Source organism: Amblyomma maculatum, chromosome 11 (genome assembly GCF_055883805.1).
Source record: "Amblyomma maculatum isolate TAMU_Amacu chromosome 11, ASM5588380v1, whole genome shotgun sequence".
NCBI lineage: Eukaryota > Metazoa > Arthropoda > Arachnida > Ixodida > Ixodidae > Amblyomma > Amblyomma maculatum.
Window position 1 is genome coordinate 139744079 of NC_139354.1, and position 72089 is coordinate 139816167.

General features: G+C 50.2%; 1 protein-coding gene across 1 annotated transcript; it reads right to left on the minus strand.

Annotated features, from left to right (window-relative positions):
* Window positions 1-16719: 16719 nt before the first annotated feature.
* On the minus strand, window positions 16720-21839 carry LOC146175075 (uncharacterized). The gene is made up of 3 exons (XM_084585518.1): window positions 20754-21839; window positions 18969-19050; window positions 16720-18329 (listed from the first exon to the last, which is right to left on the minus strand). Exons 1-3 carry the CDS (start codon window positions 21837-21839, stop codon window positions 16720-16722), a joined length of 2778 nt encoding a protein of 925 aa, XP_084441644.1.
* Between the last annotated feature and the right edge of the window lie 50250 nt (window positions 21840-72089).

The window sequence follows — 72089 nt, forward strand, 5'->3', positions numbered from 1 at the left end:
TACTACCATAGTTCTTATACTTTACCGCACGTACAAACTTGTTCCCACAACAAACATGATGCTAAGCTACGGATTTCTTTATTTTTTCAATTTGAGTATATCATACAAACCCCAAAGCATCTGTGTCGTACGTTGTTTTGGCTGCAGCTTTGACAAATTTTAAAATGTTCTGTTTGCAGTAATGATGCAGTGTACACTAATTTTAGAAACCGCGGTCGGAGTGCGACTGCCATTTTTTGCGTCTCTTCTTTCTTTTGTAGTTCTTTTAGTTCTTGCGGAAATCTATCCCAATGAAAACTATTCAAAGGAAAGCTATTGATTTGAAGCTTCCAGTTATGACGACGTCTTTCTTCTACAGGTGCTCGACCACAAAGGCACTACAAGTAGAATGGGGCAAGCACTGACTACCGGTTAACGAATAGATAACGGCAAATATCATTTTATTTTATGTTTCAAGCGTCAACAACACATCCACATGGAAAACCGCGCACTGCCAGATGTCGCAACCAATGTAACCAAGTTAATATGGCCGGCCTCACCGAGTATGCAGCTTATTTCAACCTCAGTACACCAGAAAAGAAAGTCGTCTGAGGGCCAACAGGTGGTAGTTTATTTTGCATTTTTACTCCGCGGTCTAGCTGTACTTCTACTTTCCAAAAGTTTTCGCTCTTAATGGGATTATGAATGCTGCTTTTATTTCCAGGTGCCATCTGCGAAAGGAAATACATTGTTATGCACGCTGCTCAAGTCCATATCTTTAAATGCTGCTGGGAGCTGCTGCCCCTACAACCGACCACAAAAGCAGCTGCGATGAACTCAGCGCCTTCCTCCAACCTGGGACCTGAGAACACCTTGCCAAGGAACGCAAAAACAGGAGGAGCACTGATGTCTAAGAGTGCTGCCTAAATTTTTCCACGCTCTGTAACCCATCCACACCTAATAAATCACCATGCAATGTACCTTTCAGGTGTATTATTTTCTGTGCACGGATATTCTCAGCATGCTTTATTTAAATAAAAAGCTACATTAAAAATATCAGCACTGCATACGTATGGGATGTCTTTGTAGTTGCCTATTAGGTACAGCACGAAATACCAACTAGCCGTAGTGCTGATTATTGAGACATTCAGCACTATAATGTGCCGGATTGCCAATTGCTCTGGCTGGATGCCAATAACGCAAAACCACTGGGCAAGATTGGATTGGAAATATTAGGTAGTCGATAAATCTCGCTGGATGCCAGTTGTGAATATCCAGTGAATAAGCATGGATACAAGATATTGGATGGCCAGTGAGCTTGGCGGGATAGCCGTGATATAACAACCAGTGAGTGAGCTTGGGTGGAAGATATTGAGTAGTCATTGAGTGCCATTGAATGCCACTAAGCAAGGTAGTATACCAATACTGGTTTTGATAGGAGAGCCAATCAAATTGGTTGGCATATATCTTAGTTCTTTGTGCACCCCAATCAGAGCCACTATTGATCAATATTGGGACCAATATATCTCAATATTGGACCAGTGGCGGTCCACTGCCGGCGTGCTGCTTGGGGATGGGGATATCAGAATTATGTTTTTGTGGCTGTAGGAAGAAGGAAAAGAAAATGCACGGGCCTACACTGGCTCTGTAGCTGAGCCACCTCCGCTGCATAAAAAAGCTGATTGATTGATTTATAGGAAGAAAAAGGCGTGGTATCTGTCTCACTTGTTTACTCTAGACACCTCAAAACGCGCCATAAGGGAAGGGAGGAAGGTGGGAGAAAAGTGGAAAGAGAGAAAGAGGAGCCGTAGTGGAGGGCTACGGAGTAATTTCGATCACCTTGGTTGGTTGGTTGGTTGTACAACTTTTAATTCCATCGGAAACGGGGATTCGTGTGCCCGCGGATTAAAGGCTGGCTTCTCTACTTGTAATACTTTGCCCTACCCCTGGAGATTGTGGGCACTCCCAAATTATGTGGTCGAGGGTCCCTCTCGCCCCACAGTGTTTGCAGAGATCATTGTCCCTAAATTCTGGAAGCCCGTGAAACGCCCAGACAGGGTTCATGAACGTATTAGTTTGTAGCCGCCTCCACGCGACAGCTTCTCTATTATTTAGTCTAACATCTGGCGGGGGTACCAGTCTACGTCCCAATTTATAATGGTCGATGATTTCCCCGTAATTTTGCAGACTCTCGTCGTATGCCCAGTGTTCGGGGGGCTCGACGGCTACCCGGAAGTAGAGAGCTCGGGCTAGCTCGTGAGCCGCCTCGTTACCAGGAACGGCAGCGTGAGCGGGTGTCCAAAATAACTGAATTTTTCCTTCCCTTCCCAAAATTTTGAATGGCAGTTTTGCTGTCGCTAATTATGAACTTGGCTTCTGTTCCTACGCAAGCTAGCGCTATCGCAACTTCCTCCGCAGTCTCTATGTTGCGGCCTCTGATGGCTGCCGCGGATACCGGTGCCCCTCGGCCATCGACTACCGAAGCTACAGCCGCACCTGTTCTGCCACTTGCCGCATCAACATAGACTACCTCCTTTGCTCCCATGTTCTTGAACCTTCGCTCTAGAGCTTCAGCTCGTTTGGCCCTTCTTTCGACATTAAATTCTGGATGCATATTCCTAGGGAAGGGGGGGACTACCAAGGCATTCCTGATTTCACTATTAATTGTGTCTTTTTTTTAACTCCCCTGTCTGGGTTGAGGCCTACTTTTGCAAGGATTACCCTGCCCGTCTCAGTCGTGCTTAGTCTCTCTAATTGGGAGACTCGCACTGCCTCCGCCAATTCTGCCCACGTGTTATGCACCCCGAGTTCGAGCCGTCGTTCGCTCGAGGTACCCATGGGCAATCCTAGTCCTAGCGCCTTCTTAACGCATCCTCGAATCAGGCAATCTAACTTCTCTTTTTCGCCGGCCTTGATGTCCAGGTAGGGCGTGGCGTAACTGATTCCGCACCTGTTCTGCCACTTGCCGCATCAACATAGACTACCTCCTTTGCTCCCATGTTCTTGAACCTTCGCTCTAGAGCTTCAGCTCGTTTGGCCCTTCTTTCGACATTAAATTCTGGATGCATATTCCTAGGGAAGGGGGGGACTACCAAGGCATTCCTGATTTCACAATTAATTGTGACTTTTTCTTTTAACTCCCCTGTCTGGGTTGAGGCCTACTTTTGCAAGGATTACCCTGCCCGTCTCAGTCGTGCTTAGTCTCTCTAATTGGGAGACTCGCACTGCCTCCGCCAATTCTGCCCACGTGTTATGCACCCCGAGTTCGAGCCGTCGTTCGCTCGAGGTACCCATGGGCAGTCCTAGTCCTAGCGCCTTCTTAACGCATCTTCGAATCAGGCAATCTAACTTCTCTTTCTCGCCGGCCTTGATGTCCAGGTAGGGCGTGGCGTAACTGATTCTGCTTAATACGTATGCCTGGATTAGTTTTAGTAAATTTCTCTCCTTGAGGCCTCTTCCTTTAGTAGTTGTCCGTTCTCTCCCCTACTCCGAGAACTTCGAGCCCTTCGAGAATAGCCTCGTGCCTGACATTGTCGAAGGCCTTGGTGAGGTCTAGCCCCAGAATCACTTTGGCGTCTCTCGATCGCGAGTCTATGACGCTTTAGTCGGAGCATTACGTCCTGCGTGCACAAGTGTGGTCGGAAACCAACCCTTTCGTGCGGCCACAGGTTGTTTGGCTCCATGAAGCACGTTAATCTCGTCTGTATTACGTGCTCCAGCAACTTCCCTACGCATGAGGTTAGGAAAATCGGTCTCAAATTTTCCAATTGCGGGGGTTTTCCCGGTTTGGGTATCAGTATTATGTTTGCCATTTTCCACTGATCTGGCAACTGGCTCGTTTCCCAAACTTTTCCAATGAATTCCGTTAGTAGACTAATAGAGTCATCGTCCAGATTCCTTAGCATTTTATTGGTGATCCCATCGGGGCTCGGGGCTGATTTAGTTTTTAGTCTTACAATTTCCGCCCTTACCTCTGCTTCCGTGACGGGGGCGTCAAGCGCCTCATTGGGCGTGCCACCGTAGCTCGGGAGTTCCCAGCTCGGGAGTGGGGAACGCTAGTTGTCTGCAACATACGTTTTTACAAACTTATTCATAAACGCCGCATCGTCTCATTCAAAGGCGTGCCTGACTTTTGCCAATCTTATTCCCGATTGAGTTTTTGATATTGTTGGGTCCAGCAGATGCTGGAGCATGCCCCACGTTTTGGAGAGATTCATGCCTCCCTCCATTTAGTCACATCTGCTGAGCCAGTTTTGTTCGCTCAATTTGACCGCGTAGCTTTCAATTTCCTTGTTATGCCTCGCAATTCGTCTTCTAAGATTCTTGTTCCACTTTTGTTTCTTCAGCCTGCGTTCCATGCTTTGTTTAGCGTCCCACATGTGGAGCAGTCGGCTATCTGCCACACCAGCAGCCTCGTTGGTTGGTTGGTTGGTTCACAGGAAGGAAAAGGCGCAGTATCTGTCACACTTGCTCTGTGGACACCTGAACCGCGCCGTAAGAGAAGGGAGGAAGGTGGGAGTGAAAGTGTAAAGAGAGAAAGGGGAGCCGTAGTGGAGGGCTACGGAGTAATTTCGACCACCTGGGAATCTTTAACGTGCGCTGACATCGCACAGCACATGTACGCCACTTCGTTTCGCCTCCATCGAAACGCAGCCGCTGAGGTCGGGTTCGAACCCGGGAACTCCGGCACAGTAGTCGGGCGTCTTACCACTGCGCCACCCCTACCAACGTCTTTGTCGCCTCACCAACGTGGTGTTTGAGTGCCTCCGTCCATTCCTCAATGTTATCAATTCGTTCTAATTGCGCGGTTGCGCTGATTTCTCTAAATTGATCCCATTCTGTAACGGCCGGTTGGCACGCCCTGTGCGTCTTGACGCCCTCTTTGAGGACCGAAACGATAATGAAATGGTCACTGCCAAAATTTAGCTCAGAATTTTGTCAGTCTAAACCCTGCAAGTTTTTTGAAAATGTCAGGTCTGGGGATGTGTCCGCGCATACGCTGTTACCCGTCCTCGTTGGATGATCGGGATCCGTATGGAGGGTGAGACCTAGCTCGTGCGTGTCCTCCAATAGCTGCCTACCTTTGGTGTCCTGTAAAGCATTGCCCCATTCTTGATGTCTGGCGTTAAAGTCACCAACGATTAGCAAGGGATTAATCACGGCCGCCGTGATGGCTTTGCGCATAAGGGCCCTAAATCTAATTTTCTTTTGCTTGGGTGAGCTATAAATATTAAGAAGGAATAGACTGGGATCCTTCTTTCGTCCCGTTAATATCTCGAGGAATACGTTCTCGATATCTCGATTATTCAAATCGTGTTCTATCACCGCTACATTGCGCTTGACAAAGGTCGCCACCGTCGATTTCACGCCTCTATCGCTGTTGAACACCTGGTATCCCATTAGTTTGGCTCCCTTCCCCGTTTCCTGAAGGGCGATTGCGAGGGGGGTCTCAGTTAAGAGTGGAAGGTATTGCGGCAGTAGCGCTGTCTTGCGCTGGAAGCCGCGACATTTCCACTGCCAAATTTGGTTTTAATTTACGCGCCTGGCCATTTTGCAGCTGGGTTAGCGTTTGCTCGACATTCTGCTGCCACGTGTTGACGGCTACGAGTTCAGTTCGAACTCTTTGCATTTCCCCTGCAACTGCCTGTACATGGCTCTAAATTTGGTTCATGAATTGGGTCATTTGGCTCATGAATGAATTCAATTTTTCGTCAAGCCTATTTTCGAGTGCTTTGAACGGGTCGGTTTCATTAATTCTGCGCTTCACCAGGGCGGGCGAGACGCCTCAGTCGCCATTTGCTCATCCCCTTTCGCCGGTGGCGCCGCTTGTGGCGGGACGACTGGCTGAGCAGGTGGCAGCTGCTTCACGGGAGTGGGAGGCCCTTGCTTTTCCGTATGCTGTTTCGGATTTTTATTTTGCGTTAGCTTTTTATTCACCCCCTTAAGCTCCTCAATTTCTTTTTTAGGAATTTCGACTTCCTCGTCTTTCTTATCTTTCCTAGGTTTAGCCTGGGAGGCCCTGCTGTTGAAGCTTACATTTTTCCGGTCTCCGCTGGCGTTCCGCTTGGTCCATGAGTTGGCCGCATCCCTCGAACTCGAGCGTCTCCTGGACCCAGACATGGAGCGTCCCATGGAGCGAGAACTGGAACGCGTTCGCTGCTGCGGTCGCGTCTCGTTGGTGGTAGATTCCTAACTTGGGAAGGAGTCTTCTCTAACGCGGAAGTCTCCTTCTCCTTCTTGCTTGACTTTCGGTCGCCCTCTGTTGTCGTCGTGCGCTGGCTTATCCTTGACTTTTCGCTCCCATTGCTTCTTCTTCACCTCGTACGGAGTCCTGAATATTTCCTTACATTTTCGGTCACCAAGCAGGTGGCCCTTGCCGCATAGCTGGAATTTTGCCTCGCACTGGTGACCTTGCGGTGGCCTCTCCATTCCGCAGCTTCTGCACTTGAGGTTGCTCGGGTCCGGACAGACGTCCTTTCTGTGACCGAGCTTCCGCAGGCATTGCATACCTCATATTTTTTGCGGTAAATTTGACACCGCTGCGCCATCGGAGTCAGGCGAACCCATCGTGGTACTTCTCTCTCTTCAAAGAGAATTAGTACAGTTCTGTAATTTTTGCCGAGTCTCCGCACACCCAAAACTGGCGGGTTGCCGTGGATTCTCAGCCTCTCCATTATGATCTCGTCGGTATAAGTAAGTGGCACGTCATGTACCACGCCCTTGCCGCAATCTTCCGGCGTCGCCACGTAGGCAGTCAATTCGATCTTCTCCCCCTCGAACACGAGGTGGGTTAGGCTCGCGTAGCGTCTCTTCCTTTCGGCGCTTGTAGTTGCCACGAGGATCGAGTGCTGCTTAATATTTGTCGAGATGACGTCCTCCACGGCCTCGCCTGGGTGGATACCAGCTGCCACGATTATTGCGTCAGCCAAGATTCGTGTTGCCAAACTTGAGCAGACGCACGAGGCCGCCACGTGGCCTCAAAATGATTTTCTCGGCGCCATCGGGTAGGCGAGCATGCTGCTTTCCCACCGATTTCGCAGCCATTTTTCTTCCAGCATGCTTCTCAGCAGCTCGCTGCTTCTCAACTTGTTGCACGGTCTTCTCGAGCGGCACATATTTCTTCTTCTTGGTGGTATACCATTCGCCAGGCACTTGAAATTCCTCCGGATCTACCGGCGTTCCTTCGATAATTTCCATTTTGTTAAGCTTTAGTCAGCTTCACGAGGCTAGGTGTGGGTCCCCGACGGACGGGGCCGCCGCGATCTCAGGGCGCCGCGAGACGCAAGGCCAAGTTAGGCCTAGCTTCAGCACGTAGTCCACCGAACAAAGTCCGAAAAAATCGGAAACAAAGTCCCACCTCGGAAAAACTGGTATTCCTGTGGTCCTCTTGATGCGTTCCGTTGATTCGATACAAAATTAAAAAACGCCGAGCCGATGAATTGCCCAAAGTAACCGAAATTGGTGGAGCCCGTGAAAGGCACGTCCGCTCGATTCAGAGGATCAGGCTTCCTCTCGATCACCTGGGGATCTTTAACGTGCGCTGACGTCGCACAGCACGAGTAGTTTGAACAATAACAGGTGGGCAGCTGAAGTACCCGAAAAAGCGTGGACTCATAATGGGGTGAAATGACTCGGAAACTAACCAGTAAATATGAGGAGCTGAAGGACGCCAAATAAATAGCTTAAAACGGTTGATAAAGTATCCAGAAGGCAAGAACTGGATTAATTAAATGAATGAAGGGGATATCAGAATTATGTTTTTGTGGCAGTAGGAAGCAGGAAAAGAAAATGCACGGGCCTACTACTGGCTCTGTAGCTGAGCCACCTCCGCTGCCTAAAAAAAAGCTGATTGATTGATTTATAGGAAGAAAAAGGCGCGGTACCTGTCTCACTTGTTTTCTGTTGACACCTCAACCGCGCCGTAAGGGAAGGAAAGAAGGTGGGAGAAAAAGTGGAAAGAGAGAAAGAGGAGCCGTTGTGGAGGGCTACGGAGTAATTTCGACCACCTGGGGATCTTTAACGTGCGCTTTTTATTTTTGGCCGCAACAGCTGCAACAGCTAAGCCTATCAGCTGCCTCACGACATCGGCGCGTTTGCGCGCAGCGGCGGTGGCGACGTCGCGTCCCGCCAAGCCCAACACCGCCTTGACTATGCCTTACACTGTGGAAGGCACCGACATTACCGCCGCGGAGTTATCCGATGGCTCATGGACGGCGTTCGAGATGCAACGACGGTACCGAAGACCATCTCCGCCCAAGAAACAACCTGCCGAGGCCCAGACGCCAGCCACGACATCGACTCTACCGAATCCGCGGCCACGCAGACGCCCTCCACCTTTGACCAAAAAGCGTCCTCTGCCCCGCCTGCCCTCGGAACACCTCAAGATCATCCTCCGTCCACAGGGCACGCTGAACCTCCACACCGCAGGCCCCGCACGACTTGCACTTGCTATCTACGCAGCCGCCAACGTCGACCACCGCCTAGCGGTTACTGCCGACCAAGTCCGCATACACCCTACTAACAACATCATGGCAGTGAGCACGCCTGACAATGCCCGTGCAGTGTCTTACGCCAAGATCGGCAGCATCACCATCGAGAAGACAGTAGTCCCGGTTGCCGCCTACGCCCCAGCCCCGGACAATTCCGTACGGGGGATTTTGTACCGAGCCTACAGTTACGAAAACGATGCCGAGATCCTGGCTGAGCTCCGCGCTCGTAATCCCGATCTCCCCATCGTTGCTGCGCGTCGTATGGGCAAGACGCAGCACTTCGTCGTTCGTTCGCCAACACCGAGCTGCCCCGATACGTGCGGTACTTGGGGTTTACTTTCGAAGTCTTCCCTTTGAAGCCTCGCCCGGAGGCGTGCTTCAACTGTCGCAAGCTGGGTCACCGAGCGGACGTGTGCCCCCAACCACGAATACCTACTTGCCGCCGCTGCGGCGTCTCTCACGGCTCCGCACCAGCCGGCCAACCACCTACCTGTCAAGCCATGTGCATCGTATGCAAAGGCTCACATCCAACAGGCAGCATAAGCTGCAAATACAGCTTCGTGTCTAGCCACAGGCGCAAATCTTCACAATCCCCCACGGACACTGCCACTGACCCAGGCAGTTCGCCAAGCGGCCGCCAGTCCCGTCCCCGAGAACGCGGCCACCAACAACCACCCCCAAGGGATGAATCCTTCCCGCCACTGCAAAGCAGCAGTCCCCCAACTGACCTCGCCACAAGTCAACCACTTCAGCTGCAGGAACCAAGAGATGACTCTTTTCCCCCTCTACGTGGACGCAGTGGGAGCAGAGATAGGAGCAGGTCATCGTCCCAGAGACGCAGCTCGCGGATCAACTTCAACTCCGGAGAAGAAGGAAGACCTGCCAAACATTTGGCATGAAAGACGCCACTTACAGACGACAAGCAACGCCGAGCACCTGACCCACAGGTAAGGGAGCTGGCAGAGTTAGTCCGACAACTGCAACAACAGTTAGCTCAGTCTAACGCAAAAATCAAACAGCTAGAAACTGCAAATGCGCAATCAAAAAATCAACAGTCGTTTGTGGCTTGCGCTCGCGTTGAAGTCAGCCGCAATGAGGACATGGAAGTAGATCAAAACCGCCGTAACAAACGAAAGGCACCTTTGGTACCTCGGCCAGATACAGATGACTTAGAGAGTAATTATGAAGAGAGATTTGCAAAAATAGACCAAAGACTAGCCAAGGTGGAAGAAACTATCCAGAAATTAATACCACAGCTTAACAAAGTAACTGACACATAGGAAAAGTTTCCGACTACTTTCGAAACTGTCCTAGCTAAACTCGACACGCTTAAAACCAGGGTTAACGCACTAGCATCCCCTAGCAATCTGATATCTCCAACGCCAAATGCAGGCTATTTGCCTTCCGCCCACACAGCATTCTCAAGCCCAGCTGACGGTGCTTCGGCGCGTCCATCCCCCAGCAGCATTCTCCGACCCAGCGTATTGCAACCCGCGCGAGCGGAACCTTACCCGATACGCGATGGCTAGTGCACCTGTTATAGTGTGGCAATGGAACTGCATGGGATTCCGAGCCAAGCGCAAGGCTCTGGAATATGCAGTTTTGGCCCAAACAAACAGGCCGGTACTCATAGCACTTCAAGAGACGAATACAGAAGTAAAGCTTGCAGGGTATACAGCATGCAATGAGAAAGTGTCGGCTGAGTGCCGGCCGATCACAGCTACACTTGTACACCGTAATCTAACTGCAAACCAATTAGATTTGGAAACCAATCTCCCCTTTACATTCTAAACGTATATAGTCCACCTAAAGACAACAGCACTAAAATAGCCACACTCTTCCGTAAGGCGCATGTAGCCGCTCATAATGGAATGTTGCTGACTGCTGGAGACTTTAACGCACCCTATGCAGAATGGGGCTACTCAGTTAACAGTAGAAAGGGAACTAAATTATGGAAGACAGCCCAGGCGCTAGAGCATACCTTACTCGTCGACCCTGATAAACCTACGCGCATTGGTAACAGTGTAACCAGGGATACGTGCCCTGACCTTACCTTTGCCAGAAATATCCCCGATGCGAGATGGGAAAACCTAAATACAAACATAGGAAGCGACCACTATGTACTATGTACCACTTTCCAAGCCACGCATTGCAAAATGCGTCGCCAGGAAGTGAAGCACACGAACTGGGACGCCTCTAGATATGTCTGCTCGCAAAGGCCAGCGGAAAGTATAGTAGATTTAAGACAATGGAAGGAGCGTCTGTTGCAAGACGCCGCAAACACTTCAGAAACTGTTACCCTGGAGGACAGCAGTCTCAGCCCTGACGCTAAGCTAGTGAACATGATTGAAGCACAAGGAAGTATCCATGCTCGATGGCGTAAAAATAAGCACAACCGCCGCTTAAAAATTCGGCTAACCCGGCTTGAAAAGGAAATCGAGGCTTACTCGTGGGAACTTAGCCGAGAACAGTACGTGGCATCAGACTTGCGACCGCCTTAATGGGCAACTGGGCAACAAGAACACGTGGTTTTTACTTAGACATTTACTGGATCCTACGAGAACTAAGGCAGATTCCCACAAGAACCTACATAGGATCTCGCAATCTTTCCAAGGCACCGACGAAGAGCTCATGGCAACTTTAAAAGATAAATACATTAACACCTCCCAGGATATATACCCACGCCAGATGGTTACTCAGGATTGCATAATCCTCGCATGGATAGCGTCTTTACCGTAGCAGAGATTAAAGCTGCTCTTAACCAAATTAACACCACCACGGCACCGGGGGAAGATTGCATCACCAATAAGATGTTGCGCAATTTAGAATACCAGTCAGTAGAGGCTCTTACGGATCTCTTCAACAGGTACTGGACAGAGGGCAGCGTCCCTGAGGAATGGAAGCACGCTAAAATTATTTTCATACCTAAACCGGGCGAAAGACTCGAGATGGGGAACCTCCGCCCAATCTCGCTAACGTCATGTCTCGGGAAGGTAATGGAACACTTTGTCTTAAACAGGCTCCTTATGCACACCGATGCGGAAGGCACGTTTACCCCGTCCATGATTGGGTTTCGAGCAGGTCTTTCGACTCAGGACATTATGTGGCAAATTCAACAAGACATTCTAGATACAAATCGCATAAGAGCCACGCGAACCATCCTGGGACTCGATGAGAGTAAGGCCTTCGACAATGTGTCACACGCTTCCATCCTCAATCACCTCTCACAGTTAAACGTAGGCAAACGGACATGCGACTACATCGCTGCCTTTCTGAATGCGCGTACGGCTACGCTCCATTTCGTTGACAAAGTTAGCGACAAAATTACACTAGGGACGAGAGGAACACCGCAAGGCGCCGTACTTTCACCTTTTCTCTTCAACATCGTTATGAGCGGCCTCCTGCGTCTGTTAGATGATATCCCACACATACATCATTCCATATACGCCGACGACATCACCATATGGACCAATTCTTGCTCCGATGGAGATATTACAGAGTCATTACAACGAGCTATCGACACGGTACAGTCTTATGTGCAGGAAAACGGCCTTACCTGTTCACCGGCTAAATCAGAACTATTAGTTATAAGGAACAAACAAGCTTCACAGGTAAAACCAGATTCTCGAGAACCTATCCAGTTACACATTGACAACCATCCGATACCCCCGGTAGCCCCAATCAGAGTTCTCGGAATGGTGATTCAGAATAATACGCAGAACACAGAAGCTATACGCCGGCTACGCGTCACGGCGCACCAGATATGTGGGCTGGTGAGACGCATTGCCACACGTCGCAGGGGTACGAGAGAAGCCGACCTGTGGAAGGTTCATTCAAGCCTTTATGATAAGCAGAATCATGTACGCTTGCCCGTACTATCATCTGCGTCGTAGGTAAGAATATGCACTTAATAGCATAATTAGAACAGCATACAAAGCGGCCCTTAGCTTACCAGTATGCGCTAACTCAGATCGACTACTGCAGTTAGGAATTTTTAACACGCTATCTGAACTAATTGAAGCCCATTAGACAGCACAAGTGACCCGCTTGTCACTCAGTCTTGCGGGACGCATAATTCTCGACAAGCTCCACATACACCCCACTCAGGAGGTGTGCGCAACATCCGATTTATCGGCTGACATAACTAGTAGACTAGTTGTTAAACCAATAGCCAAAAACATGCTACCAGGTAGACATGATGCCCGCAGGAAGATAAGGGCACAGACCCTTGAGAAACAGTACGAGGACGATCCACAAGCAGTGTACGTGGATGCAGCTCAACACATCAAAAACGGAGCATACGTGGCATGTATGGCCACTCCAAAGTCAACCTTCATTAACGCCATAACATTTCATGCTAGCTCCATGTGCGAGGCAGAGGAAGTAGCTATCGCACTGGCCATCACGGATCCCCGCACCAAAACTATTCTAAGCGACTCAAAAAGCGCCGTTCAAAATTTCCCCAAAAATTCTGTAAGCGCACTCGCGGCGCGAATTCTGCGCAACCGATCTCTCAATCACAACATCAATCTCGTATGGGTTCCGGCTCACGCGGGTAACTCCGGAAACGAAGGGGTCGACCGTCTAGCCCGAGGCTTAACCAACCGGGAGACGGGAGATCAATCGGGAACTGACGCGCCTGTCGAGGCACCGCGCACATACGCGGAGGTAACAAACTTTTATCGCGAGCTAAGATGCACGTACCCCGCCCCTCACCCCGACCTCGACCGGGCGCAAGCCACGACACTCAGACGCCTACAGACAAAGGCCATTCTTAGCCTTTACCGACTATCGTTAATTACGAACGGAGAATTCAACCCTGCATGCCGGCACTGCGGTGACGGGACGCAGGCCACTCAAGACCATATACTGTGGGAATGCGCCAGCAATCCCCCTCCAAAGACACTCTTGCCAGCTCCCTCAGCGGAGGAATGGGACAAGCTGTTGGCCAGCCCAAGAAAAACTACGCAACTGGCCCTCGTCACGCGAGCTCAAGAGGTTGCTCCCGACTGCAGGCCACCCTAGACTCGCCCCAGCCCGAAATAGTTCCTTTCATTTCGTGGCAATAAAAGTTGTTACCACCACCCCTGACATCGCACAGCACGAGTAGTTTGAACAATAACAAGTGGGCAGCTAAAGTACCCGAAAAAGCGTGGACTCATAATGGGGTGAAATGACTCGGAAACTAACCAGTAAATATGAGGAGCTGAAGGACGCCAAATAAATAGCTTAAAACGTTTGATAAAGTATCCAGAAGGTAAGAACAGGATTAATTAAATGAATGAAGGGGATATCAGAATTATGTTTTTGTGGCAGTAGGAAGCAGGAAAAGAAAATGCACGGGCCTACTACTGGCTCTGTAGCTGAGCCACCACCGCTGCCTAAAAAAAGCTGATTGATTGATTTATAGGAAGAAAAAGGCGCGGTAACTGTCTCAATTGTTTTCTGTGGCCACCTCAACCGCGCCGTAAGGGAAGGGAAGAAGGTGGGAGAAAAAGTGGAAAGAAAGAAAGAGGAGCCGTAGTGGAGCGCTACGGAGTAATTTCGACCACCTGGGGATCTTTAACGTGCGCTGACATCGCACAGCACACGGACGCCTCTTCGTTTCGCCTCCATCGAAACGCAGCCGCCCTGGTCGGGTTCGAACCCGGGTACTCCGGCGCAGTAGTCGGGCGTCTTACCACTGCACCACCCCGGCGGGGCCACCTCCGCTGCCTCGTGCAGACAAAATTTCTCTTCTCACCTCCGCTGCCTCGTGCAGACAGAAGAGATAATAATTGGTTAACAGGAAGGGAAAGGCGCAGTGTCTGTCACACTTGTTTCTGTGGACACCTGAACCGCGCCATAAGGGAAGGGAGGAAGGTGGGAGTGAAAGTGGATAGCAAGACGGAAGAGAAAATAGAGAAGAAAAAGAAGAGAGAAAGAGAGGCACTCGCTGAAACAACAGCTGTCGTCCACCACCGAAATGGTGGCGGGTGCAATGACGGCCTACAATTGAGTGGCAGGCTAGCCGCCGCCGCAAGCGGCGGTGACCTACCTGCCCCAGCACCATCAAGGGAGTGCCTGCCCCCATCGTTCAGAATTATAGCGAAATTTAAAAAGGCAGACTGCAACAGAATCGCTCTATACGAACTCAAGACGCGGTGCCCTGTTCTTCGACGCTGAATCAGCTTGACGGAGAACAGCGCAGCAGGAAAATCATTACAAGAGTTCAACACTGCTGAACCAAATATTGAGCGAAAGCATCAGCTGCGGGGGACCGAACGTTCTTCTTCCTCAGCCCACATATAAAACCCCGCTTTAACCGAGCCCTATGAACGCACCTTGATGGCCTATAGGGGTAACGTGAATGCCAGTTTCCTAGCAGGTTGATTCTGACTCGTATGGCTGATGGCGTGAGCCAGGGCCCGATTTATCCAACTGTATGACGTCACTCCGCCTTTAGCGCTCCTCGCGGAAGGAGCGGAAGTTAGGCGGCCGTTGGTATGCACCGCTTCGCATGGTTGACGGCGCGAGTTGGGCCCCCGGTTTTTGCGGCAGATGGCATGACATCACTCCGTCTGTAGCGCTCCTCGCGGAAGGAGCGGGAGTTAGGCCGCGTTGGTGTGCACCGGCTCGCATGTCTGACGGTGCGCGTTGGGCCTCCAGTTTTTGCGGCAGATGGCATGACGTCACCCCAGGGGTAAAGATAAAGGTAAGTGGAATGCACCGCATCGCTACGCTGAAGGCTTGAAAGTGCAAGTAGTAATGCTTTCGCAATAAAAGAAAGATGGCTTTACTCTGCTGTGCCTTCTCACCCAAAAGGCGGCTGCGTATACTGCCCAGCTCACCGACTCTAACTGGGTGGATCGCTGTAACTCTGCTACTAAACAAATGTGTAGTCACAATACTTGGAGGCTATTCTATAGCCTCATAAATCCCACTCAGACCTGCACAGAAGCACCGAAACATCTGCAGCGGGCAATTCATAATTTCAACGTCAATACGGACCAACTTGCACAGAAACACAGAAACATCTGCAACGGGCAATTCATAATTTCAAGGTCAATACGGACCAACTTGCAACGGGATCAGTATCTATGTCAAGTTCAAGACACCCGTGGACAAGAATATCTCTATGCAGGCAGAGATAATACGGATATGAATCGTCCGTTCCAGCTCTATGACCTTCGGGTAGCTCCTGATAAAATGAAACGGGGTACCACTCCCGGCAGGAACAAGGTTATGGTCAAACTTTTGGCCAACCTTCCTGATCCGGCGTATGAGTCCGTGCTAAAATGTATTCTGGAACGCATTCTGGAAGGAAGAAACATCCCTCCCCCTAGAATGGAAACTAGCGCTCGTCACCTTCATCCCTAAGCCGGGTAAACCGATTAATACCGATCACCTCCGACCTATCTCCCTAACGTCTTGCGCAGCCAAGCTGATGGAGGCTATAGTTCGAGATCGCCTCTCGGAATATCTGGAGGCCCGTAAACTTTCGCAGACACGATATTCGGATTCCGACTTTAGAAGTCCTCATAGGACATTCTGCTTCAACTCAGCCACGAGGTACTCACGCCTGTCGAGCACCCTCACAATGACAAGGTGGTTCTCGGCTTGGATTTGAAGGGTGCTTTCGGCGTGAAACACAGTGTCATCCTCACTCACCTCAGCAAGACAAAATGCAGACACAACACGTTTAATTACCTAAAACAGTTCTTAACGGACCGTGCAGCCTTTATCCGCATTCAGGACAAGGAGCACGGTCCTTATACTATGGATACGCGGGGCACGCCACAAAGCGCAGTGCTGTCTCCACTACTCTTTAATTTGGCCATGCTTCATCTCTCTGCCCAACTAGGTGAGGTTCAAGGTATATAGCATGCGCTATATGCCAAAGACATCACCATTTGGGCTACAGAGGGCAACATTGGTTAACTGGAGGACTGCCTACAAACAGTGGCGGGCATAGTGGATCGCTATGCTACGTATTGTGGTCTCCTGTGCTCTCCTCAAAAATCAGAATTCGTGCATCTACGCCCCTTGCCGAGATGCAAGACACCAATTCTTACTCTCTGGCTAGTGGACCGACACGCGAAGCCACAGAGATTAGATTCCTCGGACTCTTTATCCACCAAATTCGTCACGCTGACACAACATTAGCCAAGGTAGGTAGGTAGCAACTTTAATGATTCAAAAAGGAACCAGGTGAGGGGGGGGGGGTAAAGGGAAGTGAGGGAGCAGGACGATGTCGGGCCCTCAGGCCGCTCTAGATGGCCGGGCACTTTTGAGCTTCGGCGACCCCTCTGGCCCAGCTCACTGTTAGAAGCTGTACCTCCGGCAGCGAGCTGCGCAGAGCAGCCTCCCATCGCTCCTGATGTCTTGGCCCTTGCCACGGGGGCTTGGGTTTGTTCGGGCAGTTCAGGAAGACGTGAGTAAAGTCGGCTCTGGTGCTAGGACACAAGTGGCAGCGAGGAGAGATTTCGCCACGGTTTATAATAGAGAGAAGGAAAGGGGTCATGACTGCGGCCTTCTGAAGTCTGCGCCAGAAAGCCTGGTCGCTTTTGGGAAGAGATTTATGCGGAGGAGGGTACAACAGGCGGGAATTTCTATAAAATACAGTGAGGTCGTGGTAGTTAAGAAGCCGATCTCTGGCACTGCGAGACGAAGGCACCAGGTCGCTCTCAGCCCGGTTGACGAGTGCTCGGGCTTGGGAGTGAGCGGCCGTGTTGCCTGGGTGTTCGCTGTGCGCAGGGACCCAGAGGAGGGTGATGAGGTGATTCGGTGGAGGGGATGATGCTAGAATCTTTGCAGCCGGGGAGTGGATTTTGCGATGGGCATAATTACTGATTGCTGTTTTGGAGTCTAACATAAACTCAGCAGAGGAGTGTGTGATTGCTAGGGCAATTGCTGCTTCTTCAGCTTGCAAGGAATCCTGCAAATTTGGAATGGACACACTGACTATCGTGTTGTGGAATCCATCCACGACGGCTAATGCGAAAGCTGGCCGGTTTGAATATTCGGCCGCGTCTACGTAAACTGCCGGAGCGCCAGGAGGGTAGTGCTTGTGCAAAGTCTTGGCTCTAGCTTTCCGTCTCTCACGATTATGCTCCGGGTGGGTATTTTTGGGAAGAGGCGGACTGTAAAGATTGTTGCAAACAGCGATGGGAGGATTGTGCGTGGCCGAGGTATGACCGGGTAGGTTTATCCCAATTCGGCGCAGAAGAATTTTGCCGGTTTCGGTATGTGAGAGTCTGTGGTACTGACTAATGAGGTGAGCTTCTACCAGCTCTCCCAAGGTGTTGAGAACCCCTAGTTGAAGTAGTTTTTCAGTAGGCGTTGATTTAGGGAGGAGGAGAGCGCTTTTGTAAGCTGTGCGGATAAGTCTGTTGAGTTGCTCGGTCTCCATGGGTGTGAGGTAGAGGTAAGGGATGGAGTAGGTGATCCTGCATAGGCAAAATGCTTGAATGAGGCGACGTGTGTCTGCTTTCCTCATGCCGCGATGGCGATTTTTGATACGCTTAATTAGTGAGGCTGTATTCAAAAAGGCAGCACGAATTAATTTTATGGTCTGGGCGTTGGAGCCGTTGTCAAAAATACTGAGACCTAAAATTTTGATTCTATTTACTCTGCGGATGGGGGTGTCGTTTAATGTGACTTGAATATTAGGGGGGTTCTGTTCTTTTAGGTCCATGACTATGAGCTCAGATTTAGCTACCGAGCAGCTTAGACCATTGCTGCTTGCATGTGTAGCAACAGTGTCAGCGGTCAGCTGAAGTTTGGATTCTATTTCGCCATGGTTGCCGGTATTGACCCAGATGGTGATGTCATCCGCATACAAGGAGTGGTAGATGGAAGGAATTTTGTTAAGATCCCTCGCTAACGGGATAAGAGTAATGTTAAATAGAAATAGGGACAAAACTGCTCCCTGGGGCGTTCCCTTACTGCCTAGCGTGAAAGGGCAAGTTTTTACTGTGCCTAATTGTAGGCAGACGGATCGGTTGCTGAGAAAGGCAGCAGTATAGTCATGCGTGCGAGAGCCCACGTTTAGGTCGCTCAGTGATTGTAAAATGGAGGAGTGGGCAACATTATCAAAGGCCTTCGTCAGGTCCAATGCAAGGATAGCTCTGGTTATGTGAGGGAAAACGGGATTGAGCACATCCTCAAGTTGTAACATGACGGCTTGAGTTGACAGGCCCGCGCGGAAGCCATGCATGGTGGTGGGGAAGAGCTGGTTTTGCTCCATGTATCGGTTAGGTCGATTTAGGATTACGTGCTCCATGACTTTACCAGTACAGGAGGTGAGAGAGATTGGTCTCAGATTCTTAAGGTCTAAAGGTTTGTTAGGTTTTGGTATGAAAGTTACCTTGGCTGATTTCCATTCCGGGGGCAGCGTGCCCTGGTCCCAGTGTTGATTCATGTACCTAGTGAGAGAGGCTAATGATTTGGCGTCTAAATTTCGGAGCGCTTTGTTAGTTACTCCATCAAGACCTCGTGCGGACGTGGTGCGGAGCCTACCCAGGGCAGCCCATACCTCCGCCTCTGTGATGGGAGCGTCCAAGTCTGAATTGGGGGTTGCTTTGTAGGCCGGTAATGGTTCCTGCTTTAGGTCGGGAAAGTATGTGACTTTAAGAGCTGCTTGAACGTCTTGCCCCTGTTTCTCCGCCTCGTGCAGTAGTTTGGTGATTTGTTTATTATCTTCTGACCGTGAGGAACATGGGTTTAGCATATGGCGGAGGAGAGACCACGAGTTCTTCGTGTGTAGAGTGCCGTCTAATCGGTTACATAACTGATTCCACTGCTGTGACGAGAGCTCGGCCGCGTGTTCTTTGATGAGCTGGAGCGTTTGCGCCATTTTCCGTTTTAATTTGCGATTATGTTTTTGCCTGAGCCATCGTTTCTCTAAATTCTGATAGGCCTCCCAGAGGTAGAGTAGTCTGCTGTCAACTGGATCGCCAATATGTTCTGCCGGGGCCAATTTTTCGCTAAGGGATACATCCCGTAGGAGCTTAGAAGCCCAGTCCATATAGTCATGAATTTCGTGTGCCGGGTTTCGGTCTCTAATTTTGCGGAACTTGTCCCAGTCTACAATAGGCTTAAGGTGAAATTGAGGCCGTAAACTAGCAGACGGCAGCATAACTGTTAGGATGTAATGATCGCTGCCGAGGTTGATTCCCGTGTGAGTCCAGTTAGCCTGACGGACGTTCTTAATAAAAGTAAGGTCTGGGCTGGTATTTCTGCTCACACTGTTGCCAATGCGTGTGGCTAGTGTACAGTCAGGGACTAGGGTGCAGCTATTTCGCTGAATGTACTGAGATAGGCTGGTGCCCTTGCGAGTGTTCCTATTATATCCCCAGTCTACATGCGGCGCATTAAAATCACCCGTTACCACTATAGGAGCGGAGCCTGCTATTTGGATGGCCCTGTCAACTGCTTTAAGTACAGCAGTAAGGTTATCTCTAGGATGAGAATAGATATTTAAAATGAAATATGAGAGTTGTCTTTTACGACGGGGGAGGAGTTCGAGAAGAGTGCAGTCGAAATAGAGGTCGGACAGATCGTGAGCTACATGCACGCTATTTCTCTGGATATATGTGGTATCCCACGGGGAAGTAGAATGGGAGTGTATAGCCTGATAGCGTAGAAGCTTGCATGCCTTTAAAGGCTCTTGTATACAGATGACATCTGGAGAAGGTGTAGAGTGCTGTATGTATAGCGAGAGATTGTCTCTCTTCTTTTGCAACCCGTGGCAGTTCCATTGCCATATGCAGAGCGAAGAGGGGGAGGAGGAGGCAAGGGCGCTAGGGGGGTTATTGCTGGGACGGCGCTTGAGGGGGAGGATTGTGGCAGGGCGTCCAAGGGGGAGAGCCGAGCAACTAGCATGTCGAGAATATTCTCTATCTGGGTAAAGCGTTCAGCGATTTGGGTAAAGCCTAAATCAACCTTTTGTCATAGCCCCCTGTGCTCTTTTCGGATTTGTTGAAATGCGCATTTGGGGTCCTCGTCACCTGAATCGGGCTGTTGTGTCTTCTTTTTCGCGGGCTGAGGGGAGGATTTTATGGGATCGTTCTCTGATTGGTCTGCTATATCTGACTCCGAGGTGGAGAGGGCGATAGTAAGGGACGGAGAAGGTTTAGGAGTAGGTGCTGTGAGTGCATTTAAGCGTTCCAGTACCAGGGCCAACTGTTGCTTTAATTCCTGATTTTCTCTAGTTAGACGTTCGATAGTTTCCTGCGTTTTCGAGTTTTCTTTTGATTCAGATCGGGTTCTAGTGGAGCGGGAGGCTTGCTCTGCCCAGCTCACCTTTTGGTAATGGGTCCCAGTGTCCCGGCTTTGGGATCCAGTTCGTCCAGGACTTTTGCTTCTGTTGCGATGGTGGCCGTCTTCGATTTTTGGGAAGGACTCCTTCTTGAGGTTGAACTCCTGCTGCGGCTGCGCCTGTCGTGGACGGGAGGGATGACTATAGCGGCGATGGTAGCGTTTCTTGCAGGCCCTGTCGCCCGTCATGTGGGCGCCCCCACAGACCACGCACGTCGGAATGCAGGGGAGTTCCGCTTGGTGCTTCTGTCCACAGCCTGGGCAGGTGAGGCGATTCGGCAAAGGGCACACAACGCGTCTGTGGCCGATTTGTCTGCAGTTCAGGCCGGCCTCCACTTTGGGGCGGAAGGCTAATACTGCGTAAAGGACGCCAAACATTTTCACCGATGGCGGAAGTTCTTCAGCCTTGAAGTGAAACAGCACGGAAAGCGAGGTTCGCCCCATGTCCCTGACCTGGACAATCGGTAAGAGATGATTCGCCTGGCGTAGCTCTCTGAGCAAGTCCTGCGGCGACTCACCGTTCCAGGCGCGGTAGATGATTCCTAGCCGTGCCCCGTCCGGAGGAGCTACGTATGCGTGGAACATAAGTTTGCTGCTACGAAGTGTGAGTTGTCTGATTTTGGCATAATTGGCAACTCGGTCTGCGCAAGAAGTTGACACTGTGAAAATATTATTGGCCAGGTTGGTACATATGAGGTCCTCCTTGGCAACAGTAGGCTGCAATCCGCTGCCGGTGACAACAGCCGCCCGTAGTTCTCCTTCGTTGTATTGGACTAGACTGACACCCGCATTAGGGCGGAAAACAATCTTGAAGTCGTCAACCGGCAGCCGCGGCAGCGGCCTTGTACGCAGGCGCGTCGCAGCTGTCTCGTGGACATTTGAGGGAACGCTTGTTTCGGACGCCGCTTTGCTTGCGTGCGTTCCATCAGCTGATGCAGCTTCGCTTGCCTGCTTCTCGTCGGGTTTCTCAGATAGCTGTCCAGGCAAGCATTTTCGAGCATTGAGGACTTCAGTCCATTCTGCTGTATTGAATTCTGCGGCGGGAAGATTCTGGCCGCTCATGTACTCCATCTGGGTGTTGAAGAGGCGCGTTCGTACGCGAGCCCTACGCCGGTGCAGATGGCGTTAGGGCTAGCGAGGCGACATGTAGCCACGCAGCCGGAGTAGAAGTTCTTAAAGTTCCGGAAAAAAGTAGAGGTCCAAGGCACTCACCAGCAGCTACGGCGAGGTGTCAGTGTTTCATGGAAACCACTTTCGCACTAGAAGAGCAGTTTTAGTTTTCGAAAAAACTGTGGAATGCGGAGCCCGTGCGAGGCACGTCTGCCTTGCTCGGCCCCCTAGCGGGAATCCTCAACATTAGCCAAGCTTCGCAAGGTTGGCGACCAAGTGGGCCGCATGGTCCGCCGCGTCTGCAACAAACGTGGGGGCCTCAGAAGCAGGGATGCGATGCTACTCGCCCATGCTTTTGTGACGAATCGAACTCTTTATTCAATTCCATACGTGCACTTGCGCAAGTATGATGAAGGCATCCTGGAGGTCACTCTCAGCAAGATGATCAAGAGGGCGCTCGATCTCCCGATCTCTACCTCTAATGCGAGGCTCCCTGCATTGGGGGTGGTCAACACCTATCGGGAGCTACGCGAGGCTCACGTCAATAACCAATACACGCGTCTTGCCCCGACCGTGTCCGGTGGTCGCCTTTTAGACCTGATACATATACAACACAACCATCACATTGAGGAAAGGGTACGAGTGCCAGAGCTATGGAGAGGAGCCCTCCGTGTTCGACTCCTTCCTACCAAAATGGACAGCGAAGGCCACAATGGACAGCGTCAGGCGCGGGCAAATGCCTTGCACCGCCATTATGGCTCTAAACACAATTTTTTATGTGAATGTTGCGGGCCCGCACCATTCAAGGGGAGGATGGTGCACAACTGCAGTCTTTCAAGAGGAAATACAAGCGGATGGCCTAACTTTAAGGCCCCTAGCACAACCCACGCGGAGGAGGTAGCAATCACCCTTGCTGCCTCCCACCCTTAATCTAAATTCATCCTATCCGACTCGCGAGGGGCCTGTCGGAAATATGAGCTGGGCTGTATAACGCCTATAGCACAAAGAATACTTCGGAGAGCAGCTTGGGATCAGGATCCCCAGACCCGATTTCTCATTTGGACTCCAGGCCACCAGGGCTTACCAGGGAATGAGGTCGCCAACTCGGCCGCCCGCGCACTCACTAACCGGGCCCACGGCGTAGACCCTACCGATCTGGACCAGGACACTTATCCTCTCTTAACTTTTCAAGACATCTGTGCCTATTACCGGGACTCGCACCGTCAATATCCGGCTCCTCTCAAGGGGCTAGGGGAACCGGGAGAAAGATACTTCTTAGACTTTTTACTAACACGCTACTGTGCCCGGCTGTACTCAACATTTCTACCTTTTCTGGCCTCTGCCTTTTCTGTGCAGAGGTGGCTGACACCTTTCACACGGTCTGGGCATGCCAGCTGAATCCTTTTTTACCCATAACCCCATCCCTTACCCAAGAGGACTGGGAGGCGGCCCTGCTCGGCTGCCTGGCTCTAGCGGCACAACAAGCGGTGGTCCAGCGAGCTCATGTGGCTGCCCAGACCAATGGAGTCCCGGAATAAGGGACTTCACCCAGTATTGTAAGGGAAGCGGCTCACTAGGGGTGACTCTCCAAGCAACCTCTCCTTTTGTAATAAATGCTTTCCACCACCACCACCTGGATATAAGTAGCAAAAAGCAGTGACAACCTCAGGATCAAGGAGCTGAGGTTGCACATTGAATGCGAACGACGCCAGCTCGGCAAGACAAAGTTGTATGAAGAATGGGGCCACCGGATGATAATTTTCAAAGGAGAAAATGGAAAAATAGAAGTCAGATATTAGATTTGCTCGCGTCAGGCTGTGACGCGCCGGGGTGGCGCGAGAATGGTGCACTGGAACTGCGACTCCTCCCCAGCGAGAATGCGCTCAGATTGCATGAGCCCTAGCTGAGAAAAGGCCGCTCCCATTAACATCTGCCCCCTCGCCCACTCCTGTTGTGCAGGAGGCCTTGCCTGGGGTTGCCGTAGGATCATGATAGTCGCTGGTTGAGGTCTGTACCCTCACAGGAGGACTGCACCTGGTGCATCCTAAGACAGCCCAAATTCATCGCCTCTCCACGACAAATCACGGCCGTCTCATCCTTGACCGGTTAAACGTCAACCCAATAGGCGATCCCATCCCTCAGCCCCCCTCCCGACATGTGTACACAGCCGCCTCGTTGTCAAACCATTACCACAAAACATGCTCCCTGGCCGACACGACGCGCGCCGTCAACACAAAGCCAGGGCACTCGATGAAACCTACCATACCTACGAAGACGCAACATACGTGGGCGCGGCAAGGCAAGATGCAGCAACATATGTCGCCTGTGCTACCACGCCGCAATCTACACTTACCTCCGCCGCCACTGTGCGTGCCTCCTCCCCCACCGCAGCGGAAGAAACAGATATAGCGCTGGCCATCGCTGACCCGCGTACGCGTGATATCCTTAGTGACTCAAAAAGAGCAATTCTAAATTTCTCGGCAGGCTACATCTGCCTTTCTGCTGCACACATCCTGCGCGGCTGCACTCCCGACCACAAAATTAACCTGGTCTGCGTACCCGCCCACGCGGGCAGCTCTGGAAACGATGGGGCCGACCAACTTGCCCTAGGATTAACAATCCGGGCAGTCGGTCTCATGCATCTCGACGCACTGGCTGAAGCCCCCCAGGCTTTCGCCGAAATTACCAATTTACACAAATAGACGCGACGCCTTTTCCCGCCTCCCCATTCCGACCTCGACCGAGCACAAGCCACCCTGCTGCGCAGATTACAGACACACTCATTTCTTAATCACTCCAGGCTATCACTAATTACTAACGGGGAATACGACCCCGCATGTCCAAATTGTAGCAATGGAGAACCCGCCACTCAGGCGCACATCCTCTGGAGATGCGTAAATAACCCGCCCCCAAGGGCCCTCCTTCCAGCTCCCTCTGCGGAAAGCTGGCATCAACACCTTACCAAGCCAGACAGGAACACACAACTTTCACTCATTTCGTGCGGCCAGGATGTCGCCCCCACCTGGGGGCCCCACAGGACCCATCTGCACTAATTCACGACATCTGGGGCAAATAAAGTTGTTTCTCTCTCTCTCCCTTCCATCTGACGAAGACAAGAAATTTCTCCGGACTTCTGCGCCGTTCGCCAGCAGCTAAACTCTCCTTATTTCCATGTCGAGCGCAACTAGGTTCAAAGCGTTCCGTAATTTGTTTAACAATATAATTCGTTTGCAGGAAAGGAAAGGCGCAGCATGTGTAACTCGCGGTAGATAAGCGCCGTCCGGCGTTCGTTGTCCCGGCTACGGAGCCAGAGGATGCGCCTTTCGTTTCCTCTAAACGAATTATAGAACGTCGGTGAACCTAGTCGCGTTCGGCATGGAAGCCAAGGTGAGTTTTACCGCTGGCGAACGGCCCAAAAGACAGGAGAGGAGGAGGAAGAACATTTATTTCCGCCGAATATGGCGCGGCAGCCACCTACGGGTCCGCACGCACGCGTCCGGGGAGCGTATTTGGGTTTGCTCGGTACGGTGGCTCCGCAAGGGACAAAGCAACAGAAGAGACGAAGAAAACGGGCTGTTCCGACTAGCATCTACCGCCCCCAGGAGCCGAGCAGTCTAGCGATTAGCGGCGCATGCTTTTTCAATGGGCGTCACGTTGGACGCGGCACTAGCTTGAGAGAGCCTATACTACTACTACTACTACTACTACTAAATAATAATAATAATAATAATAATAATAATAATAATAATAATAATAATAATAATAATAATAATAATAATAATAATAATACACAGTAATATTTCTCTGGTAATTAATATTATTATTATTATTAGTAGTAGTAGTAGTAGTAGTAGTAGTGTAGAGGAAGACTCGTTTCACGAGGTTTGCACTGAATTGTCTAGTTAATGCCGATTAACTGGCTAAATATTATGTTCATAGTCATAATTAATAATACTAACAATAATTAGTTCACGGGAAGGGAAAGGCGCGGTATCAGTCACACTTGTGTCTGTGGACGCCTTCATCCCTTGGTGTCCACAGACACAAGTGTGACAGATACTGCGCCTTTCCCTTCCTGTGAACCAATTAATATTAGTATCATTAATAATTAAAACTGTGAAGATAATATTTAGCCAGCTAATTTGGCCATTACCTACAGACAATTCAGTGCCAACTTAGTGAAACGAGTCTTCCTCTATACTACTACTACTACTACTACTAATAATAATAATAATAATAATAGTAGTATAGGCTTTCTCAAGCTAGTGCCGCGTCCAACATGACGCCCATTGAAAAAGCATGCGCCGCTAATCGCTAGGCTGCTCGGCTCATGGGGACGGTAGATGCTAGTCGGAACAGCCCGCTTTCTTCGTCTGTTCTGTCATTTTGTCCCTTGCGGAGCCACCGTACCGAGCAAACCCAAATACGCGTCCGGGGAGGCAGTCTGTCGCACCGCGGCCAGAGGACACCCGGCCCCGTTTAGGAGAAGAGGTCTTCAGCCTCGGCCGCCAGGCGGACGGCGAATCGCTGCGTTTTTTTTGTCGGAGCTAGCGTGGTCTAACATTCATAGCTAGTTTTAATCGCGTTGCGCCCTGGGGCACGAATGCATCTCCATATTATATGATCTAATGTTGCCACGTGGCCGCAAAATTTACAAATTTCGGTTTCTGCACCATCCCTCTTTCGCCCTCTGGAACCCGTCCAACTCCTCCACAGGGGTGAAAAGAAATTTCGAGCTTGGAGTCTTCCCCAGACGTACGATTCATTTTTAATCAGGGATGTAACCGGTGGCGGATATATCCTCCGGTCTTTCTTCAGGTTGTCGGTTACATCCCTAAAGGTACCAATACATCCTTTGGTTTCAGATGTTGTGGAGGCGTCCGCAGCACCCCGAGCTAGCGAGGAGCGGGCGAGCATGTGGGCAGCCTCGTTGCCGGCGAGACCGGCGTGTGCTGGAGTCCGGATTATGGTCACGCTTTCGGCGAGAGATGACTCGTTCAGAATATTTGCAGCACGATTGCTGGCTCTACCCTCGCTAAAATTCCTAACCGCCGCTTTGCTATTGCTGATGACGTGTTTCACGCCTAGTCGTGCAATGGCAAAGGCTATTGCAATCTCCTCCGCCTCTACCGGCGGTAGATCTCGGTTTCTTCCGCCGGGGTGGTGCAGTGGTAAGACGCCCAACTACTGTGCCGGAGTACCCGGGTTCGAACCCGACCTCGGAGGCTGCGTTTCGATGGAGGCGAAACGAAGAGGTGTCCATGTGCTGTGCGATGTCAGCGCACGTTAAAGATCCCCAGGTTGTCGAAAGTACTCCATAGCCCCCCACTACGGCTCCTCTTTCTCTCTTTCCACTTTCACTCCCACTTTCCTCCCTTCCCTTACGGCGCGGTTGCGGTGTCAACAGAAAACAAGTGAGACAGTTACCGCGCCTTTCCCTTCCTATAAATAAATCAGTTTTTTTTCGATTCCTATGGCGATCCCGGTGTCTAATAGGGCGACCAAGGTTACGTCGCCTTCTTTCCCGATCGCTGCATCGGCGTAGGCGACCGATCCCGGCGGGAGTTTGTCCAATTTGTTAGCGAGGTGCTTAGCTCTGCTTTTCCTCCTCCCCTCGTCGAGTACGGGGTGCATGTTCTTCGGTATGGGCGAGTTGTATAGATGCTTTCTGATTTCTCGGTCTATGCTTTCTCTGACACTTTCGCCTTCCCCGGGTGCTAGTAGGTTTACCCAGTCGAGAATTTGCCTGCCCGCCGCCGTTCCTGCGAGTCGCTCTCTCTGGGACAGCCTGACCGCCGCAGCTAGCTCTTTCCATTCATTATGCAACCCCATTTTCTCTAGAATGTCGTTAGAAGTAGTTATGGGAGTGCTAGAGCGCATTTCGTGCATCTCTTAATTATCTTGTTTAATTCGTGTTCTTCGGTCTTGTTGGTTGATATTTAGGAATGGAGTCGCGTAGCACATTTTGCTCGTGACAAAAGCTTGTACGAGTCTGACTCCGTGAGACCACTCCTTCTGTTGGACGTCTTCTTAAATACTCTGACTACGAGCTCCGCCTGATCTTTTAATTTCTTAATCAGGCTTTTGTTACTACCCAGCGGTTGATAATCATACCTAATAATCTAATTTCATCTACTTTCGGGACTTCGTTCCCGTTGACTTTAATTTTGATATCTGGAGTTATCTTCCCACTACTGCTGGTCATTACCAGGAGACAGGAGAAATTTTCTTTTGATCCTCTGCTAGTCGCTACGTGTATCCAAGCACAGCTCTGCCAGCTTTCATTTTTCAGCAACTCAGGCTGCTGCAGACAACGACCGGAAGAGCGCTCTTACAGAGACTGGGATACTGTGAGCAGATGCGAGAAATAGCGAGGACGGTAACGATCCCCGACGAACTTCGCAAGTCCCTCAAAGTAGCTCCAATCCCGAGAAACATGGATCCTAACTTCCACCAACGTAGAAGAGAAGCAAGGGCCGATTTTATTCAAAAAACATACTCTCCTCAAGACACGCCTGTGTATACAGAGGCGTCCTCGAGAGGAGGACACAACAAAATTGCAGTGGCCACGGTGGTCAATTTGTCTCTACGCGAAGTGACCAGCGCCTCTATCCGACACTGCACAGTAGCAGAGGCCGAGGAAGTAGCCATTTCTCTAGCGGTGGCGGAGGGCTATAGAGCTGGGCGGTCGCTAACGATACTCACGGACTCTCAAACAGCCTGTCGAAATTTCATGAATGGTCGGATTGGTCGTCACGCACTCCGTATACTCCTCAAAGCGAGCGACAGAATTAAAAACCAGGAAGAAAAATTACCGACGATTACGTTGCTTCCTAATGCGAAATTTGAGCGCAGCAAATAAGCTGTTTCACCTTTTCGATAGATTGAGGCAAAGAAATCGAGCAACACATGTATGCGCTATCACAGAATTTTTTTTTATTTTTCACATGTATTTAACAAAGAACGGCAGCGGCGATTTCGGCTCGGGCGGTGCACATATACAGATCCGCCGCCACCGATCTGGCTCTCTGATTGCCACCGCACAGGGGTTGCATTGGAGGAGGAGCGAAGAAAGGAATTAAGAAAGGAAAGGAATTGAGGCATATTTACTGGTTAGTTTCCGAGTCCTTTCACACCATTATGAGTCCATGCTTTTTCGGGTACTTTAACTGCCCGCCTGTTATTGTTCCAACTACTCATTCGATCTTGATACCATCAAGTGCATATGGTTATCTCGAGAAAGCTGGTGAAGAAGCATGGGAAGGAAGAGGAAAAAAATTGTTATTGGAAGGGAAAGGCGCGGTAACTGCCACTTGTTTTTCTGTGGACACCTCAACCGCGCCGTTAGGAAAGGGAGGAGGGTGGAAGTGAAAGTAGAAAGAGAGAAAGAGGAACCGTAGTGGAGGGCTACGGAGAAATTTCGGCCACCTGGGGATCTTAACGGGCGCTGACATCAAGCAGCACACGGACGCCTCTTCGTTTCGGCTCCATTGAAACGCAGCCGCCGAGGTGGGGTTCGAAGCCGGGTACTCCGGCACAGTAGTCGGATGTCTTCCCACTGCAACACCCCGACGGGGCAAAGAGAAAAAGAAAGCAGAAACTAGAGTGCCTTTGAAGTGGTGGAGAAGGCTGAGCCCAAAAAACATGCTGAGGCTTAGCTAAGGTTAAGCCTAGTCAGATGAGAAGCATATTGGTGGCTAGGCTAGGAAATGCACGGTTTTTCCTTGGTTAAACTCTTCAGAAGTTTCCAGCGTTCCGAACTGGTAGAAGTATTGTCAGACTCGCTGGCCGCACTAGTGGAAGCATTGCTGACAAGTTCCTCGCTTTGTTCTTCGGTTGTTGCAGAACGTTGTCGCTGAGCCGCATATTGAGCACGCCGCTTGGCTAGACGTTCTTCACGCTCTTCATCGGTCTCTGTAGCACGCAGCAGCTTTCGCTTCTCATTCCAACGGGCAGCCCTGTCTACAAGAGGCATCTCAACCCCTTGTGTGCCTAGCAGAAGTTGTTGTTGTGGCTGTAGGAAGAAAGAAAAGAAAATGCACGGGCCTGCTACTGGCTCTGTAGCTGAGCCACCTCCGCTGCCTCGTGCAGATACAAGAGGATATAGATAAGAAAAGGAAGAGGGAAAGAAAGACGCGCGCCGCAACAACAGCCGTCGTCCACCACCAGCGGTGGCGTGTGCAATGACGGCCTAGAACAGATAAAAATTCGGTGCCAGGCTAGCCCCCGCCGCAACCAGCGGTGACCCACCTGTACCAGCCCCATCAGGGGAGACTATGCCTAGCAGAAGCAGACGCACCCCCCTTATACACCGCCGCTCCGGCATCACGTGTTCACTACAGTGCACCTAACGGTAGAAGTGGGAAGCACATTGGTAGCGACGCCGCGCTCGACCGCGCGAGCCGGCTGGCCATCTCTCCTCTGCTCTGACGTAACGCATCACGTGGTACTCCTTGGTAGCGACGCCGCGCTCGACAGCGCGAGAACTTAAGGCCTCAGTGCTCTTCCAGTGACGTCACAGGGATGGGGCCTCACCATTTTTCCGAGAAGCATGCATGTTTCTTTTTTACTGCGCGAGGATATGAGGCAGCAGCAAAGCTGGCTGAAAAAGATTGTTTTTACTCAAGTTGAGACATCAGTGGAGAGATTTACACGTACAAAACATTATTTACATTGCGATTATTGCAGCACTGTTCTTGATGCGGAATAATATATACATTTAAAAGTCACCAGCAACAAACAACTTTTCACTTCCTTGAATGCGTTGCAGCTTTTTCCTTAGCCTTCGCATTATCATCGGCTACATAATTGTTGAGCTTTTGCACCTGACCGAAGGCGCAGATGCCACAACTCTGCAGTCATCACTCGACCTGTAGCATCGTCGACATATGACGCCTCTCGTACGATGTCGTCGTCTGTGAAGTGATGCTCACAGACCTAAAAAAGAAATATTTGTCTAATATAAGTAACAGCCTGCTACAAATAAGTACACGTGATCAAATATTAAATACACATTTAGAAGGTGCCCAAAACGTTTTGAAAGTTTGGTGGTGCTACAATTTCAAGCTACAAAAGAGAACGAATGGAAAAATTATTCATCTCTTACCCTGGAATGCTCAGAAGGGACGAATTTTTTCCGTGGAATGGCACGTATCCACGATTGCTGCAGCACTTTATCTTGCGGGAACTTAAACACGTGAACCTTTGGTCCCGTTTTATAGTTACCTCGGCACTGAGGCACACAACACTTGTTCGGCATTTTTGCGTTAATGTCGAAGCGTCATCACAGCACTCGAGCACAGAAGAAATAGACGGCAGCCAAATAAGCCGTGAGCACACCATCGGACACGAAAGGCGACTGACCGCTCCTGCCGGAGCCACGTGCAGTGGCTTCCCGGATTCCCCTCTAGGAATTCAAGGAAGGCATGCTTGGAGCAGACCGTTTTCTCGCGCCCCGTCGCGACTTCCACGGCAGAGGAGCAGAGCAACACCTTCTCGACCTTTACAAGGCCTGCTCGCATCCTCCTCTCCCAGCCGTCTACGTCACTATCCTGTTCTCCCAACGGCATTGGCGTTTGGACGCAACATCGCTCCTGTCGCGTGGCGTTCCTTGGCAAGCGTTCCAGATGGCAGGAACGCTCCTGTCGCGTGGCGTTCGTTGGCGCGCGGTGGTGTTGGTTGAGCAGAGCCACGTCGCGAAACCGGCCTCATCCTTGTGACGTTGCTGTAACGTCAGCTCTCAGCGCAGAGGCCTTTGAAGGTGCGAGTTTCGTAAACGACGAATGTCCCATGCATTTATGAATGTCAGCTGGTTTCTATTTACCGCAACGAACATCGCGAAGCAAGCGGGTGGAGTAATTTTGCATGTGGCCTATTACTGCGTCATATGAATGCATCATGTATACGCCTGTGCGCATTCCTGAGTAGTTTTATTTTGTTGACAAGTGCAGCCCATTAATGCGATCGGTCATGAATGGGGGATGCTGGTTATTTTTTCATGGTCACCTTGTTTTTGTTTCGTGGAACTGGTACGTGATTTAGTGCCGTCTGTGAAGCGCTGCTAATGTAACGCTATTTGTGAACTGTAAATCTTAAATGATTTTGAATCATATCAAGCACCATTATCACTATTTTGCTTCATTATATTGACCACGAACCATTAATATTGTTGTAGCTTTTGAGAGAATGACATATGCTTTTTCAGGCAGGAAAGATAGGCACGGGGGTTGAGGAGATGGTGGCAGGGGGAAAAAGATATTCACATCACAGCTGTCGAAGGGCTAAATTGATGCTGCAGACTACGATACACTTTTGCTATGAAACAACCAAACGTGGATAACAGGGTCACCCAAGCAATGTTTATTTACAGTTAATTTCGCTCACTGTCAATACAGTGTAGTACAATACAATTTCAAATTAACATGAACCAGGGTGTGAAAGTCTCCCAGGAATTTAAAACCGCTTTATGACTGTTCGTCTACAAAGATGAGTGTTTTTCTTTTCTTCGCACATTCTTTTCCTGTCTTCCAGTCAGTATACGACGTTGTTCGTTCCAAGCACGAAGGGTCGAAGTGAACAGCACAGACCTACAGGAATGCAAAATATGCGTGTGAGGGACATAGTATCAGTGCAAGAAAATTGCTCTCGTTAATGGCAAATGCCAAGCAAATAAATTAAACCAGCAATTTATGGATTTCTACCATTACATTCTTAGGTTCCCTTTTTCACTCATAAAAAATTGGCAAGTTTACTACCACAAATGTGACCTTTGTGTAAAAAATAAGCAATTTACTGGTTCCTTATTGACAGTAAACCTGGCAACATATGCTCAAACAACGGCAATACATCGGTAGTAAAATCTAAAACTTTCCAACGGCGTGCTTTTTTCAATGTGCCGCATATTTAAAGTTTTACGCGAAAGTGTATACACCTCGTTCGCCCGAAAAGCCGCCGGCGTTGTAGTTCGCACGATCACGCCGGAAATAATCGGACGCTGCATGAAATGCGTGATTGAGGCGTCCACCGAGATGCTGTGATGCGAGATAATAATAATACTTTATTCACTGCAAAGAAACAATACAGGACCGCGGACGCGCCAAAGCCGCAATTGGGCTTGTAGGGCGCCGTCCGGCAGCAGCAACAACCTCTGTTATCAAATCACAGAATTATTTTTTTTTTTGTGGACGAAAACAGCATGAACTAGAGCTGCTCAAGCTCGGCAATAGCACCCCGTAACTGCCTGCGAGTGTTCAAGTTGAAAACGTCATCAGGCAGCTCATTGAATATACATGGGATATAAAATGACCTCACAGACATACCAAAATGAGTTCGTACTGTAGGCACGAAATATCTAGGAATATTCCGTAGTGGAATAGGTTTAACATTAGGCAACCTAAATTCGGTGTTCCAGAAATATCTAAGTACAGTGATTTTTTTTAAAACAGTGTCAAAGGATGGCAGAGAGTTACTGCACCCATCCTTTCCTAAAAATGCCGGTTGAAATGTTCACCGATATGTCGAGATGTGAGAGGTACTGCTCCCTTACCTTTCTTGATAATAATTGTGGATATGGGTAAGGAAATGGCACAGTATCTGTCACATAGTTCGTTGGACACAAAACGCGTTTGTGGAATCTGCGTTCGGAGAAGCGTCTTCAGAGCGCAAGCAGCGTAGGGGTGGAACGCTCACGATGACACACTGATGCTTTCGCGTTCGCAGCCTTAACTGCCCTCAGGGGCCAAATCCACGAAAGAGTTCGCTTTGGAACGCGTTCGCTTTCTCTCTCGCCACCTCGCTCCATTGGTCGTGTGTCGCCACCGCTGGCGGTGACGCCATTTCACGAAGGCGGGACCACGGATTTCGTTGACGTCACGAGACATGTCAATCAAATGAATGCGAACGCGTTCGGTCGCTGTGTGTGGAACTCGGTAAGTGGCGTTCGCTTCAGCGCGAGAATCATGCTGTACGTGCCCCCCGTCGCCGCGCTGTTGTTCGCAGTGCTCAGCAAATGTGATCGGTGGCTTCGGCGGTCGCGCGCACATGACGATCCTTTCGACATGCCTGACCATGCCTTCCGAAGGCACTTCAGACTGTCGAAGGGGCTTGTACACCGGCTATGCGAAGAGCTAAAACCCCACCTTGGTTCAACGAGGAAAAGCGCGCTCACAACAGAGCAGAAAGTACTCGGCAAGCTGCGGTTCTTCGCTGCCGGAGGCTTCCAGGCGTCAGTCGGCAGCGATGCAACTATACGGCTCCCGCAGCCATCGGTGAGCCGGACAAATTTGGCCGTTGCTCAGGCAATCGTGCGTGTCGGCACGGAGTAAAACTGGTGTCGTTTCCTCCGACTCCCGAGGAGAAGGCCCGCGCCAAGGCAGAGCAACCGAGATGGAACCGCCCAGCAAAGCCGATTGGCTGTTCTATGCCCCCAGTGTTCATCCCACCTTTCTCCCCCCGATGCCTACGTCAAATTGACGTGACGGCAAAGCGAACGCGTTCCAAAGCGAACTCTTTCGTGGATTCGGCCCCTGGTTTTGTGGAGTCGATGTGCACAAACGCGACTTTTGCGCAACCAGCGTTCCGGTCGAACGCTCATGATGACATACCGATGCTTTCGCTTTAATAGCACGTAAGCAGCCTTAAGCCCTCTGAATTTTTTTTCCCCTAAGGTTACCTTCTGCATTGAGGAATTTTGCATCAAAAACTCCTGCACCTCTGAGAGCTTACACATTGACCACGCAATAAATATGTAACGCGTAGGGGATATATTTACATAAACTTTACAAATGACTCAACCGAGGCAGCGGCAACAGAAAAGGTTGTAGCCGTACTTCATACAGTGACATTACGGCTAACAAAATTAATACTTTCTCTAAGCACACATGCCAACGCTACATCGGACCATTCACACGCATGACATTCTTGGTGAAACGAAATAGTTTGAGAAAAATGAAAACTAAAGAATCACTGAAAGCATTCTTACCTTGGTATATGAAGTTGGCACGAAATTCTTCCTCGGAATAGCGCGCAACCAAATTTCCGGAGTCCTCCACTATGGCGTCTCTCATAGCCCGAGTCGCTTTGGGACGTTAAACCCCCCAAACCAAACCAAACCAACTTCTCGAAGCTGTCTTTCTCCTTCGGAAAAGAAAACACTTGGTCTTTCTTCTCAACATTATAGTTGCCGGAACAACCCGCCACGCAATAGTTGTTAGGCATTGCAGCCGTCGATAAACGCACATGGAAAACGCGCACAAACGCCGATGGCGAGCGATTTGGTCGAGCGCAAAAGCGGCGTTCACATTGCGACCGGCGGCGCAGCACTCCAGGCACGACTGCACGGCAGCGCAAGCGCAGCGCGACGCAACCCGCACTATGCCGGTGACGCCACGCCCACAAACGGTAGGAGTGCCATCAGCCTCCGCATCGTGACGTAGCCAACGTCACGTCACGTGACGCGCAGGCCTGGCGCGAGCCGGCGGCTCATCTCCCCTCTGCTCTGACGTCACGCATCACGTGGTACGCCTTGGTAGCGACGCCGCGCTCGATGGCGCGAGATGCAGTCCGGTTGTTGTTGAAAACTTTTATTTCCACCGAGAAGCTCCGTTTCGGACTCCCCGGCACGCAGGCCTGATGGAACCTTACTCAGGAGCCTCGCGAACTAAGGTCTGGTGAATATGCATTGTTGCTTCACGGCCTCAGCCGCCAGGCGGATGGCTTCTCTCCTCTGTCGTGAGGTCGCGCATCACGTGGTTCTCCTTGGTGGCGACGCCGCGCTCGACGGCGCGAGATGCAGCCCGGTCTCTCCTCTGTCGTGACGTCACGCATCACGTGGTAGGTCATGAAAGGTCAATGGTGGCGACACCGCCGCGCTTGAGGAGCTGAGGCTTTGCTCTAGTAATATGCTTCGCATAAAAAAGAAGCAGAAACTAGAGTGCCTACGAAGTGGTGGTGAAGGCTGAGCCCAAAGGCTGGTTAGCTCGTTTCCAGCACAGCCACTGGTCGTATTCCTCTCCCCTAATGGAGCTGGGCTGGTACAGGTACTAGGTCACCATCGCCTGCAGAAGGGGCTTGCCTGCCACCGAATTTTTATCTGTTGTAGGCCGTCATTGCACCGCCACCACCTAGGTTGTCGGATTCGAACTCGCGGCTGCGTTTCGATGGAGGCGAAACGAAGAGGCGTCCGTGTGCTGTGCGATGTCAGCGCACGTTAAAGATCCCCAGGTGTTCGAAATTACTCCGTAGCCCTCCACTACGGCTCCTCTTTCTCTCCTTCCTCTTTCACTCCCACCTTTCTTCCTTCCCTTACGGCGCGGTTGAGGTGTCCACAGAAAACAAGTGAGACAGTTACCGCGCCTCGCTGAGAAGGGCTCCGAGGAGTCAGGGAGGCACCCTAAAGTCCAGCCACGGCCGGTCTCGAGGGAGAACGCGCGCTCTTTCTTACGGCCTTCTCAATCGCAGCGGGAGCAATGGAAACTTTCCTCCTTGAGTTACGCTCTCCGCCTCCGCAAGGGGCGCAACCTGCTCACTATTCACTCCGCATCTGCTTCAGCGGCGGCGAGTGGCTTTTGCCTGGTTTCGCGCTTTCGCGCGCTTGTTTCGTGGTGAGTGCAGCCCCGAAATGAAAGAACATAGAAGGTAGATACCGCAGCAGCATGTCGTCAGCATACTATACATGGGAATGGAGTCTTTATATAAAAATGTTGTCGCTCAGCAAACGTCGACAAGCATATGGCATGCATTGCAGCATGGTACCTACTTTTGTCCATTTTAATCCGAATTTTTCCCAAGCCTGCACAAAAATAGGAATAAAAAAAAACTTAATGAGCAGTGATCACATCGAAGCTTCTTCAAAGCTAATATTGCAGCAACTCGTCTGCAACAGCAAAACCGTCTTTCAGAGCTAGATGCGAAACCATTCATATATAGCAGCGAAGATGAAAATAATTTCATAAAATTGCTATGTAAGCTGCATAACGCTTGCATAATATAAGTACTAGTATAACAGTCAAAGTAAAGACTGTAAGGCTGAGTTTTGAATGTTCTTATGCTTTATATATTAGCAAATGTGTTGTGTTTAAATATTATTTTATTTTGCAAATAAACACTCTTTTAATGAATTTTACAAGATATTTTGCTTATTATGAAAACAATAAAGACATGGTTTGATATTCATGACACCACTTGTTCTGGAAGCGGTAAAAAGAGGCTAATAAATGACACCGCTGGTGATACTCGATTGCAGTGGCTGACAACGAGTTCACTTGCTATATCAAAAGCATCCAACAAACTTCTAAGCCGTTAAAGAAGGAAACTTTCACTGAAGAAATATTTCAAAAAATGCTGCTCATCACGAGTCTCTTTTACAAGTGGTAGAATACCTCCTGGGGAAAATGTCGGCTCCGTCCTCTCCAGGAAAGTCAATATAGTGGCCCCATTGAGGCTCTCTTATGGAAAGTAAGGCTAATGTGCGGAGAGAACGACATGCTAGATGTGAGGGCCTTAAAAGCGGCACTTGACCACGTTGTCAAGACGGACGTTTCATCTTGGAGGAAAATCAAAGCACTTTGCGTCGATGCCGAAGAAATCATTTCTGCTCGGCCGCCGTTATTAACCGAGGAGATGAACGTATTGTGGTGGCATCTCCTGTCATTCCATTACTGTCACATATTCCGGTTTAGCTTACGTCGATGGATACATTGATAAGTATAATCAGTGTCCTCTGGTGTGACGCTGCGCTATCTTTCTTGAAACTAGCGAAACGAGTAGCCCCATGTACACTCTTCTACGAACACAAGAATTCTAGTGAACTGTATTATCCGAAACCAGAGTTTATTGCCCTAATGGACAAGGTTTTCTTTAAAAAAGAATAAATTCGTGCATCTACCACACACTTAACTGCTCTCGAAGTACTTGAAATCCTGATTCAAGCAGCACAATTGAGAATTCGGCATTGCTGAGTTGCCCTGAAGGAATTACCAACAACCTTATAAAGTCTGCTTCTTTATATCTGAAAAATATCATTGACAGGCGGGCATTACAGGTCAGCTCCCTATATGAACAAACCGGCCACGAAGATATTGAGACCGAATTTTCTAGCCGCAGGTCACGTTTTGATTAATTGATGAGTATGTAGTACAATGCATAACTTTGAAGGACAATTTTTTTATTGTTTTCCCCTCTTTTCAATCAGGCATAACTGTTCATGCCCATTTCAGTGATTAAAAGCTGTTGTTGATCTGTGCAATAAACCGACTATGTATGTTATACACGTACGTGCGTCAGTCGCGAAACTACATATACATATTCTGTCTTTCAACCGACTGAGCTGTTTTGAACGAAGCTAGAAGAGCTCACTCAACTAGACAACTGCAAATTTAACTATATGCGTAAATTTTGTTCCGTATTCTAAATCTGAGACGCGCCATGAATTTTCGCTGGTGTCTCTTATGCTCTAAACGAAAACAGAAGTGGTTGGCAGAATCTCTAGCCAACAGTTGCCATGCACTAACGTCAGGTCGCGCTGCACCTGCTTACAGCTTTCGAATGAACACTGCATAGCCTGATAATTTCCTGTGCAAAATGTAGGGGCAAAAAAATGTTGAAGTAAGTGTACCGGCTTCATTCGACCATGCTGGGCCGCAAGGATAAAGGCGAGTGCGCGCGTGAGCGGTGTTGACTATATTTTACTCCCCATCCAAGATAAATCTTAGATGCCGAATATGACGTCTCTGTATAAACCATAAGGGTGAAATTCCAGGACCTCCGGGTTGCAACTGATGCGGGCGGAGCGAAGATCGAGCGCGTGTTTCCTTTGCGCGTGAACGGCGGTAGCAGAGGCGCAGCAGTGGGGCGGTGGCGACCCCACCGAGGCGCGGCAGACGGCGGAAACAGACCCTATTGTTGAGGCCGTAAGAGAAGCGCGCTCTCTGTCGAAAATGGCCGTGGTCCAGCGCAAGGCAGCGCAGAGAACGGACCAGCGCAGCTATCGCGCCACCCTGTGCAAAGGGCTGGGGAAGGCTAACGAGGAGGTGCTCCTGCACCTGCCCACCAATACAATGTTGTGCCCGGCTACTCTAAAACATTTTGCTCCGCAATTCGACGGGCTGTGCTAGCACTGTGGGGAGGTGTCTGACACCTACCACATGGTGTGGGCCTTCCAGAAAAACCCATCTTTGCCCCCTATCCCCAACACCACCCGAGAGAACTGGGAGGCGACCCTGTCCGGCTGCAGCACCCTAGAGGCCCAAAAGGTCTTAACGCAGGGCGCCCGGGCTGCGGCAAACGCCAATGGAGTGCCTGTCTAGGCAATGTTTTCACCACCACCACCGCCACCTGTGGCAGCCGCGGAGGAAGGCCTGCTGAATAGGTTGTACCTGCTGATATAAAAAAATAAACACTGAGACCTATTTTAAATTAAATATTCTGCTGTCTCGGCAGAAGTAAAGGATATTGTGAAGTGCTTGTAGGCCCTAAACAGAAGAAAAATGTTAATGCACTGTCATTTTGCTGTGTCTCTATGGCGCTGAGGAGCGTTCGGAATGAGTGTATCTGTCTAAATGATAACAAGCTGTCAGCGTTTTCTGCACTGTTTTTTCAGCCTCTATTCATGTTTGTTTTTGCCGGAGTGCAATTTCCGTATCTCCGCCAATGTCTTTTCCTTTCGATCTCGTTTTAATGCTGTTTAATGCCATCAGAGTCATTTACAGCTGCTACCAACGTTACTTGAACAAACTCAGTTTCACAGCTCCCCATACCGATGGATGGATGGATGGATGGATGGATGGATGGAATATAACGGGGTGGTAGCAGTAGCTATCATGCTCATTTTTCTCCCTATATCTTAATTATTGATTAAGAATGGCTAACTAAACCATCATTCTATTTATTAAAATTTTGTTCCTACATTACTAACATTATGTCACTTCTCTGCTTTTAGGCCACCAATCTTCCAGTCGTTTTTTGCTAGTTTCCACCGCCAGTTTATTCACCCGGCCACTGTTATCTCTAAACCCCAGAGCTTCAGGAACAGTGATAGTGCCTGCATCAACTTCAGGATGGATACCACTATATTCGAGTATAATATGGTCAATTGTTTCACTGGAGTTTCCACATACAGCACATGCGTCATCTCCATTGTTAATTTTATTTTTGTAGCTGCATGTTCTAAGGCACCCTGATCTAGCTTCAAAAAGTAAGGCACTGCCTCTAGAGTTATCAAAGAAATCTTCCTTCCTGATCTGCATTTTCCACTTTCGGTATAATTCCACACTCTGTTTCTTTTCCATCGAATTCATCCAATTTTTACCTTCTGTGTTTCTCACCTGTTGCTTAATGCTCTTTATTTCTCCGTCCTTGTGACTAGCATACTTACTAGTTAGTTTCCTAGTTCTTTTCATCCATTGTGAGTCAACGCTTTTTAAGTACAGGTATTTAAATACTTTAGCTGCCCATCTGTTACTGTCCAATTTCCTCAGGCGTTCCTCATATAATATTTTACTCTGAGCTTCCCGTAATTCTAAAGATGCCCAGCCCATATCTCCCTGTACCGCCTCATTTGTAGTTTTGCCGTGGGCACCTAGTGCTAATCGTCCAACGGATCTCTGATTTATTTCTAATGTTGACTTTACCTCGGATTTTAGGCACAAAACAGCATTTCCGAAAGTAAGTCCGGGCACCATAATTCCTCTCCAAATACCCCACAAAACCTCATACCTATTGTATCCCCACAATGCCTTATGCTTCATTATCCCGGCATTCCTTCGCCCTTTGGCCTTAAGTGATTGCTCATGCTTTCCAATGTATGCCAATCCTTCGTTTACCCATACCCCCAGATATTTGTATTCTGCTACTCTAGGTTTTTCATGGCCTTGTATTTTAAGACCCTGATCAGTTGAGCCGTTCAAAATCATCAGACCCGAAAATCATCAGACCCGACTTAACTGCGGCCCCGCCGGGGTGGTGCAGTGGTAAGACGCCCGACTACTGTCCGGAGTTCCCGGGTTCGAACCCGTCCACAGCGGCTGCGTTAACCGGTTTTTGTGCACTTTTAAAACCATACTTTTTTTTTAGGAGAGGAATACAATTGCAAACACGGCAATGAGCCGACAAACCTTTACCACACCTGTTACTGACATCCCGGCCATGCTCACGAAGCCTATCATTGAGACATCTGCCCGTTTGACCAATATATTGCTTGCCACAGGATAGGGGTATTTGATAGACTACATTTTGGATGCAATTAACAAATTTTTCTTTATGTTTCTTTGTACGGTATATCAGCTTCTTGGCTTATGACGAAGTTTTAGTGCATAGCTGACTCAACTTATTCGGAGCCGAAAAAGCCACTCTAACTCCCGATCGCTGCGCAACTTTTTTGAGATTATGGGACAGCCTAAGAATGTAAGGGATGACGGCAATTTTTTTCTTTCTTACACGGGGCCTGTTGACTGGCATCCGCTTTTTTCTGGCATACTTTCTTCAAAACGCCATCGGCCACGGACACTAGAAGATGGGAAGGGTACCCGGCACATTCTAGACGCTGTTGTGAAAAACTGTCATACATGAGGTGCGGGCAAGTTTTCTTCAGAGAATATAACAAATGAAAGGCGAGCAATGGAACGTTTCACAAGTTTAGAATGCGATGAATTGAAAGGTAACAATGATTTTTAGCCACGAGGTTTAAACATCCCGCACGTCCGATCATGATGAAGTATGAAGTTAATATCTAGGAATTGAATACCACTTGTTTCAGGTAATTCAAATGTTAATTCTAGAGGTTTGAAATGGTTACGAAACAGCGCGAGGACATTAAAAGCGTCATCCATGAAGGAACCGTCATTTCTGTTAAGTACAATGAGGTAGTCGTCAACGTATCTAAAAATCCTAATAACATTGGTATCAGTTACTGTATCAGCAAAAGATACAGCGTGCAGCTGCCTACTGCCAGCGGCATCAACTCAATGATGAGGGACCTTGCGAACTGCGCGGCCAATTGCTAGAGCACGGAACATAAGATCTGCCAGCACTCCAAAAAAATAGAAAGTAAATGTAATATTCATACTCAGGAATGAATGCAGCTTTTGTTTCTTGCGTAAGAAAAAACGTTTCGTATTTATAATAATATTTTAACTTGTTTCTAACGACCTCTCTCAGCCATTTAGTATCCGCGGCGTTGTTGCCTAAAGCCATATATGGCTCAGACCAAACCGTTTTCATCCGCGGGATGGGTGCGTCATCGGCCACGGTTCAACGTTCATTGTTGCGTGTTGCGTACACAGTGGGTTATCTGTACCAAAGAGTCAGTATTTCGTTCTGCTGGTTGTGGTAGAGCTTTACAGCAAGGCGAAGATTGTGTGTGCTCGATGAGAAACTGGTTGCCGCTGCATGAGCGCTTTTCCGGACAATGAGACAATGCTGCGTCACAGCTCGGCGGCTCGGCTCGGCCAGCTCTGCTTCCCAGGCACGTCGCTTAAGTGGTGGCTTGTTTTACTGATACACGTCTGCTTGATCGGCGTATCACTGCATGTGTTTTAATTGAACGGCGAAGGATTTTATTGCCCCCACGACGCATGTTGCATTGCGCAAACATTCAGTACCGCTCCCTTTGCAGCGTGTTTTGCTTACTGCGTCGTATTACTGCACCAACGTTCGCTGAATGTGCTTTAGCTGTTATCACAGGGATGTTCCTATTGTCATTGGGATCTTTCACATGAACATGTTAAATGCTTAAGTTGTAAATTTGTAGCCTCACATTTACTCCTCTCAGTGACAAATAAAGCGCCAGTAAAATAATATAATTGTGAACAGGGCGAGATTTATTGGAGCGAAGCTATATCGCAGATATTTTCACTTCTCAGACGCATTAACTTCTAAATACTAGCAATACCAATTTGAATTGCTTACCTAAGCTCTACAGGTTGGTGTTCTAGAGCAAGCGTTAGTTATTACGTTCGTTTTTCTTTTTTCTTTGACACTGATATGTATTTTGCTTATTAGCAAAATCTTTTACCCTTTTATAATCTCACCGCGTCTCGTTTGGAGACCTACGCTCAGATCATTTTGTTATCACGAGAATTTCTTGAAGACCATGACAAATGAGCGGTGGTCGTTTTCCTACACTTCAAGATTTGCTTTGTCGTGAAGCGTCGATGTACCTAATCGTGAAATAATAAAGCCTGGCTTTCTATGCAGCACAGCTTCACTCATTTATGTCCTTAGTGAAACCCCTCAAGCCATGGTGATTCTATCCATGTGCTTGCCGAATTCACTTGAAGGCCCTTGTTCACAAACGTTCCCGAAGAAATAAGCCCCAGAATGCGTTTACATGACGCGCGACGAAAGACTAGGCTAACGACGATGGAGGCACATTGCTACGGGCACATTGCCTTTCAACCGACTTTGTCGCCATCTTCCTGCCTGCAAGCTTCTCAGCGGCTCGCCGGTGTTCCATATTGCGTGCCTCGTCGTTCACTAGGGCGGCCGCTTTGCTCTTCTTACTAACGTTGAATTTACCCTGCACGTTCAATTTTTCTGGATCTATATCCGTCTCTCTCATGGCTAAGGCAGTCTCCGAGCCAAGCCTCCGCAGCCAGTGGCTTCTCACCGCTAGGCCTAATCTCAGGCTTAGCTCACCACCTGGCTCGTCGAGCACATCAGTCTCAAAAACCGTAACGAGACGAGGAAGGCCCACCTTAGAAGAATTGATATCCTCGGCTTCCGTTTGTCGAATATCCAAAATCCGTCGAATCCAACTTGCCTTCTCAGATGAAGGGGAGGGTGCACTGGGCGCAGCCCTCCTGTGAGGGTACATACCTAAACTAACAACCATCATCATCCTACACCAACCCCGGGCAAGGCCCTCCACTCCACAGGGGGGGCGGGGGGGGGCATAGTTTCGGGGAGCGGGCGTTATCCCAGCCACGGGGCTCATGCAGTAAGAATTCAGTCCGCAGAGGCGGGTTTGCAGTGCCAATGCACCGCCCACGCAACTTCCTAGCGGATCGATGCCTGACACGAGCAAGACTCCTAATAGCAGACTTCTATTCTTCGATTTTCTTCTCTGAATATAATCATTAGATGTCCCCATTCTTTATAAAATTTCGATTGAACCAAGGTGCTGTACTTCTCGCTGAAGGTGGAACCAAAGCTCCTTTCTGAGCTTATTCTTCACTTCGATCTTCGGTGTCTTGGGGCTGCAGGCAGCGCGGCATCTCGCTACCTAGATTTGGTAGTGAATTTCCGCGAGTGACAACACGAATTATTGCCGTGCTTCACTGGGCAGCGGATTTCGGTACGTCACCGTGCAGTACGGGATGCCTGGAAGCTTGGACAAATCTTTCAGTCCATCTGGGAGCGTGATTGGCAGGATGCAATCATAAACAATGTGCTCTGTGGTCTCTCAAACTCCACAGAATGGGTAGGTGCCGATTTGGCCCGATAGTCTTGACACGAATGCTCGTCGGCGAATTGGAAGTATGCCTCGCGCGAATCGCCATATGAACAACGCGCAACGCACATCGAGGAATTGAGCAGTGATGAAACCTCACATGGGGCGCTCGGCGGGCATTAGTTCTTTCGATAAGTGTTTCGGAAGTGAGTACCGGTGTCAGTAGGTCAAGTGCCCTTTTAAGTTCAATACTGAGACGGTCTTCGGCAGACGTTTCCCTTAGGAGCATTAGGTCGTTTGCCGCCATGCGGTATAAATCTAGCGGCGTCCCTGTGCGAGGGCAGCTGTGTAATAGAGGCCTTAGTGTGAAGGCTGTGATCCTGATAGAAAGGAAGAAGTTGGTGAGCATTCTTGTCAAAGGCATGTCACATTCCCCTGCGCGCGGTGTCCACCTAACATGCAGTGCTCTAGTTAGAGCTTAGAGGTCAGGAATGCCGACGCCTTCTCTGAATCTTGGCTGTTTTATGACGCATCTCCGGACTTTATCTAGAGCATGCTGCCATAGGAAGCGAAATATTTGCTTGTCCAGAGTTTTCTTGGTATCAGTAGGTATGTCCATGATGCTTGCTGTGAAGCTTATCAAGGTGATGAGGAGGGTACAAATGATCGTTGCTTGGGCGGTGAGGGGGCATTTTAATGCTCTCAGAGCTTGTATCCTCCTTATAACCTTCTCTTCCGTTTTTTTCTCAGTTGCGCATAGAGGTGCCACTCGGTTCAAGGTAGTAACCCAGAATCCTGGTGTCATGGATTGCTAGGATGTCTGCCACCATGGAGGTGCTGTTGTAGAGGTGCATAACAGAGCTTTTCAGTTTATTTAGGCGCGCCCCACTTGCATTGCAGCAGTCGCCTGTAATTTGCTGAATCGGTTCAGCCGAGCGTGCATCCGGAACTAAGATGGTAACGTCGTCGGCACAGCCAAACATTGATGTGCTCGGTGGGCCAACTGGTAAGGGAATTTTGCTTATGGAGGGGTGTGTGGCAAAGCGCTGCAGCAATGGCTCAATCGCTATTGTGTATAGCAGTGGGGAGAGCAGGCACCCTTGTCTGACGCCCGCGTGACCATGAAGAGAGTGGAAATCTTCCCCTGGATTATCACTGCAGAGCGTGGTTCTGCATACAATGTTTGCCCCATGCGCACAAACCCCTTATAGATTCCTGCTCTCTAATCAGATATTCCGGCTCAGTCACATGAAACACGGACTAGCCGTCCTACGAGAGATAGGATGGCAGATTGAGCTAGTACCCCTCAAGGAAGCCCTAATGGAAGACAGGAAGATGACCATTGAGACCAAACTCCTTCCCCGGAACATGACGCCGGGTAAGGCAGACGAGAGGCGCACTGCGCGGGCCAAAGTCATAGCCCGGACGCTGGGAGAGAACCCCAGGGCCCTCTACACGGACGCCTCGCTCCGAAAACACAGTGACCGTGCAGCAGTAGTGGTTACGTCAAAAGACAGGCTGATCGTCAGCGCGTCCATAAAGACAATCAGACCCCGCAGTTGCCGGAGAAGCGGCCGTGGCCCTCGCAATCGCACAGCCGAGAGTGGATACCATGGTCGCAGACTCAAAGACAGCCTACAGAAGCTTCGGCAAAGGGGTAGTCCACCCCGCGGCCCGAGCCATTCTATTCAAGTGCAAGCCTCCACGAATAGCCATAGAGCTCGTGTGGGTGGGGGTGGTGGTGGAATGCATTTATTGCTAAAGGAGCGCTTGCTTGGAGAGCCACCCCTAGTGGGCCGCTCCCCTTACAATACTAAGTGGAGTCCCTTATTCCGGGACTCCGTTGGTCTGGACGGCCACACGAGCTCGCTGGACCAGCGCTTGTTGTGCCGCTAGATCCAGGCAGCCGAGCAGAGACGCCTCCCAGGCCTCTCGGGTAGGGGAAGAGGTTATGGGTAAAGGAGAAGGATTTAGCTGGCATGCCCAGACTATGTGAAAGGTATCAGCCACCTCTCTACATAAAGGGCAGAGGCCATAAAAGGAAGGGTCGAAATGTTTGAGTACTGCCGGGCACAGTAGAGTATTAGTAAAACGTCTAGGGAAAGCGGGCGAAAGAATACTTCATAGACTTTTTACGTATGGGTCCCGGCTCACTCGCAGGTAGCAGGCAACACCATCGCAGACTACCATGCCCGAGAAATGTCCATCCGGGGCGAGCACGAGCCGAAAGAGCTACCGCAGTCGGTTACCAGATTTTGGGAGATAACCCGTATGTACCGAGAGGAAAGGTGCAGACTGCCAGAACCGCACCCCAAACTCACCAGGCAACAACAGACAATCCTGCGTCGAGCGCAGGCGAGATCGCTTGCGCATCCCGTACTAATGAACCACATGTACCCTGCGGAACACGATATGCTCTGTCCTTTTTGCAAAAAAGAAAAAGGCCCCCTGCCGCACGTTTCGGCAGAAAGCACTTAACTAAAGACCCTCCCCCTCCTCCCCTTGCTTTGTCAGATGGAAAGACAGATGCACTAGGTGCGATCCTCCTGTGAGGGTACAGACCTCAACCTGCAACCATCATTATCCTACGGCTATACGAGGCATGACCTCCCTCACCATAAGGTTGGGCGGTTTATTTTGTTCTTCCCGCTAATACCCCCAATTCCCAATCCCTTGAGCGATGGGAGACCATGTTATCCAGCACTGCCCTATCCATGCAGCTCGCACTGACGGACAGGGGCCAGGAGCTGCTGGGAACAATGGGTCCCGCAACTAGGGAACCAACGTTACTAGTAATATTGCAGCGAAACCTTCAAAACAGTATTTGTTGTTTTTTAACAGCCGCCGGCATACAGGCTTATCACTCTGATTCTGGACCGCGTATCAGCTCCATAATCTTTGTTTATTAATGCTCGATGTCGCGAGTCACAGCTTTATCAGTTTTGTTGTAACGCAAGATGCACCGAGATCTGTCTCGAAGGTTCCGGCCACTCGGGTGTTTTTCCACAATGTTCCAGCCCATGCTGGTAGCTGTTCGGGACTTTATCTAGATTGTTCTGTGCAGCCTTTAAATTGACCGTTGATGAGTGTGACGAGCATTCTTTGTTTGACGATCGATGAGCACGTTTGTTTCTTTCGCCGCCGCCGAGTTGCTTAGTTCTTTTGCCGGCGCAAGTCAGCCCAAATAAAGAGTTTCTTTAGTGCAATCATCGACCCTTGATATGTGTCGTCGACCTCGTCACCACTACTTGACATCTGGTGCAGGTGCTGCCTTTGATCCTTCAAGCGAAGACCCAAGCCGTGTTCCTGTCGCCCTGGAAGACCAGCCTACAGGTCCCCGAGCCAGCCGCCGGTCTGCTGCCTGACCCCATTCGATCTCGGAAGGCATCGACGCTAACAAAAGCCCAGCCTACAGCACCGGTTGTTTTCGTCCAACCCCGTGAGCTCCCTGCTTCCATGGACTACTGGATGAAGATGCGGGAGATTGGATGGACCTTTTCGACCGTGTGGCAGACTTCAACGGCTGGAACGACGCTGCGAAACTCAAGCAGGTCTACTTTGTTCTTCAAGGACATGCCCGAATTTGGTTTGAAAATCACGAGACTTCTTTCAAGGATTGGGAAATATTCAAAGCACAGTTCTTGATGGCCTTTACAAGTTCTGTCCGAAAAGAAAGAGGTCAGGCCCTCCTCTAATCAAGAATTCAACTACCAAACTAGCCCGTCCTGGTCTACGTAGAGATGAAACGCCTGTTTCGCTGCGCCGGCCCTAACATGACCGAAGGTGAGAGAGTGAAATTCCTAATGCGCGGAGTTAGAGTCGCTTTTTGCGGGGCTTGCCCGGAATCCGCCGAAAACTGTGGAAGAATTTGAAAGTGAAGCATCGACCATCCAGAAGACGTTGGACACCCGGATGCGCCACTACGAGCGACCACTTCAACCAGACTACTAATGCCACTACCCCAGCGCATCTGCAAGCGGAGAGAACCTTCTGGACCTCATCCGGGAGATCGTGCGAGAGGAGCTCCGCCGAATGCTGCCATCATCGCAACAACCCCAGGTGGCGACGCTCGCTGACGTCGTCCGTGAAGACGTTCAGCAGGCGCTGGGCGTTCCAAAAGCGACGACTCCGACGGCTCCAGTGCATGAATCAGCAGCGATAGACTATGCAGCTGCATTATGTCGTCCTGCACCCCGAAGCGACCTCCCAAGCCTTCGTCGCTACCATCCTGCTTCCGAAAACCGCCGCTTGGTCCCCGCCCGCCAAGCATACCAACGATCCCCAAGCCCCAGAAAGTGCGACGCCTGGAGGACAGCAAACAACCGACCGCTCTGCTTCCATTGTGGTGAGGCAGGACACATCCTCCGTCACTGCCCGTACAGGCGGATCGGCCTCCGTGGTATCGCTGTCGACGCCCCATGACCTCGTCCTGGCGAGCGACCACAGGAAATCAACGACTTCCTGCGCAGCGGAGAGCACTCGTCGCCAAGGCGTCTGTAACGCTCCCCATCACCGTACAATGCCCGATTTGCGTCGCCGGGCCGCGGTTACGTGCAAGGACGGTCTCCTAGCCCCTGTAGGGGAAACTAAAGGCAGCAACCTTTGGAGGTGAGGTTGCTAAACGGCGAAAAGACGAAGATCCTCCGCCGCCGACGACCACTAACGACGACGCAACCATTTCATTGCCGCTCCACACTACGACATCGACGACAACACGAGCACAGTGCAAGCAGACACCGCCGCCCAGCGAAGTAACAACGGTATACCCCGGCCATGACCTGAAGAAACGACGGAACCGAGATCGAACACTAAGGCCCACGTGCAATGCGAGGACGCGAACAAGTGACCTTGAAGTTGATATCGACGGTCGCAGAGTCACTGCCCTTTTAAACACCGGAGCTGACTATTCAGTCATCAGTGGACCGTTAGCCTCGCATCTCAGGAAAGTTACAACCGCTTGGGATGGCGCGCTGATTCGCACCGCAGGTGGAAACCTGATTACTCCATCGGGAAGATGTACTGCAAGAATAACCGTAAATGGGCGTGCTTACCCCACCAGCTTTGTGGTCTTGAAGCCGTGTTCCCGCGACGTGATTTTAGGCATGGACTTCCTAAATAAAAATAGGGCTATCATCGACCTCCGATCCAAGCTCATCAAGCTCTCTGCAGACAAAGCGATACCTGCTACGACGACTTCGACGCAACACGTCGCTCTAAACGTCCTCGACGGAGAATTGACCGTGCCGCCCCGATCAAGCGTCACCGTCAGCGTAGGTAGCACAGACATTGAAACCGCTGAAGGCATCGTCGAAGGAAATATCCAATTGCTCTTGGAACAAGGTATCGGCATCGCAAGAGGCATCGCGAAATTCCGCAGAGGACAAGCTCAGGTGCTGGTAACAAACTTCACTGAAGAATACCGCTATCGCAACAAGGGTACGACCATCGCTTTTCTCGACGAATTAGCGGACCTCAAAGACGTAATCACCCTCCACGACCAACCACTGGAAGACGCACCGCACCTATTCCGTCAGCCTACATTTGACATCAACCCGGCATTGACCCACAACAAAAAAGACCAGATTCTCAGTCTGCTTCGAAGCTACGGGGAGTGCTTCTCATCGTCATCGAAGGTACGACAAACACCACTGGCCAAGCACCGCATAATAACGGACGAACACACCCGACCTCTGCGCCAAAGCCCTTACCGTGTATCGCCGCGAGAACGCCAGGCCATTCGCGATCAAGTTGAGGAAATGCTGCGTGATGACGTAATCCAGCCATCGAACAGCCCCTGGGCTGCACCAGTCGTTTTGGTGAAGAAGAAAGACGGCACACTTCGCTTCTGCGTTGATTACCGCCGCTTGAATAGCATAACGAAGAAGGATGTCTACCCGCTTCCCCGCATCGACGACACTGTCGACCGGCTCTGCAATGCAAGGTACTTCTCATCGATGTACCCGAAGATCGGATATTCGCAAGTTAAGGTCGACGAAATAGATCGCGAGAAGACCGCATTCATCACACCGGACGGCCTTTGTGAGTTCAAGGTGATGACATTTGGCCTCTGCTCCGCACCAGCCACGTTTCAACGAGTGATGGACACAGCCCTGGCAGGCTTGAAGTGGCAAATTTGTTTGGTATATTTGGACGACGTTGTTGTCTTCTAGTCAAACTTTGAAGACCACCTAAAACGACAACAGACAGTGCTGGAAGCCATCAAATCATCGGGACTAACGCTTAAAGCAGAGAAGTGTCCTTTCGCCTACGAAGAACTCCGGTTCCTAGGTCACATCGTTAGCAAGGACGGTATTCGCCCAGACCCGGAGAAGACAGCTGCAATCGCACAATTCCCCCCGCCTGCCGACAAGAAAGCTGTGCGCCGATTCCTTTAGCCGTGCGCTTATTATCGACGATTTGTCAGAAACTTATCGCGGATCGCCGAACCACTGACGCAGCTTACAAAGGCTGACGTACCGTTTAAATGGGAAGTGCCGCAAGGAGAAGCCTTCGACGAACTCAAGCGCCGCCTGCAATGCCCTCCTGTACGTGGCCACTTTGACGAAAACGCCGGGACCGAAATTCACACCGACGCGAGCAGTGTGGGCCTAGGAGTCGTTCTCGTCTAGAAGAGTGCCGGACAGGAGAAAGTAATCGCCTACGCTAGCAGGTCCCTCACAAAAGCCGAAGTCAATTACTCGACGACCGAGAAGGAGTGCCTTGCAATCATCTGGGCCACTTCTAAGTTTCGTCCATACCTATACGGCCGACCATTCAAGGTGGTAAGCGACCATCACGCGCTCTGCTGGCTGGCTAATTTGAAAGATCCTTCCGGCCGCCTTGCCAGATGGAGCCTACGACTTCAAGAATTTGACATGACTAAGTCTATAAGTCGGGCCGCAAACATTCCGATGCAGACTGCTTATCCCGCGCTCCCGTCGATGCTCCCCCGAAGGACGATGACGACGACGCCTTTTTGGGACCGGTAAGCGCCAGCAGTTTCGCAGAACAGCGATTAGATCCTGAGCTGAAAGCGCCAGCCGATTACTTGGAAGAAAAGCCCGCTTCCCCTCCTGGTGTGTTCAGGCGACATTTATCATCCTTCGCGTTAAGCAATGGCCTCCTCGTGAAGAACTTCGCACCCAACAAGACCGCGCAGCTTCTCGTAGTGCCTAAAACCCTTCGGCAAGAAATTCTGCCGGCGTTGCACGATGAGCCCACAGCCGCGACTGCCTGACGAAGTTGCCCACAGCGTGAAGACGTTACGTGAGTGCCAACGGCGCAAGACGCCGCCGATCAAACCAGCAGGACTGCTAAACCCGATTCCGGCCCCAATCCTGCACTTTCAACAAATTGGGATGGATCTCCTCGGCCCCTTTCCCTCTTTTTCTATGGGTAACAAGTGGATCATCGGGGCCACTGACTACCTTACCCGTTACGCCGAAGCAAGAGCACTACCAAATGGTGCCGCGGCAGAAGTCACCAAATTTTCTGTCGAACAAATTCTCTTGCGACACGGCGCCCCAGAAGTGCTCATCACGGAAAGGGGAACGGCGTTTACGGCAAAGTTGACGCAAGCCATCCTGGAATACAGTCACACAAGTTATCGACGAACAACTGCGTACCATCCCCAGACCAATGGCCTTACGGAGCGCCTGAACAAAACGATCGCGGACATGATCGCTATGTAGGTCGACGCTGAACACAAGACCTGGGACGCCATCTTGCCGTATGTGATCTTCGCTTATAACACGGAAGTCCAGGAGACGACCAGAGCGACCCCGTTTAAGCTTGTGTACGGCGGTGAGCCCACGACGACGCTTGACTCATGCTGCCGCACGTAACCAGCGAAGACAACCTTGATGACGGCGCCTACCTGCAGCGTGCAGAGGAAGCCCGACGACTCGCACTGCTGCGTATTAAAGACCAACAGCGCACCGACAGTCGACGATACAATTTACGACGACGCCACGCAGAGTACAATCCAGGAGACCAAGTGTAGGTTTGGACACCAATTCGCCGTCGCGGATTAGGTGAAAAGTTGTTGCGTGGATACTTTGGGCGATACAAAATCCTTCGCCGCGTCGGATCACTGGACTATGACGTCCTTCCCGACGGAACGTTAGCATCACAACGGCGACGCGCACGCCCAGAAATTGTACATGTTGTACGACTGAAGCCACATTACCGCGTTAAAGAATCTGTGGTGTTTAAACTTTGCAGTGTTTATGTTTAAGTTTCTTTGTTTTGGAACATCGAGGCGATGCTTTTTTAAAGGGGGGAGTAATGCCGCAAAACCTTCAAAACAGTATTTTTTGTTTTTTAACAGCCGCCGGCATACAGGCTTATCACTCTGATTCTGGACCGCGTATCAGCTCCGTAATCTTTGTTTGTTAATGCTCGATGTCGCGAGTCACACCTTTATCAGTTTTGTTGTAGCGCAAGATGCACCGAGATCTGTCTCGAAGGTTCCGGCCACTCGGGTGTTTTTCCAGAATGTTCCAGCCCGTGCTGGTAGCTGTTTGGGACGTTATCTAGATTGTTCTGTGCAGCCTTTAAATTGAGCGGTGACGACTGTGACGAGCATTCTTTGTTCGACGATCGACGAGCACGTTTGTTTCTATCGCCGCCGCCGAGTTGTTTAGTTCTGTTGCGGGCGCAAGTCAGCCCAAATAAAGAGTTTTAGTGCAATCATCGACCCTTCATTTGTGTCGTCGACCTCGTCACCACTACGTGACAATATTGTAGGGGACCGCCCCGTCTGGTGCAAGCATGCGCCCCCGAATTATGTCTGGCCTAATAAGAGTAGATTCCTCCTCTTCCTGACCTTTTTCCCGAAACAAGTTCAGCATTTTTTATTCTTATCGTATTTTGTTGCTTTTCAATTCTTAGTTTTATAAGTTTATTATTTTTGTGTTTAGATCCCGACCAGTGGCTGTGCTGCAAACGCGCTAACCAGCTTTTGGGCTCAGCCTTCACCACCACTTCGTAGGCACACTAGTTTCTGCTTCTTTCTTTTTCTTCCCATACTTCTTCACCGGCTTTCTCGAGATGACAGAGCCTTCATGGCAGTTGACGTAAGCGGACACGCGTCACTTTGGCTCCGCAAATTTTGACTGATTTCACCGGACCAAATCAAAAACTTTTTCGACCCAAGAAAGGACTCATGGTGAAATCACTCACCACACATCAAGTAGCGCGCGCCGCTATCATGGCGTGCGGTAAACAATGCAAGGACGAGGACATACTTGTAAGGCTTTGTACAGGATACAACATCATTATCGTTAAACACCCCACATGAATAAACGGCTCACCTAGTGCGGCGTATTACCCTCCTTAAATTCTCCGGAATGTCATACGAGGTAAACGCTCACGTGGCAGCTCCGGAGGACGTCTTTCGCGGCGTAATACATGGTGTTGACCCAGGTGCGTCACCCGAAGAACTCAAAGCAAACCTGCGAGTCAGAACTCAAGGAGTGACCATTCTCCAGGCAAGGATGCTTGGAAAATTCAAGACCGCAGTGATCACGTTCGACGGCCCGATCTTGCCGAAATTCGTAATATACTACGGAGGTGAACTACCGTGCTACCAGTACCGCCCCACGAGGCAAGTGTGCTACGTCTGTTTCCAGCAAGGACACCGCTCCGACATGTGCCCCCCCCCGGGCATTATTTTGTGCGGACTGTGCGGAGATCTAAATCCGAAGAAAGACCATGTGTGCGAGCTCAAGTGCCTAATATGCGGTGAGGCACATCGCACCGGATCTAAAGAGTGCCCCGAGAGACTGAAAAAAGTAAAACCAAAGCCCTGCGGGGAAAGAGGGCGCAGTGACCAACGCGGGCGACCACGCAAGCGATGGTTCAGCTCAGAAGGAAAGACCTCGAGCAGCCGATCAAGGTCCAGTTCCTTCGCACCTCGGTCGCCGGCCGGTTCACAGGAGGCGAACAAACAAAAAAAGCAGAAAAATAAGCTTTCCCAGAAAGGCGGCAGCAAGTAAGCTGGAAATATACCATAGATCCGCACTCGGTAGAGAATAGTAGTAATACAAACAATACAATAAAAATATTCCTGTCAAAGAAGCTAAAGACGCGACCAGTGATGCACTGAGACGCGAGCTTGAACTCGCTCGACTCAAACAAAATGAGCTCGAACGCAAGGTCGAGAAGCTAACATTGGATTGGCAAAACGTTTATTCGGGGCCTGCAGTAGAACGCGTGCTCCGGATGGGGCCTACGCGTTCCTCTGGGCACCGGCCGCGCGGCCTGGGTCCTCGCTCGCCGTGGCCGGCTCGCTGGTTCCCTGCCGGGCCAGCGCCTTGATGACCTGCTGGACGGCCCAGAGTTGCTCCTCTTGATTGTCGCTCCCTGCGGCTGCTTCCAGTCGCGGCGGGATCCTCCCAGACTTAGCTTCTTCCTGGTACTGGGTACAATTCCACAGCATGTGTGCGAAGCCGGCAGTCTCCGTTCGGCAGACTCTGCGTTTGTCTGTCGGGTGCGTCTCGGGATACATTCTATGCATCAGCAACGGACTGGGGAGTGAGCCCGTCTGTAGCTGTCTGAATAAAACGGCTTGCTCTCGACTGAGCCCTGAGCAAGGGGGTGGAAGAGTTCTGCGAGCTAGGCGGAACACCTTGGTTATTTCGTTGTAGTCCGTCATGCGGTCTTTGGTGCTGAACCACAGCGGCCAGTCGACCGAGGCGCGGTCCGTTAGCGCGCGCGCCTCGGCGTGTGCCGTCTCGTTGTGGTTGGCGTTGCGGTCTGACGCCTCGCCCGCGTGCGCCGGGAACCACTTGATTCTCACTTGTCTGCTGCCATTGTCGTTTTTGGTTGCCTGCAGTATGCGCACAGCTTCTTTCGCTATCCTGCCTTTGACGTAATTTCTCACCGCCTGCCTCGAGTCGCATAGCACTGTGTGGCAGTCGCGGTCGGCGATGGCCAGGGCGATGGCCACATCCTAGTCAGATGCGAAGCATATTTGTGGCTAGGCTTGGAAATGCACGGTTTTTCCTTGGTTAAACTCGGAAATACACGGTTTTCCTTGATTAAACTCGGCAATAGCATGACTCGTTCATCTCGAAAATGCGGTAGTATAACTATGTTACCGACACACAACGAACATGACGAACCTCGGGCAAACGTTGTACGCGTACCAAAAGCTCTTAGAACATCGGCGTGCTGAAGGGATCAACGATTATGAATTTCGCTTCTCATTCCAACGGGCAGCCCTGTCTTCAGGGGGCATCTCAACCCCGTGTGTGCCTAGCAGAAGCAGACGCACCCCCCTTATATACCGCCGCTCCGGCATTACGTGTTCACTACAGTGCACCTAACGGTAGAAGTGGGAAGCGCATTTTTAGCGACGCCGCGCTTGACCGCGCGAGCCGGCGGCCCATCTCTCCTCTGCTCTGACGTCACGCATCACGTGGTACTCCTTGGTAGCGACGCCGCGCTCGAGGGCGCGAGATGCAGCCCAGTCTCTCCTCTGTCGTGACGTCACGCATCACGTGGTTCTCCTTGGTGGCGACGCCGCGCTCTACGGCGCGAGATGCAGCCTGGTCTCTCCTCTGTTGTGACGTCACGCATCACGTGGTAGGTCATTAAGGTCAATGGTGGCGACACCACCACGCTCGAGGAGCTGAGGCTTAGCTCTAGTAATATGCTTCGCATAAAACACTAAAGGCACAACAGCGGGAGCTTGAAATCGCTAGAGCACTTCCAAAAAAGCCACAAGCATCCAACAATGGAGAACTTGAAACGCGAATGCAACAGATGATGCAGCAGATGATGCAGGATATGATGCGGAAAATCCAATCTCAAATGCAACAGATGCAAGCACAATTTCAGGGGCAGATCTCAGAAATCAAAAGTGCTTTTCGAAAACAGACATAACGAAAACGTTAGGGAAGGAGCGCACCACCATCCAGCGTTACCCGCGTTCTCTGTCGAACAAGGCAACAGCACGAAAGCGTAAACATGACGAAGACGCATCAGCAAGACCAAGAAAACTTAGAAATTTGGCAATGGAACTGCAGAGGCTACCGCAAAAAACAGACCCTACTAAAAAATTACCGGCGATTACGTTACTTCTTAATGCGAAATTTAAGCGCAGCAAATAAGCTGTTTCACCTTTTCGATAGATTGAGGCAAAGAAATCGAGCAACACATGTATGCGCTATAACAGATTTTTTTTTTTATTTTTCACACGTATTCCTTTAACAAAGACTCCACTAACAGTTCTTGACAGTCATGAAGGAAGCTTTGTGGTCGGAGAAATAGACTGATATATGTTCGACTTGGTACACCAATGCTTGATTCTCAAACATGAGATCTATACAAGTGCCTCGCGGGGTTGTCACAGCCGTGGGACGCGTTACGAGCGAGAGGAACGGGATAAGAAGAGGCGTCCGTGTGCTGTGCGATGTCAGCGCACGTTAAAGATCCCCAGGTGGTCGAAATTACTCCGTAGCCCTCCACTACGACTCCTCTTTCTCTCTTTCCACTTTCACTCTCGCCTTCCTCCCTTCCCTTACGGCTTGGTTGCGGTGTCCACAGAAAACAAGTGAGACAGTTACCGCGCCTTCCCTTCCTATAAAAAATAAATCAGTTTTTCTACGCGGTCATGCCCCGCCGGAGTGGTACAGTGGTAAGACGCCTGACTACTGTCCGGAATACCCGGGCTCGAACCCGACCTCGGCGGCTGCATTTCGATGGAGGCGGAACGAAGAGGCGTCCGTGTGCTGTGCGATGTCAGCGCACGTTAAAGATCCCCAAGTGGTCGAAATTACTCAGTAGCCCTCCACTACGGCTCCTCTTTCTCTCTTTACACTTTAACTCCCACCTTCCTTCCCTTACGGCGTGGTTCAGGTGTCCACAAACTCGTGTGACAGATACTGCGCCTTTCCCTTAATGTAAACCAATTATTATTATTATCTACGCGGTCACGTTGTCTTGACTCGCTAGCGGCAGCAGCGGCATCAGACAGTCGCTGCTAGCGCTTCCTCTGGCGACCCTTCCCCCCCCCCCCCAAACCCCCTTCCTTTCCTTGTGTTCTCCGGCTGCTCCGCGCTTCCTGCGAGGCTTCGGTTGCCAAGCGCCGGCTCGAACCGGGGGGATGAAAGTGGGGAGGCGCTGGTTACGAGGCCGGCGCCGACGCCGACGCGAAACCCAGGAACGAGCGCCAAAGAGCTGCGCTCTAAAAATACATAAACACACAGCTTACACCCCCCGATGTGATTGCGCTCCAAGTGTCTGGAACCAGGCCCTCTTTACAGGGGTACGATGTTTACGAGAGCCAAAACGGAGGTAATGCAGCCGATCTAGTCATCAAAGCCATCACCGCAATCAGGCACGATGCCATCGCCGACACGGACATCGAGCACGCGCTTGTCGAAATCATTCAGAAAAAGCGAAAGGGAAGGAGCACATTCGCACTGAACGTGCACAGCCCGCCAAGACAAAGAAGAGCCAAATACTTCGAACTCTTCCACGGAGCGCACAAGCTGGCCAAAGAAAATGCACCCATTATCGTAGGAGATTTCAACGCCATGAACACGAGTTGGGGATACCGGAAACAAGATATCAAGGGAAGAACATTAGCGGACGTAGCCGAATATTTTGGCTGCAGGCTAATCACAGATCCCGCGACCCCCCCGAGAATCGGTAATAGTGTGAGCACGGACACTTGCCCGGACCTCACGTTTGTAAGGAAGAGCAAGGAGTCACAGTGGGAAAACATGATGGAAAACCTAGGCAGCGATCACTTTATCCTCCGGACGAGAATAGCATCGGAAAGGGCAAGATGCCAAACCGGACAAGCAAAACTCACGGACTGGAACGCGTTCCGCGGGGCTTGCAAAACATTTGAAGGCGGCATCCAATCACTAGAAGAATGAAGTGGCATGTTGACAGAAACGCGAGACAAATGCACAAAAAGTGTAAGACGAACAACAACAACACCCGAAGTAGACGGGTACTTTCTGCGACTACGGGAAGCCAGACGCAGTCTCACCAAAAGATGGCGGAAGCAAAAACACAACAGGAAACTAAAACTAAAGATAACAGAAGTTACGGCAAAAGCTGAAGAATACGCAGCGCAACTCGCGAGACAAACTTGGGAACAATTCAGCGACTCGTTTAAGGGAACCTTAGGCACGGCCAGAACCTGGAATCTCCAAAGAGCACTAATCGATCCGACCAAAACAAAATCAGAAAACAATAAAAGCATCTACAGATTCATCCACTCCTTCGAGGGTTCGGAAACCGACCTTTTAGAGAAGGAACGAAAAAAATGTTTCGGTGATCACAACCCCTCACGATACCAAGGAAGCTATCGCGGAGATGAAAACGAGAGACTCGACCGCCCAATAACTGTGGAAGAAGTTTATGCGGCCATAAGGAATACGACCAGAAACACGGCAGCAGGAGCCGACAGAATCGACAACGCCCTCATCCGAAACCTGAGTAACTACCTCATACAAAAGCTCGTAAGCTTTCTAAACAAACACTGGGAGGCGGAGACGGTTCCCGAAGACTGGAAACACGCCGAAGTAATTATGATTCCTAAAACTGGCAAAAAGCTCCAAATTGAAAATCTCAGGCCCATCTCGCTCACGTCGTGCCCCGGCAACCTTTACGAGTGGGTGGTGATGCTCAGACTGCAAACTTTCATGGAAGATAATGACCATGTACCCCATACCATGTTCGGCTTCAGAGCAAAACTCATGACGCAGGACGTGCTGCTTCAAATACAAAATGTGTTCCGCAACGTACCTCCACCGGGTGAAAATGTCGTAATGGCCCTTGACATCAAGGGAGCATTTGATAACGTCAGACACGAAGCGATCCTTAGAGGCCTAGACGACCCGGACCGCGGACGCAGAGTCCATGGGTACGTCAAAGCCTTCCTGACGGATAGAACTGCCACCATCGGCATGGGAGACCTTCGATCGAACAAAATTCACGCATCAAACAAAGTAACTCCCCAAGGATCAGTCATCTCACCTATCCTCTTCAATATAGCTACGATAGGTCTAGCACGAAAACTAGAGAAGATCGAAGACATCAGGAACGTAATGTATGCAGACGACATAACAGTCTGGACGAACACCGGTTCCCTCGGGGAGAAGGAAGAAAAACTACAGGAAGCGGCCTCCTGTGTACAGAAATATCTCGGAGTAAGAGGACTCGCATGCTCGGCCGAGAAATTGGAACTGTTTGGAACAAAACCGCTTAGTCCCAATCAGTGAGAACCTGAAACTCAACATTTACCTGGAAGGAATGCCCATCCCGGAAAAGACAACAATAAAAATAATAAATAAGTGGGTTCAATCGAACCAACGCAGTAGTCATACGTTTACCATGCTCAAAACAACAACGCTACAAGTGACGCGCATGATCACCCGCATCACCAACAGATGGCATGGCATGCGCGAAGAGGACACACTAAAACTAGTTAGAAACCTGGTAGTGAGCGCCAGTGCCTCAAGAGTAAAATACAACAAGCGGATGCCCTGCTACGCAAAGTGTATAAGACGGCGCTCCGATTACCGCGCAAGACGTCTACAAAAAAGCTCATGGCGCTCGGATTGCAAAACACATTCGAAGAACTACGCGAGGCGCAGCTTGAGACACAAAACCTCAGGCTGCTGCAGACAAAGACTGGAAGAGCACTCTTACAGCGACTCGGATACTTGAGCAGATGCGAGAAATAGCGAGGACGGAAACGATCCCCGACGAACTTCGCAAGTCCCTCAAGGTAGCTCCAATCCCGAGAAACATGGACCCTAACCTCCACCAAGGTAGACGAGAAGCAAGGACCGAATTTATTCAAAAAACATACGCTCCTCAAGACACGACCGTGTATGCAGACGCGTCCTCGAGAGGAGGACACAACAAAATTGCAGTGGCCGCGGTGGTCGATTCGTCTCTAGGCGGAGTGACCAGCGCCTCTATCCGACACTGCACAGTAGCAGAGGCCGAGGAATTAACCGTTGCTCTTGTGGTGGCGGAGGGCTATAGAGCTGGGCGGTCGCTAACGATAATAACGGACTCTTAAACAGCCTGTCGAAATTTCATGAATGGTAGGATTGGTCGTCACGCACTCCGTATACTCCTCGAAGCAAGCGACAGAATTAAAAACCACGAAGAAAACAAGACCAGACACAAAATTTTGTGGGTACAGGGGCACATGGGGGTGGCAGGGAACCAAGAGGCTGACAGGATAGCTCGAGCATACACTACTTTCCGAGCATCCAACGAGTCCGCGGAACTTTTGCCAGCACCCAAGGCATACTCGGTCATATTAGAAAACTATAGAAGAAGAAGAATGCGATATCTCGCACAGCACAGTTCTCTCACTAGAGAGGAAGCTGTCATATGGAGACAATTACAGACGGGTTCATACCCAACCCTACACATACTGAACACAATGCACCCTACCATATACGCTGACAGATGTCCGTGGTGCAATGAAAAACCAACACTGTATCACATAACATGGGCCTGTCAAAACATAGATCTGGTCCCCAAAATTCGAAACACGAGTGCGAAGCAATGGGAGACTCTGCTGTACAGCGACCGCTGCGAAGACCAGCAAGGTCTGGTACAGCGAGCCCAACGGGCGGCAGTAGCCAGATAGCCTTAGACTGAAGGCAACCGACCATTGTGCAAAAGTGGACGAAGTCGACGGAGAAGACTCTTGTGGATTCAACAAGCAGACATCTCTGAATACGCCCCAAAAACCGCCAAGTAACGTAGGGTTAAATAAAGTTTTTCCTCCTCCTCCTCGAGATGACAAAATGCACGTGACAGTATGAAGAATGCGCGATTAGTTAGAACATAAACAGGTAGGCAGATAAAGTTCCGAAAAACGCGTCGACTCATAATGGGATGAAATGACTCGGAAACTAACCAGTAAATATGCGGAGCTGAAGGCCGCGAAAGAAACAGCTTTAAACGGTTGATGAAAGATCCAGAATGTAAGAATTGGATTAGTTAAATGAATAAAGGAGAGTTTAGAGTTATCGTAAAATTGTTAAGAAGGCAGATTGCTACAGAATCGTTTTATAAGAACTCAAGACGCGGTGTCCTGTTCTTTGAAGCTGAATCGGCATGACGTAAAATGCGCAGCTGAAAAAATGAAAGCTGGCAGAGCTGTGCTTGGATATACGTAGCGAAAAGCAGTGACTAATCAAAAGAAGTTTTCTCCAGTCTTTAGCGCCGTTCTCCTGCAGCTAAACTCACCTTCGCTTCCACGTCGAGTATGACCCTGTCGTTGTGAGGGCATTCGACCGGGTCAAGAACGTCCCGATTAAGTTGTAGCAAAACATCCTGTGCGGACCTGTACGGGCGAAATCCGAACATGGAGTCTGCGAAGATGTGTTGATTTTCCATGAACTCGGACAACCTGTCACGCACCATCGTCTCCATTAGTTTGCCCGCACATGAGGTTAGAGAGATGGGTCGAAGGTTGTCCGTGTTGATAGCCTTGCCAGCTTTTAGAATGAAAGTGACCAGAGCAGTCTTCCAATCGATGGAGATGGGGAGTGGCGCGTCCCCAAGCCAAATTGAACTTATGTAATCCAATAAGGACTTGTAGGCCGGGTCGGGTAAGTTAGCTAGTAATTTGACTGTAATTTTGTCCCGACCCGGGGCTGTACCACGTTTCATTTTCGCCAGGGCCGCCAGCAGATCGTGGAGCTGGAACGGCTGATCCAGCTCAGCATTCTCCGAACCTGCATAAGCCCAGTTGGGTGCTGTCGCTGGTGTGCAGTATGCGCTGTATGCCGATGACATCACCCTGTGGGCCACGCAAGGTTCTCTTGGAGATATTGAAGCTAACCTGCAGCAAGCGGCAACCATAGTGGACCGTTATGCTCGCCGCTGCGGCCTTCAAAGCTCCCCTCAAAAATTTCTATTTGTACACATACGCCCCTCACCACAGTGTACGGCCGAAATTGAGCACTTTTAAGACACAGGATCAATTCCTGAACGCACAGAAGTCCGGGTACTGGGGCTCTTTATTCATCAACATAGACGGTCGGACACTAACTTGGCGAAACTCCGTAAGGTGGGGGACCAGCCGGGCCGCATGGTCCGCCGGGTTTCTAACAAACGTGGGGGGTTGCGGCGCAAAGACGCCTTGCGGCTGGCGAATGCATTCGTGACCAGTCGAATCTTGCATTCGACTCCTTACCTCCACCTTCGGAAACAAGACGGGGATGCTCTCGAAGTCGTCCTGCGCAAAATTTTTAAGAGCCCTCGATCTCCCCGTGAACACCTCCAACCAGCGTCTACTGGGCCTGGGCATGGTGAATACGTTCCGGGAGATCCGAGAGGCTCACTTAACCAACCAATACACACGTCTTTCTAAGAAACTGTCGGGTCGCCGCCTCCTTGCCCGGCTACACATCCAACATACCACCCTTATGGAAGATCGTGTACGCCTCCCTTTCGAGTGGAGATGCGCCCTCCACGTACGCCCTCTTCCTAAAAACATGAAACATGAAGACCACAATGGACGGCGCCTGGCGCGGCCGGAAGCCCTGGGCCGCCATTATGGGACGAAACCCGGCATTTACTACGTGGACGTCTCCGGCCCCACGATGGGGGATGGTACACGGCCGCAGTGGTCCACCAGTCTAAAACTGTTAACGGGCTTACATTTCGCGCCCGTGACATAACCCACGCGGAGGAGCTCGCCATTGCACTGGCAGCTACCCACACTGATTCTAAAACATTTATCTCCGACACGTGAGGGGCCTGTCGGAACGTCGAGCAAGGCTGGGCGCCATACCTAGCCTACCGACTACTTCAAAATTGCACCTACACCGGGGACCCCGCTTACCGGAAAATAGTATGGGCTCCTGCTCATATGGGTCTCGAGGGGAATGAGGCAGCCGACGCCGCCGCCCGCGCGCTCTCTTTCCGGGATTCCCATTTCGACCCCCTAGATCAGGATCTCGAATTCGAACCCGCGTATTCTTTTAAAGACATTGTTCTTTATTATCAGTCTTGTTATAGCCTTTACCCTCGCCCGAGTAAAGGTCTATCTAAGACGGAGGAGCGGCTTCTACTCCGTCTTTATACCAACACTCTGCTGCGCCCGGCAGCACTAAAACATTTTAATCCCTCCTTCACGGGCAGTTGTCCGCACTGTGCGGAGAAGTCTTCGGACATCTACCACATGGTGTGGGCTTGCCCATCCAACCCAGCTATTCCTCCTCACCCCAACCCCACTCGGGAGGACTGGGAGGTGACCCTGCTCGGCTGCTATGGCCTGCAGGCCCAAAAGGCCTTGGTCGAGCGCGCCCGGGCAGCGGCCGACGCCACTGGGGTCCCGTACTAGGGACCCCACCCAGTATCTGGAATGGCTGGATGTTCATAGATCCAGCCGATGCATACATCTACCCCTTTTTGATCAATAAACGTTTGTCACCACCACCACTATCACGTCGAGCGCGACTTGGTTCACCGACGTTCTATAATTCGTTTACAATAGAGGAAAGGCGCAGCATTTGGCTCCGTAGCCGGGGCAACGAGCGCCGGGCGGCGCTCCTTACTTACCGCGAGTGAAACATGCTGCGCGTTTCTTTTCCTGTAAACGAATTATAGAACGCTGTGAACCTAGTTGCGCTCGACATGGAAATAAGGACGTTTAGCTGCTGTCGAACGGCACAGAAGGCTGGAGAAATTAACTTCTTGTCAGATGGAAGGGAGGATGCACCAGGTGCAGTCCTCCTGTGAGGGTACACACCTCAACCAGCAACCATCATCATCCTACGGCAACTGCAAGCAAGGCCTCCCGCACCACAGGGGTGGGAGGGGGAGGGTTGTTTAGGGGAGTTGGCTTTTCCAGCTAGAATGGCTCGTACAATCTGACTTATTCCCGCCGGGACGGAGTCGCAGTGCCAGTGCACAACGCCCGTGGCACCCCGGCGGGTCAATGCCTGACGCGAGCAAATCTTCTAATATTTGACTTCGATTCTTCCATTTTCTTGTTTAAGAATGGTCATGGGGTGGCCCCATTCTTCATAGAACTCTCTCTTGCCGAGCTGACGTCATTCCCGTTCAAGGTGGAACCACAGCTCCTTCCTAATTTCTCCTCACCTCGAGGAAAAGGGTGTTATCGGGCTGTAGACTTCTCGGCATCTAGCGATCCAAATTTGATAACTTATTTCAACGGGAGTCAAGACGAACTGCTTTCGACTTTTGCGTTCATTGTGGAACCACAGCTCCTTAATTCCGAGGTAGTCACTGCCTTTCGCTACGAACATTCAAGCACATCAGCAGAGCTAAGCCAGCTTTCATTTTTTCAGCTGCACGTTTCTACGTCAAGCTGAATCAGCTTCAAAGAACAGGGCACTGCGTCTTGAGTTCCTATAGAACGATTCTGTGCAATCTACCTTTTTACAATATCACTATAATTCTGAACTCTCATTTATTCATTTAATTATTGCAGTTCTTACCTTCTGAAGTTTTTATCAACCGTTTGAAGCTGTTTATTTCGCGTCCTTCAGCTCCACATATTCACTGGTTAGTTTCCGAGTCATTTCGCCTCATTATTAGTCGACGCTTTTTCGGGTACTTGCCTTGGCAGATGGAGGCGAGAGAGCACTGGGTGCAGCCCTCCTATGAGGTTAAAAACCCTCAACCAGTAACCGTCATCATCCTACGGCAACCCCGGGCAAGCCCCCCCCCCCCCCCCCCCCCCGCCACACCATAGCAGTGCGGAGGTTTTTGTTTTGGTGATCGGCTTTATCCCAGCCAAGGGGCTCATGTAATCTGTAACTTTAGCTGCCCACCTGTTATTGTTCAAACTACTCGTGCGTTCTTTATATTGTCATGTATATCGGGTCATCTCGAGAAGGCCGGTGAAGAAGCATGGGAAGAAAAATAGAAAAGAAGCAGAAGCTAGAGGCAGAGCCCAAAAACTGGTTTGCGCGTGTACAGTGAAGCCAGTCGGGGGCCCAAAACCTCAAACAATGGAAATATGAACTACAAATTACCAACCAAGAAAAATATAAGGATATTAAAAATGTTTTACATTGTTGCATAAAAAGGTCACCTATTTTAATAACACAATCTTATTTTTCGTTTTGCAACGCACTTGCTGCGTCCCCTTTTATTGTTTTATTGGCTTTGGTGCGACTGTAGTGCAATAGAGCGACTTTGGAAGGCTCGCTGGGTGCCTGCAAAGGAGTCACCCAAGCAGTTTCTTATCACTGCCGTCACGTTGTCTGCGATGGTGTACCAGAGCCTTGGGTGCTCCTTGGAATGATATGAAGTTAGCTCACTCGTCTAAAAATGTGCCGGTGCGAAGACTTCGTCTTGGATGCAAGTTGCCTCCATCTCATTGCTATTTGGTAGGATGCTTCCCAGTTTGGAACTCCGAAGTTGTCTCGTTCTACTTGTGGGCAGCGCTATGTTTGGTTGCGTTGTTGGGGCAGGCTTTTTGTTTCTTACAAAGCGCTTGGTGCTTATAAAATTGAGCACCCGGCATGCGAACGACTGATGCTCAGTGCAACCGCGATGACTCTGTACCGCAGGTGTCGCATTGCATTGCTTCACGCAGGACGTTCACTCGATTTCTCCCGTATGCTTGTCAGTCTGCCTTACAGATGCGTATTGATAAGATAAATATATTGGTCAGTGCTGGCTTTCTTTCACTTTTTGCTGGCATGCTTTACCTCAGTAGTATCTGGGATTGATACAATAAAGCGGAAATATTTTCAAGCTATACTTGTTTAACAGTCCGTTTCGAATACTGCGGTTACGCCAGCTCTTTACAGGTCATGCTGTTAAGTATGCTGGTCTGCCCGATTGGAAGAAGTGCTGTTTACAATCTTCATATGCTCTACTTTATTGCTGGGTTTGTTTGCCAACCGAACTCAAATAGCAGGATTTCAACCCAATGAACGACAATGTTTAGCGAGCGCTACAATACACTCTTCCAAATAAAGACTCGAATATACGACAGGGTGCATCCCGAAAAATGAAGCTTTATATAATTCGTGCCAATAGTATAACGTTGCCCCAACGTCATTCAAGGTCACCAAGTTTATATTGGCCTCCAATTCTCAGGGGGCGCTAGAGTGCCCACGAACCGCCACGTTTACGTATGGGCATCTATGCAATCTTCGCTACCAGCGTACATATATATATATATATATATATATATATATATATATATATATATATATATATATATATATATATATATATATATATATATATATATATATATATATATTGATTCTAGCCAGTATGTAAACACCCCACTACGTGCTTACTAGGTCAGTGCTCTGCCCTGATGGGGCTGGTGCAGGTGGGTCACCGCTGCTTGCTGCGGGGCTGGCCTGGCACCAAATTTTTATCTGTTGTAGGCCGTCATTGCACACGCCACCGCTGATGGTGGACGACGGCTGTTGCTGCGGCGCACGTCTTTCTTCCCTCTTGCTTTTCTTTCTTCTTTATATTCTCTTCTATCTGCACAAGGCAGAGGAAGTGGCTCAGCTACAGAGCCAGTAGCAGGCCCGTGCATTTTCTTTTCCTTCTTCCTACAGCCACAACAACAACAACAACGACAACAACTAGGTCACAGTTCTAACTGGTAGTCGACGGCCAATGCCAGGAGGCTTTGTAACCCGACCTTCAGCCCTTGTGAGCCATGGTCAGCGACAACGTAGATGCGGGGACGCCTGGAAGGATAAGTTCGACTTCTCAAGGGCCTCTTCGTCCAGTGGAGCCGACGACAGATGCAGGCTCCTCACGAAACTGCCTGCTTGGAACTGGATACTGTGCGTGCTCGGATACGAGCTCGTCGAGCGCCTTCCTGGCGTTACGAGCCTGCGCTTCCTTGCTTATAAGGCCGTAGACAGGGGTCCTATTGCAGTCGTATGCGAGGTGCCTGCATTGACATCCAGGCTTCTTCAGCACCATACATGCATCGGCGAGCTGCGCATACTCTGTGCAAGTGGCGCGAAATGAACGAACATCTAACAAGCTGCGGCCTCCATACGTCTCCGGCCACCCTCTGGACAGGACAGCATGCACAGCATTCGATACTTGGAGGCAATGACGGCAACTAACAATCGTATATCAACGAGTTGGGATATACACAGGTGATATACATCAGTGGCGTGTACCCTTTACGACGCCTAGTTGGCACTCTTCGGCGTTTCAAAAGATGCGAGTATATGACAGTCCACTTTTCCGGGGGCAAAGAAGACAGCTATACCACCACAGATAACGTCCGCATATTGTCACCCAGTTTGGTGGCCCTGAATTCTGCTTTTGGGTACTTAATGACGCAAACTGGACAATTTCTAGCGAAGGTGAAACCATTACGACCAGTATCACCTTAACGACTCAGAATTTGTACGGGTACCAACAGGACTCGCATCTGTATTTGTTCGTTGTCCTCGGCGACAACGGCAGCCTCAAGACACTCACAATCGGCTTCCGAGTTGCTAACGCAATTTGAGACAGTGTTCTGGCACCGGCACTGCTCGAGCTTTTCGGTGCTCGAGCTGGGCTTGTGAACTATTTCGAGAGATCAGCTCCTGATGTGCATCGCTTTATGGGATTCCCTCGTGTGCGTTCTCAGCGTTTTCGTACTGTGTGATGCATTGCCCACTAACCAGACGCTGACGAAACTGGTGTACCCTTTATTTATCGTTTTCATTCAACAGAGACTATCCTGACAGACGTGCCGGCGAGTTTGGACATCTACAAGCACACGTAGCTTTTTCTACTAATCGAGGACGTCGTCTTCTGCTGTATCGAGATACCCAATGTACATGACAATATAATATTTTACTCTGAGCTCCTCTGGTTGAATAGATTCCTGGTCGATATCCCACTGACCCGCGATACAATAATGTGGCGGGGGGAGTCCGACTTTGGACTCCATCTTAATCTTTGTAGTGGTACCTCGCTTGTTTAGCTATGGGCATCTAATGCTAACCTACCAACAGCTCAATTTCGAGGCTAAATTTTTCGCCAGCGTACAGGCAGAATGCTTCATTCTAGAAAGGAATCCCTGCAAACTTTTTTTTCAAATGCGGTTGTGTATCTCACGATTCTTCATCATTTTGGTCTAAAATATTGGTCGTTCTTATCCGTGTATCACATATTTCATTTACCGATAATTCCAGATCTTTTTATTTTGCCAAAGTGTGTATTTTATGGCATTGTATTGTAAGCATGTGATTGCTCTTTTTTTTTGCTAATCATTAGTTCTTATTTAGTTGCATTTATTGTATGCGCTTGTGCGTCCCCTTTATCTAGAAGACATTTCCTTGAACACGCCAGAAGCTTCACTGGAGAAATACGTATGGCTGAGTGGTTTTGTGTCCTCCGCAATGTATGTGTCGGCGGGATTCCGCGAGTGAAAGATACTGCGCCTTTTAGGGCGAAAGCCTTTAATGGCTAATATTGTCTTGAACAAAGTGTGTCCCGCTTTTGCAGTGGCTGTCGCGTGGCGTTCCTTAGGGCACGTTCAAGTGTGGGGTTGCAGTTGGCAGGAACGCTAGACAAGGTGAGACCTGGTTTCTCCGATAAGTGAGCGCTTGGAAGGTACGCCATCGCTATTGTCGCGTGGTGTTCCTTGGCGCGCGTTCAAGTGTGGGATTGCAGATGGAAGGAACGCTAGACAAGATGAGACTTCTCAGGCTTTCGCCTTTCAGTACTGCAGTCGCTAAAGTTCCTCGTAATGCTTTTCCTGTTTTCGGCCATTTGCGGAAAAGCTAGCGCCATCCGTCGTCAAAAGGGAAAACTTCGCCGGCACTTTTAGTCGGGAAGGGATTCTCTAAATGGCATGCGCAATGTAGCGTTTGGCGCCTCATGTGCGCTTGAAAAGGGGTTTAGTATTGCTCTTTTGCCATAAACGTGCGTATGCTGACGAAAGAGGATGACATAGAAGGAAAATATGTCATTGACGTTTTAAGCCGAAAGCCTTTAATGGCTCATGCTGTCGTGGACAAAGTGTGTCCCGTTTTTGCAGCGTTCTGATTGGCCGAGCCGGGAAGCGGCCCTGTCATCTGCCACGCCACCCTTGAACATGCGCCAAGGAACGCCACGCGGCAGGAAAGATGGTGTACCGCCCAAACACGCGCTTGCCCGAGAAAGTGTGATAGATGCTGCGCCTTTTCTTTGTAGCACTGCAACGAATGTCGACAAGAGGCTAACGAGGGGAGGCAAATTATAGGATAGGAAGAGAAGCTTTCGCCATTCTCCTTTTAAGAGACGTCTTAGAGACTATTTTTTTAGAGACGATGTGGAGAGCAAGCTTAGCCTTAATAATGACAACGTATGAGCAATACAGGCAATTTCTTCCACAACTGTTCGCAAGGCGCATCGCCGCAGGTAATTCCCCGCCTGGGTGGCGCATTGGTAAAGGCGCTCGACTACTGTTCCTAGGGACGCGGGATCGAATCCCGGCCTCAGCGGCCGCTTTTCGATGCCGGCGAAAAGCAAGGCGTCCATGTGCTGTGCGATGTCAGTGCACGTTAAAGAACCCCAGGTTGTCTAAATTTCCGGAGTCCTCCACTACGGCGTCTCTCATAGCCTGAGTCGCTTTGGGACGTTAAACCCCCCGAACCAAGCCACGAACCAAACCAATCTTAAATGAGGACCACCATGTCAGAAGCTTGAAGCTGAATCTTCATACCACTAATGCGCTTTGATGAGAGCGGCGTGTTCACCATCTATGAAGACCGCGGTGCGACAATGACATGGTTCGCTCTTGATACGAGCCACATCGTTTGAACTCACTGCGATAATTGTGTTGTGGGGTGAGATATTTTGGTTAGGAACATGCGTGTCTTTTGCGCAGAACGCTGATAGACAAAATTGACGTTTTATTGCAAAAGCAATACTACTATTACTTTTCAGCCCTTCGCGTAGCTAGGCGGTAGCTACCATTGATCTTTAGCGCGACCTTTGGCGTGCCGCCAAGCACAGCTGCGCAAAATCAGGGGCCCCAACTCGCGCCGTCAACTCCCGAGGCGATAGCTACAAACCGCTGCCTAACTCCCGCTCCCTCCGTGAGCGAGCGCTAAAGCCGGAGTTACGTCATCCCATCTGCCGCAAAAACAGGGCTCCTAGCTCCCGCTCCTACCGCAGCTACCGCCGGGGATGCAACGTTGGACACTATAGGAGGTGGCCTAGCGGCAGGTGAAACCAACGCAGTCTCCAGGGATGCTTTCATTTCTGCTGACGTAAAGAATGCCGTTGCTGCCGGTGCCGGAGCCGCAGTTGTACATTCTGCCTTATCCTCTCCCACAACCAAGTATATCGTTGCAGCCGCGGCACTCCTTGCCTCGCTACTAGTTATACATACAATAACCAGGTAGCACCCCGCAATAAACAATAGTTTAACCATATGCCATGGCTAGAGTGAATCACTGCTTAACCATAAGCATAACCACAAGCACCACAACCAGCTACACCCCCAGCTGAACCTAGGCGTAGCCACAACTATTGCTTTCGCAATTAGCAGGCTTAACGAAGCTAAGCTACTGCCAATTTTATTGCATGGGTGCTAATGCGCGGACGAGTAGTAGTATAATGGGCTGAACTATTTTGTAGAACACGCAAATATTTACCGGCGCTTTCTTCGGGGCGGGGGTCTTCCTAACGTCGTCCCTGCAGCTTTTGACGCAGGCCAAACCTTACCGATTAGTAAACGACTCGTTGCATTATCTCAATCATGCTCGCAACCGCTTACTGACTGGCCGTTTCCGGCGGCTCCGTGCTCCCGCTGTGTCAGATAGCACACCTTGCTATAGCTGCATTTACGGTGGACGTTCATATAAAATTTAATTTTCACCGAATCTGTCCATGGCAGAACTCTTATAAACCCGAGGTGTGTTCATTAGTCAGCAAGCGTGAATTACAGCAAGAACGCCCAGCCACTTCGGGAAGGGCGGGATGCGCAAAACCGACCCAGTGAACGATTTCATCTTTCGCGGCTGTGTCGTCGTGGCCCTCAATATATATACGCAGAAGTGTCGTCGTCGCATGACGCATGCTTAGCTTGCCTTGTCAGATGGAAGGAAGGATGCACTAGGTGCGATCGTCCTGTGAGAGCACAGACCTCAACCTGCGACCATCATATTCCTACAGCTACCCCAAGCACGGCCTCCTGCACCATAATGTGAGGGGGGGGGGGTTGTCTTGGGGGAGGGGGGGCTTTTCCCAGCCAAAGGGCTCATGCAATCCGGCCTGTTCGCACCGTGGCGGGATCGCAGTGCATATGAACCACGTCGAAGCCTGACGCGAGCAAGTCTTTAATATCTCACTTCTAGTTTTCCGATTTCTTCTTTGAAGGTCACCATGGGGTGTCGTCATTCTTCAAAAAACCTCTTTTCCCCCAAGTGGCGTCTCTCTCTCTGTAGGTGGAACCATAGTTCTTTTCTAATTTTGGCCTTCACTTCATGGAGGCTCGGAGTCTTGTTCGGGTAGGCCGCTTTGCAGCGGGCCAACCACACCTGATAGTTGACCTCTGCCAGTGTCAAGGCAAACTGCTCGCGCCCTTCTTTTGGACGCGTGTTCAAGTAGCACACCGTGGGGTATTCAATCCCAGGGAGGCCGAACGTATCTCTCAGATGCTCTAGTAGTGCTGCAGGAATTAGGGAGTCCAGAAAGACGTGCTCCGCTGTCTCTCGAGCCAAGCAGAACAGACACAGGTCAATATTTCCCGACGTCGCAGGGACGAAGGCGCGCTGTCCGATTGGTAAGATGCCTCTTGCAATCCTCCGCATGAGAGGGATGCTCGGCATGCTTCGAGGAAGTGGGCGATTATGTACTGTCAACTGGGTCTTTCT

Excerpts from the sequence above, each read along its gene's own strand:
- LOC146175075 (XM_084585518.1), bottom strand. The coding sequence starts at position 21,839 with ATGGAGTACATGAGCGGCCAGAATCTTCCCGCCGCAGAATTCAATACA. Across the intron at positions 19,051-20,753 it reads CTGGGACCCATTACCAAAAG|GAACCATTACCGGCCTACAA; the intron begins GTGAGCTGGGCA and ends GACCTAAAGCAG. Across the intron at positions 18,330-18,968 it reads GGAGGTATGGGCTGCCCTGG|CGAGGGATCTTAACAAAATT; the intron begins GTAGGCTCCGCA and ends TTATCCCGTTAG.